Below are 72089 nucleotides of genomic sequence, written 5' to 3'. Positions count from 1 at the left end.
AAGAGTGCTAATTTGTTAAATCCACTAGAGTCACTGTGTACACTGTCTTCCAATGCAGGAGCTGTATATTCAGAGTCATAGTACACCTTGCTGTATTTTAGTATAAAGATTTATCATCTCAGTTTTGATTATGTTTGAATATTTAACTCTTTTGCTCTAAGAAGTCAGCTTGCATTTACCTGTCCTGTGATGGGCTTATATCCTGATGCTGTATGCTAATCCTTGCATTGTTACTGTGCCTTCTGATTGATCTAGGTTAGCAGTTTTATGCAGCTCAGAAGTTTCATGTGTTCCATTGAGCTCATTGAGTATGTTCCAAAATTCGAGACTTAAAGAAGTTAATTTAGACAAATATAAATCTAGCCCATAGACTTAAATTAATGTTCATTCTGACAAAAGTTGAAACCTAACAATTCTTTTACATCTAAGTTCTGATGTTCAAATATTCAAACTACTAACTGAACTCACAACATGCTAGGCTGGGAAGAGTTATAACTATGTTATATTTTGTTATTTAGACTTCAACAAAGAGAAACTTTTCAAGTGCCAGGATGTACATCAAACACCTGATGACTTCTGCCTTCTATCAGGAACCACTAGATGAACCTTCTACAGCTGCACCTGTTTTCTTTAATTTCCACATGACGGCCCATAAAATCCTTTATTATAGCAAATAACAGTAAATGAGAACTGAAGTAATACTTAGTACAAACACCACTTGCTAATATTATACCAACCAAGGAGTTTTTTAGCACTCCAAACATACGCTCATGTTATGAAGCAATTTTTCCATCCTTTTCCAAGAGAATTGTTTGCTCAGATGCCATGCCGTTTCAGTGACAGGAAAGGTCACTAGAACACTGAGGAAGGTCAGAATTCTTTCTGCCCTGGAGACCTAATCACAGCCAATCTATGACAGAACAGATTTTTACTTACATTCATGCAGAGCACAACCCATTCTGACTTACATTCATGCAGAGCACAACCCATTCCTCCTATAGGGAGTACGCAGTGTCAGTCGTGTAGCTATCTGCTCAATATCCACTAACTGCATCACAATAAAAGCCAGTTCCTTTTAAATTATTGGCACTCATACTGTTAAGACCACATGCCAAGTAATGCCCCCACTATAATTCAGGAGGTCTTTATCATGTCAGTAGGTTCATCTTTCTGACTTGGCTTCTCAAACACCAAGGCATTTCCCTCCAAAACAATGGCAATAAAGCACAGCAGGGACACCTTCCTAAGAGAATATATACATACAAGTTTGTTACTAGAGGCTTGTGTAATTCAATGGATTTCTCTCCCCATCAGCTAAAAACAGAACTATGCTGTGACTTCCTTTTCCCATTACTAATCATGTATGGTAATTTGTTAAAAGCAAATAGATTAATGTCTACTACTAAGCAATAAGGTATCTGGTAGGGTGAGTCTAGCTCCATCACACTGTGCTAAGTAACAAATTGAGGATGTATCTAGAAACACCTAGAATCAGTTTCAAAGGAATGCAGCATCTTACCTAATGGGCTCATTTTAGCAGTAATAAGAAAGAAAGAATCCCTGATCTAAACCACTGGTCTGATAACCCAGAATAGAAGGCAAATGTCTATTTCAGTGTCATTTCTCAACTCATGATTTCAAGGATATAGAAACTTTTCATAGTGCTTTTCTTCCTGCGTTACCTTTTATATTCCAATAAAGCACACACACAAAGCTTCCTAATGAGCCCTTATCATTTGAATCCTTTTAGCAATCTGTATCTTTCAGAATGAACTTCTCACATCAATTTTCACTGAAGCTGCAAATATTTGATTTATGAGGACATAAATCCATTGCACCCATTTAAAATGTACAAAGGGGAGCCCAAACACATATTGATTGTTGACAACATATTTGCAATACTCCAGGAGCCATAAACAAGGATCTGTGTAATGCTTCTGTTAGTGATGTAATAATTATTAACTTGATGGAACTGTTCTTTGTCACTTTAATCACTGTATGTTTTCTAGTTTTGTTTCTTTTTGTTTGTTTTACATATTTGAGATAGACTGGAAAAAAGGGAATGCACTCCCATCAGTTGACTCAGTCTCACAAAACCTGAAATAGCTGAAACTGGTCAGAGACCAAAGCCAAGGACCAAAGCCTGTGCACCTCACACGATTTACAGCCCCCGGTTACTTGAGCCATCACATTATCTCCTGGAACCAATTTTAACAGGTACCTGAAGTCGACCAGTGAACCTTGGGTACGAACCAAAGGATTCTGATACACAAGGCAGGTATATTAACTGTTACGATAAAACTAACCCAACAGTGTCATTTCAGACACTGTTTTGTTTTTTCTTCTGACAGCATTCAAGGTAGCCTGTGACCACGTAAGTGGTTTTTCTGAGTAGCACTGATATCTGTGACTGTTTTCAATTGCCATGGCATACTTTGGGAATTGTTCTGCCATCTCATCTCATGCACACACCTGCTTTTCCTGATAGGTTATCCAGTGCATCTGCCTTAGCTTTTCAGTGTCTGCTGAGTAAGAAGTAGGTTCTCTTGGCATCTGTAACGTATTTTTCTAAATATGTCCATTAGGGCTTCTACAATTTCATGTTTTAAAACTATGATTTCTCTATTCTCTCATTACTTTCAAGTTGGGAATGTTTATGACACCAACCTCATGAATTGCTGAGTTTGTGAAATGAGACCAAACTTTTTTCTCATAAAGCAGTAACTGAATGCTGGACAATGCAAATAACATAAGAGTAACTAAACTATGTGTTTGCACAAAGGCTCTTTGACACTGGATGCAGTGGGATTCTGAGTCTATAACAGCTAGCCATCACCACGGGCTTTCTGTACCTCCGGATAATTTTAGCTAAGTATAGCACGACAAAGACTTTAAAGAAATGCTTGATTTATTTTTGGAATTTTTTCAAAGACCACACATGATTAAGATTCAGAACTGGTAGTCATGAGCACAACTGTTTCCCCAACTTATTTAATCAGACCTAAGATTTCTTAGTGGTATCCAGGATGATGGTACAATTTAGCATTTACTGTAAGAAAATACAGGAAAAGTACAAGGCATCCCTCTTGGCAGAGCAGTGACAACCTGGAAAAATGCATATATCTCCAATATCCAGCCACAACTCAACAAGACAAGATCTTTTATTGTTGTCTCACATCCTTACCAGGTACATATTCAAACAAGGAAGGTACCACATATAGATAAACCTTCCTTTTTCTTATTGCTGTTTGGTGTTTTACAAGTAGTTTGGTTGTTTCTACCACAATGTCCCCATTTCTTCAAATGTTAGCTTTCTTTTTATCCACATAATATTTCTTCCCTTTCCTTTGTAACGATTATAGTCCATCACACATTAATACACACTTATTTTTAAAAGGTGTGTTCACTACTCCTGGGAAATTCTATCCCAAAGCACACAGTTTTGAATCTCCTCCTTGAATAGAGCAAAACATGTTAATATTCAGTAAGTCCTCTTTTGTTTCTACTCCCTGAACCTAAATTAGGCCGTTTTGTTATGCTTTCCAACGCTATCATTGGGTTATATTAGCTAAGGATGGATTAGAGAAAGGATTTTTCATGATGTCAAAGAAGACAGCTGCCAGATATGGTGCAAATTTCCTATTTGCACCCACTGACAATAAGCTAATGAATCAATTGAAAGAATCTTTTTCTCTTCATTCCATGTCGTAACCACCTAGTAGTTGTTCAGTTTGATTCATTCTTTGCTTGTATCTGTATGTAAGTCTTTCTCACTCACTTTCCTTCACTATTGTTTCTTCAACAGTTTCTCAAGAGATAAGTCTGCCATGTCCAGAAAGACATCTAATTCTCACAAATATTCCCACTTCAATTCAATATTGTCTTATTATTCATCTCAGAATTTCCCCAATTCTGTGCTGTCCTGTTGCCTGCTCACAGAGATTCCATTCAGGAGTCTGAAAACGAAGTCACCATCTAATAACAGTCTACAGAACCTCAGGAATTGTAACTCTGAGAACTTTCAAGAAGACTCAGGAGACACAGGCCTAACCTAAAGCAGCCTAGTCTCTATATCCAAAGATTCTGCATCCTTGCTTTCAGCCAGCCTTGGATTGCAACAATTTGAGGTAAAAATTGCATCTGTACTGCACGTGTAATCATTTTGCTTTGGTTCTTCCCTAAATCACATAAAAACTTCTTACACAAAATTTACACCAAATTTTATTAACTTCTTACACAAAATTTATTAATCTTACAAGTAATGCAGAGATGACTTAGGTAATACAGAAACACATGTATAAATGTACCCCCTACTACAGTGTTATTTCATATAAAAGACTTACACATCTGAAGATTTAGTTATCTGCAGGAAAGGGACAGGATCATAGAACAAATCTCTAGACACTAAGGAATAATTGTACTATGTGTTATTAGTATTATAGAAAGCAATGACTCAGAGTGTCATCATCTCATCTCAACTCCCACCCAGATACACAAAGCATACAGAGGTGATCCTTCCTTTTCTGCATTCACCATGATGGTTGTAAATGATGGTTGTAAAAGGTAAAAACCTGGATTATGAATGAATGGGATACACAAATGTTTAAACCTCTGTTCCCAAGAAATGTTTAAATCACACAAGCTCAATGACTATGTACACACCAACCCCCAACCACCAATCTGAATTTGATATTTTTTTCCATAGAATGTATGAGCCAGACAAAATATTCCACATTTGTGTTAACTTTATGGTTTCCAAGGAAACAGTCCAAAAGCCTAAGCTCTTCCTGAAGCAGTTCTTACAGGCAGACTTAAAGCAGCCTTTGCTCAAAATGTGGGTTATATACCTGTAAACACAAATGGATGTGCATGTACATTTAAATGCAGTGTTGACTTATACACACACATGTTCATGGAAAAACTCTGTATATGCAAGCATACTTAACATACATTCCTATATACTGTTATATGATTATGTAGGCCCATGCACATACACACGCATGCATATGCAAACAATATATACACACACATAAGTACAAACATACACAATCAGCATTTTTAAAGTTCATGGTTACTATGTAATATGAAAATATTTCAAAGTTTTTGCAATTGCACATACTTTTGGGACAAAGACATATGAGTGAAAGAAAGAGAGGTTTTATTTCTGCTGCAACAAATGCCTGCAACAGCCAGAGTTGAGCCAGGTTGAAGCCGAGAAGCTGAAACTCTACTTGAGGGTCTCATGCTGCTGGTAGAGGCCCGAGTACATAAGGCCTTGCCTACTGCCTTCCAAGGAGCGTTAGCAGGAAAAAAGTTGAGAAGTGATGTCCCCAAGACTCAAACTAGGCACTCCAATAAGGAATAAAGCATCCAACGTGGAAGCTTATATACATAAGCTTTATTTTTTAGAGATTTACTTTGCTTTTATTGGAAAATATAAAGAAGGAGAGACAGAGAGGAAGATCTTCGTCTGATGATTCACTCCCCAAGCAGCCACAGCAACTGGAGCTGCTCCAAAGCCAGGAGCCAAGGGCTTCTTCCAGGTCTTCCATGCGGGTGCAGGGTCCCAAGACTTGAGATAAGAATTGTGACTGTACTGAACATGTAAACATTTTGCTTTAGTTCTAACTGTAACAACCAGGGAGCTGGATGGGAATCAGGGCCGCAAGGATTAGAACTGGCACTCATATGCGAGGCGAGGACTTTAGCTGCTGGGCTACTGCGCCAGACCCAAACTTTATATATATATAAAATACATATATATATATATATTAAAGCTTATATAATATACATACACATATATTTACTAACATGTTCCACAATCTTTATGAAGCTTTCAGTGTGCTGTATTTCACAAATTCTAACATATTAGATAAAATAATATGGTAAATGAAAACTAAATGTTAGTTTTTAGTTAGAGAAAGGCAAATAACATTATATTCATGTATTATTTGCTTATGAAAATTCCTGTTCCTAGTATTTGGTTTTCATTTGTCACATTCCTTTATGTTGATGTTTTTTAATTTGTGAAAAATAACAGATTCAAACAACTTCATAAAACAATCTTAGTACAATGAAATAAATTGCATTTATTTGAAATGTCCATAGACTGGCCTCCTCCCCACCCAAATGAAGAACTGAACATACCAGCACCTCCAGAACTACTGCATTGTCGTTTCTGTATTGTGCAATCCAGCGCCCCTAAATTATTTTCTGCTCTTTCATGTTTGTTTTTATAACCTTTAAAATTTGTTTTCCAGTGTATTTTTACTAAGTGTACGCTTTACAGATACAGTTAAATTTTCTTTTGTTAATCTAATATATTCATGGTCTTTTTGTTTTTCTTGATTTTCTTCTCAATGTATCTTTTAAGATTCAACCGCACTGTAGTGTGCATTACTATTTTGCATATTACCTTTGCATGAAAATATAATGCCTGCTCTGAATACATACTCTTACTAATGACCATTTTGTTTTTTTTTCAATTGTGATAATGGAAACACTTTGATATTATTACTTGTAGTTCTGTAGGATAAGCATATAGATACATGGTAGACAGAGGGATGAAATGTAATTTATTAATTATCATTCAGCTGGCAGAACTGGGCTAAGGCCAACTATGTCACTCCAGTTCACTTATCCTTAATTTCTTCTCTAGGTACTTACCATATGAAATATATGATTAAACTAAAATAGTGGTAGTTAGGGAACTGAAACAAATTCAGTCAATTTTCTGAGTACTGAAGGGCTATGCCTGCCTGATTCATTTAAAGCAGTTGCTGAAGTAGATGGGAAAAAAAATCACTGAGAACTTCACAGACTAAGCATTTACCCAAATGAGTTACTGGTGGTTATGTTCGCCCCACTACCTCGTCTGTCTGGCCCTCCCCCTCAAGGCCACTGCCCTTCTATCCTAACCACACTCCACTTCAGAAACTAGACAGCGAGGAATAGCCCCTCCACTTCAGCACCTGGGAATATTAAAACGAGGCAATCCACAATAAAGTCTCTTCCTTATACTTACCCCCTACTCCCACCAGCTCTCTCCATTGACCCTGCTGCTTCCCTGTCTTCCTGGGAATGCCCTCTCCTCTGGGGAATTACCTTCACAGTGAAAACTGTCTCTAAATCTGTTGACCTCACCACACCTGAATATCCAAACCTATGTCTTAACACAAGTAGGTGATTTGAATACTGTTTAATGCATCTTTTCTTTCTATTGTGTATTGTCTCTTGCATTAAAACCGTTTAAAAATGAATGATTGTTAATAATTACTTTTTTCCCTATATCTGTATTCTTTATAAAAATTTAAGGTTTTTTTTAATTTTTAATTTTTATTTTCAGTGATATTTAAAAAGTTGATCAAAGTGGGAAAGACTGAGGATTAGGGAAAAGTGTGCATGATCATTGCTTCCGCATTTTCAATTTCTCCTTCCTGTATCTGGGAGGAAGAAGAGAGACAGACAAGGGGAGAAGTCACACCCAGCCTCCCAACTTCCGCAGTGCCGAGGGATGGGGAATAGCCGCCCCATATAAACCCAGGGTCCTCAATGTGACACATACCTGGGGGGATTCCGCCCAAGTGGATTCAATAGTTTCGAAATGCTGTCAATTTCATCAATCCGTGGATGAGGAACTCCTTCCAATGTCCGTTATTTGACATGGTCAAACTTACAATCTCCACTCACCCCGATATTTGCTGTAATTGTTTGGTTGGGGATAGTTGTACGACTTGCTCCACCCTAACTCCTCTGCTTCTACAGCCTAGCCTGGCCCAACCAGTCCCCAGTTCTGATCCTAATATGAATTGGCTGGTGTTGTGGCCCAACCCAACCCATCCTGCACCCCTTCCTGGTTCACAGATCTACTGGTGGGTGTTATGAACTGACCCAGCCTTACCCACCACCAGAGATGACCAACATGTATGCCAGCAGGTACTCTAACCTGGCCTGGTCTGGCTGCTTGCTTTGGTTCTTGTGCTCACCTGGGACTGCATCCTAAAAAAAAGGAGTTTTCCATGCTCCTCTGTCAGGTCTCCTCCCAGTGAGCTTGTACAGATCTTGCACACGCTGGTAGGTTTTTGGCTCAGATTGACTTAGTCTGAGTCGTGTCCTGGCAGGAACAGTGTCCTTTCCCAACTGGCCCACACCCATTCTTGTTCTTACTGTTGGGCGTTACAGCCTAGCCACGCCTTGTCTACTCCCAGACACTGAGTTCACATGGTTCAGCAGGATCAGAGACTTAGTCCAGTCTGTTCTACACCCACCCTGGCTCTCACGAGTACCAGTGAGTGCTAGAATCTGGGCCAGTCTGGCACTCCACAGGCCCAAGCCATACCCATACCATGGAAACTGCAGCCATGTCCAGCCCAGACCACTGCCCCCATTCTGCCTCTTGCACTCACTGGTAGCAAACCCAACCCAGCTGGGGTCACCCAGACCTATTCCCAGCCACAGACTTTGTGCGTGCCAGCTTAAGTTCATTTTTCACTACGTGAGAAAAAGTATATGTGCATGTTATGTTTGGTCATAAATATTTTATAGGAAAATTGCCTTGGTGTTATTCATTGTCTTTCCATTCATTAGATATTCTGTTTCCTTGATTTTAAAAAAGAGTTTATGGACATAAAACTTCTATTCAAATATTGATTTAAGGTTTTCGGTTGCTATTATCTTTGTAAATAATCAGTAGCTCTCCAAGATTTATGTTAATGAGCCATGTACTGCTTATTTCCAAATAATTAAGTTACAGTTCTTGCTATTAATCACTATTTTGTTTTGTGATTTAGTAATATTTCATACACAATTTTAGCTTTGTTGTAACTTGGTTAACATTTTCATTTGTCCCATTACACAGCAAGCTTTGGGAATGATATATTGACTTTTAAAATAATGCATTTTGTCCCTTATTTGTAATCATATCTCTTTACTAAATAAATTATAGAATATTACATAGCTTTGTATGTATAACTTTTTTCCTAGTCTGTTGTTCCAAACCTGCATACTCAAGACTACATTGCTTTTCTTTTTAAATCTTTCTTAACAAAGTTCACATCATAGTTTTAGCTTTAAATTGTGTGTCTCTGTCATATAAAGTCTGATGATTATGTATCATTTTCAATATAAGATGACATTCATTTATCCTGACTTTACAATGATATATTTGCCTCACAGTCTAATAGAGATGATTTTCATATGTATGCCTTCTGCTGTTTGTCTTTGCATGTTATAGCTCTAGGGTCTTATTTCTCTGGATCCACTTTTTTGTTTTTTCAGTTTTCTGTGCAATATTTCCATAGCACTGTCTCTTGGAAATAATATATAAATTTGGTTTGGTTTATGATACGAAACGTTTAACTCACCAAAGATCTTTACCATGTCTCTTTTTTGCCCATTACTTCATCAGCTGAGATTTTTATCACCTTTTTTTTTTACTAGTGCTAGATGAAATACATCTTTTATTTTAAAACTTTAAAACTGAGCAAAAGTTAAAAATTGAATTTCAGTTATGAGTTTCACAAGTCAGAGTGTTTTTGTAGCACCCAACATAATTCTGAATATTAGTCCTGGGTATTAAGTGTTAATATTATTTCTTTCTTCCATCATTCATTTCTTGATTGTTTGGCAGGAGATTATATTGTGGAATTTTAGGCACAGACTACTATAGCTATTTACATGTAATATATGCTGTCTCACTGCTTTTGACTATTGTTTTATAACCTATTTTAACCCTTTGATGTATTCTGTTCACAATTTTCAATGTCTAGGACTAAGCATTATTTAGTCATTTGTTTGAATTAATCTCTTAAATGGATCTGCATGTGTCTTGAGTAATTTTTTGTTAGAAAGATTTTGTTATTTTATTTTTCATTTTAATTTTCGCTTGCCTCTCAATTAACTTCTTCCCATCCTCTATCTACTTTCATATATGCAGAGAAGTACATATTTTCTTAATTTCTATTAAGAACATAAAGCACATGCTTCAAAAGTGTGTCCTAGGGCCTGGCACGGTAGCCTAGTGACTAAAGTCCTCTCCTTGTATGCACCAGGATCCCATATGGATGCCAGTTCATATCCCGGTTTCTCTACCTCCTTTCAATCTCTCTGCCCATGGCCTGTGAAAGCAGCAACATGGATATAATTGGAAAAAAAATAAGTAAAGCAGTAACTTCCTACCATTTAGAGGAAAAAAGTGTAGTGTTGTGATTAGTAGACATTTTGCACTGAGGCTAAGGGCTGTGGGGAAAAAAAAATAAAGAGATTAATTATCTTTTAGTTTACATGTTTATTACCCCTTAAGAGATTAAGTAAGCATTAGCATCACTCATTAATTATAGTGTGCATTTCAATTACAAGAAACCTGTAATCTTTATGAATAATACTGTCTCAATGTCATGGGTTATGGATATTCAGCAATATTTCTGTAGGTTCTGTAACTGGAGTATGGAAGAGACCTGGCAAGCACTGCTAAGCTACATGATTTTGATGCATGTCTTAATTGTTTTAAAACCAAAGCACATATTCTTAACAAATTGCAACTTTTCACACTAACATTTTTCCAGCATTCACATTCCACTACTATTACCCAATAAAACAGGAAGAATTGTTCACTTATGAGAATCTGCCCAATTCCTATCATCTGTTCTTCCAAAGGTGATGCTTTCCAATCTCTTTATTACTTTTGACAATAACAAGACAGTGATAATATGATCAGTTCTGGCTCAAATTGTTGCTTCTGAACATGTCACCTATGAGACTGGTTTGTTTGTTTTCTCACGAGAGTACTAAAAATGGTGTCCCTGCAGTTCTTGCCAAAGATTCAAATCCCTCTCTTGGTTACCTACCCACTACCCTAGATCCTCTGGGTTTACCTGCCTCCCTGCGACAAAGTGTGAGATTTTAATTTTGAAGTTCAAAGCTTATTGCTTGGTCTGGGGATAGAGAGCATTCAGAGGCTCTGTGTCTCCCTCCTGGGATTGTTACGCACATCCTCCCAGCATGCATTCTCTGACACCACACCATCCAGACTAATAGCTGTTGTGATTCCCTTACACATTGAACTGTGCATCCTAGATGTGTCCTTGGCTCCTGATAGCAAGTTCTATTTAGTCATTTTTAATATATATCCCAGTTCACCCAGGGTTATGTAAGTCCCTATTTTCTGGGGGCATATTTGGTCATATTTTAAAAATCACATAGCGCCAGAAAGCAATATGCTCTTGTCTCTCTCTGATGTACACTTGACAGTTTCTTCCCTCTAATTTCAGCTTCTCTATAGCCAGTCTCTGATCTAAGTAGTTTAATATAAAACATATTTTTAAACGAATTCCCACATATTTTAAATATCCTTCCTTCCTTCCTCCCTTACTTTCCTCCCTTTCTTTCTTCCCTTTCTTTCCTCCCTTTCTTTCCTCCCTCTCTTTCTTTCTTTCTTTCTTTCTTTGAAAGTTTCAAGTGAAAGAGCAGTCTAAAGGGCATCACTGTATTGGAGATTGTTTATACAATTTAAAGCAGCAAAAATATAATTTTCTTTTAAATTATCAGTGATAGAATATCTATTGGTCACTGTTATTTCTTAAGAACCTATGGAGACTCTTTCAGTTCATCTTCTATTATTTTTTCTTGCAGAATTTTGGATAAACAGACTTTATGTATTAGTATATTTTGGTTAATATTAACAATATAGGCAAAACACGTTTACAAAAAATTTGAGAAATTAGTTGAGGATTTTGTGCTTTGTTTTTTGTTTTTTATTTTTTTTCCATAGCCTCAAACACTTTATATTTTAGATAGTTTTGTAACTCTGGAATTCAATACTAGCACTAAAATTAGGGAGTCATAATAGTCAACAATAAAAAGAAAATTAATTATTCACCTAAGATCACAACACCCTAATCATGGAAAAGCATTTTTGTCCTGAGATATTTCATTTAATGTCCTTTGCTTCAGACCGGCCTCCATCCTCGCTGTGACCTCTTCTATTATGGTTGTCATGAATGATATAAAAACACTAGTTGGATAAATTCCTAGAAAATCCCTCTCCTTCTTAGCTACTTTGTGTGTGTGTGTGTGTGTGTGTGTGTGTGTTTCACTTCACTTCACCACCTGAGAAAATAATTTTATGTTATTCTGTAATATCATAAAAATATTTTAATCATAGTAGTTATTTATTTGAATAAAATTACTTGTTATAAGGTGTTTTCAAGGCCTTAATGTGCATAGGAATGCCCTTGGGGTTAGGTGATAGGTAATACTTTTTTTAAGATTTAGTTCCATATGCTATGGAATTTCCCTTCCCACCTCCCCTCATTAATTCCCCCACATTACTACAGTAGTATAAGTTTTCACAAATAGTCACAAGTCTGTAAGGCTCTTATTTAAGTGTATCCTGATATAGACAATGGCAGAGATTTCCAGCATCTATTTTCAAAATACATTTAACAGATTCATTGAGAGTCCATTTTTGATAAAGAAATAGAGATGCATACTACATTGTGTCTTCGCATCTGGATATGATGGTCCCTATTACACAGTTGCTATGCACCCTGTTGAATGAAAAGCCATAAAACAAAACCAACAACAGGAAGAAAAATGGGAAATTTACAACATGAAGTTAAATAGCATGTTACTGAATGACCAATGTGTCGCGTTAGAACTAAAATGGAAAACAATATCACCCTCATTTCTTAACTAAAATAAAGCAACTGCTAGTATTCTGTTCCTATTTTATCCTGCTTCTGTCCTATCCCTTCTCTATAAGGCAGCCAGAGAGATTCCATCGTTTTCTTGTTGCAGACTCTTCAATGTGGATTTCCCATTGCTGTAACATGTTCTTTAGCCTATACACTGACTGTAATCTTTCTCTTGAGTTTTTCTTATGGCTCCTCTCCTTGAAATGTCATACATATTCTGCCTTCAGTGACAGTTAAAGAATTTTGAAGGTTAGTGTTTAAGTCCTCTTCTGTCTGGAAACCTTTCAGCTTCACTCTATGGACAAATGCCAGTGATTTTATCTTTCAGATCCTACTAGTTCTCCATAGTAAAATCACCAGATGTCCACTGAATTATTTTTTAGTTTACTCTGCTTTACTCTCTGAGAGTATATTGCACATTTCATATGTAGTGTTTATGCTTGAATATTTGTCTGATGTTTGTTCTCTGTATCACACTGTAAACTTCATGATCATGGCTATTCGGCTTATCCCTCCCTGTTGGTAGCTTAGCAATGTTTGTGTAAGCAGAGGCTCAAACTTATCTGACCAATCAGTGAAACAAAACTGTGTAACATGTGATGCTAACAAGTTTCCCGTAATATTTGTTATTAGTAAATTGGTACTCAATGGCAATGATTGATTCTGTATAAAAATAGCATCGATATATTAAGGTAATACTTTATATGTAAATAAATATAGGGGATAGGATATAGTTCAGGGAAAGGAAGAATGTTTGCTAAATAATAGGCCTGTTCGTGAAGAGCTCAGTCTGCAGATAAGACAAAGATCTGTTTTAAAGGGTGAAATATTGTTATTATAAATTGACAACTTGTGATGGCTTAAATTTATGGACTGCAAAGTGATACTATCATCTATGGAAACAATGTGGCATAATTAAGTTGACCTACTTAACATTTATTTTTAAACTTTGAGAACAAGAATGATACACAGAAGGAGAAACAGAGAGCACTCTTATCTCCGAGCTTACTAGTCACAGGTCAAGGCCAAAGCCAGGAGCCAGGAAGCAGGAACCCAGTTCAGTTCTGCCATGCTAGTTCATCATAGAAACTCAACCACCATAGTTACCATCGTCAATTTCCAGGACTGGAATCATCACAAATCTGGGATCAGGAATCAGAGCAGGGCATGAAATCTAGGCATCCCAAGAAGGGTATTAATCTCCAGGCCAAATTCCTATCCCTGCTAACATTTCTTAAGTATTCTTGTAAGCATGTGAGTTTGGGAGGGTGTACCCATGATTCTTACCTCTTTATAGATGATAATTAAATAGCTTAAACTATTTTCACCCCAATTTATGTGGCAATTTAAGATGTTTCTCAACTGTGTTCCTCATTTTGTCTGTAAAAAGGCTAAAGTAGGTTCCTGCACTCTATATGCATGTTCTTCTATTAGCTAACTATTCTTTCAGGGTGCATTGTTCTTTCTGCAAAGAACTTACAGACATTTATGCAAATGAGAAATCTGTCAGCTGCTGGCAGAATCAGCTCATGGCCGTTTACCCATTCTACATGCTTTTCCTTTCTCCCTTCTACAGATTCTTTGTTAGAAACAGCTTTCCGAGAGGTCAACATGTAAGATTACATGCAGGATAAGATATGTTTTTGCAAGTTTGACATTAACCCATTAATTGAGATTTATCAATTCTAAATCAAAGTCTATATATTTGAATTTTTTAAAAATGGTGGGTATACCTTATTATGTTCTATTTATTTTATTTTATTTTACTTTATTTTTCATGATACAGTTCCATAGGCTTAAACCATCCCCAAGTCCCCTCCACTGTAGTTTCTCCTGTATTATTACAATAGTACAGTCCTTCAAAAACTAACAGACCTATAGAAAACACTTTATAAAATAGCAAGCAGCTGTTTTGTCTTAACCAGACTATTTATCGTCTGAAGTTGCTAAACTGTCATATTTGTTGTTGCTGAAGCAGGCACCCATTTAGTGGGTTCAACCTAATTTAATAGAAACAATATTTTCCACAAGATAGCACTCATTAGTTTTATCTTACACATTATTGTCACAATTCATAATCATTTTCAATTAAAGAATTTGGGGGTTTTATTTTTGTCCTAACCCAATTTATTGAGATATTGTTGGAGTATAAAAAGCTGCCACATTTCTGTCATGAACCTTTCAATGGGCTTGAGTATAACACCGTGCAATGGACTTACTAATGCTTCCCAGAGTTCCCTTCTCCCTCGCTTTGTTTTTTGGTTTTTGCTTCTTAACATTTTTTTTTTTTTACTTTAAACATTAACAAAAGATCTATTAGTTTCATAAATTATATATGTGAAATAGTATTGCTGGCTGTAGGGATACTGTTGATGAATATAAGCACTATATTATGTATTAGATTACCAGAATTTAACTTACGTAACTGAAAATTCCAGTTACTATTCAAAAAGTTTTAAATCATTTAATCCCTTCATTTAACATATCTATCAATATAATGAATATAGATAAACATATTCGACTTTTGAATTTTTACGTATTTTTTCTTATTCTATCACTTTGATTGCATTGATAAAATGTTTCCAAAAAGCTCAAAATATGCATATATCTTATGCCTTAAATAAATTTTGGCAAGAAGCATTAATAGGAACTGAAATTCTGGTACAATTAAGATTATCAATAAGAGTGCTAGTTCTAGTCTACTTCCAATCCAGCTTTCTCAACATGACCTGAGAAAGCACCAGTGATGGTCCAAGTATTTGGGTTACTGTACCCATGTGGGAGACTTGGGTGAAGCTCCTGGATGCTGACTTTGTCCAGGCACAATCTTGGCAGTTGAGGCCATTTGATGAGTAAACCAGTGGATGGAAGTCTCTTCTCTGCTCCTTTGTTTTTCAAATAATTATTTTTTAAGAAATGATATAACAACATCATACCACTAAAGTAAGAGGTTTGGGGGATTGGCATGGTAGCCCAATGGGTAAAATCCTCACTTTGCATGCTCCGGGATTCCATATGGGTACTATTTCCAGTACCGGCCACCCCACTTCCTTTCCAGATCCCTTCTAGTGACTGGGGAAAGTAGTAGAAGAGAGTCAAAGTCTTGGGACTTTGCACCCGCGTGGGAGACCTAGAAAAAAACTCCAGGCTACTGGTTTCAGATCGGCTCTACTCTGATTTGTGGCCACTTGGGGAGTGAACCAGCGAATGGAAGACTTTTTTCTCTGTCTCTTCTCTCTATAAATCTGTCTTTCCAATAATAATAATAATAATAAATAAACCTTTCAAAAGAAAATATGTTTTTGTGTGTGTGTTTTTGTTGTTATTCTTGTTCTTGGTTTGTTTTTTTGAATGGCAGATTTACAGAGATCTAGAGAGAGAGAGACACCCATAAGGAGATAATCTTCAATTTGCTGGTTCACTCTCCCAGTTGCCACAGTGGCTAGAGTTTAGCTGATCTGAAGCCAGGAGCCTGCAGCTTCCTCAGGGTCTCCCTGTGGAGTGCAGGAGCCCAAGCACTAAGATCTTCCTCCACTGTTTTCCCAGGCCACAATCAGGGAGCTGGATGGCAAGTGGAGCAGAGGGACTCAACTAGTGCCCTAATGGGATGCCAGTGCTATAGGTGAAAACTTTCTGTAGCATGCCATGGTGCTGGCCCCATAAAGTAAGTTTTAACACTCCTAAGATACACTTAATGTTTGAAATTATGTTACCTTTTAACTTGGTTGCCATAGTGTCTGAAAATGTTTCAATAGACTCTTTTGAATCAAAGACATTGATAAAAATGAGATATTTTGCCTCACACACTTGACTCAAATATCTAGTCATGCGACTTCAGTGAGTGAAATTGCAGGTGACTCTGCATTTATTTTAGATATCTGCTGTTTTTCTTCATTTAAGTAAAAGACTGAAAGCATGATCAGGAAGTAATTTATGAGAAATCATGTAGTTATTTTTATCAACATAGAAAATTAACTCAGTGACAGTAATATATCATCTGCATGCAGCCATTGTCTGTGTGCTCTGTTTTTAGATGAGAGATTAAAATTTTCTCCAGTTCATTAAGTGTGGTACTGTTTCTTCTCTTTTTAATTAAGTTTAAATTCAAGTAAATTATTATTTTTCACGTTAATTACTATTATTCAATCCAACTGAAGACCTATTACCCTAAGTTTCTATGCCATAATCATTTGCAGTCTTAAATTATTTTTCATGCTTCTCAATATCATAATAAACTCTACATTTTTATTTTGTAATAGTAAACCTGTGTTTCCTTAATTATGTCAGAACTAATGTTATATTTATTTATTTATTTTGATGACGAAGAAATCACTGCACTTTTAATATTATGAATAGCTTTTTAGCGGTATAACATACATTTGCTATTGTGTTTTTTAAAGATTTAGCCTTTGATTTTAATTGGAAAAAAAAAAAGCAGAGTCATATAGAGAGGGAGAGACAGAAAAAAGAGCTCTTTCATTCACTTTGTCACTTCCTAGATGGCCAAAACTGTCAGGGCTGGGCTAGTTCAAGGCTTGGAAAAAGGAATTCCTTTCTGGAATCCCAAAAGGAGGGCTGGGATTCAAGTGTTTGAGCATCATCCATTGCTTCAGGTGCGCTAACCAGGAGCTTGGTAGGAAGTTACACAGCCAGGACTCGAAGTGCCACTCTGGACATAGGATGCAGACCTTACACGCAGCTTCTTGCCTTGCCGTGCCACAAACTGTACATCTAATTTGTATGATTGAAACAATGTATTTTTAACTGTATATTTTATTTTAAGCAAAGGTATTATTTTACCTTTTCTGTCAAAACTTTCTGTAATATTCTCCTTGTTTTACATAAAATGTAATGATACTTGCAATTTTTTCATTAACCATTTAAGTGATCATTCAGAATTGAATAGCTTGGGTTCAGCAAAATGCCCAGTGGTTAAATTCTCACGTTGCATATGTCAGGATCCCGTATGGATGCTGGTTCGTGTCCTAGCTGTTCCACTTCCCTTCCCGCTCCCTGCTTGTGGTGTGGGACAGCAGTTGAGGACGGCCCAAATTCTTGGAACTCTACACCTGCATGGGATACTTGAATGAAGCTCCTGGTTCCTGACTTCAGATTGGCTCAGCTCTGGCCATTGCAGCTACTCAGGGAATGAAGCAGTGGGTAGAAGATCTTTCTCTCTGTTTCTGCTTCTCTCCTTAAATCTGCTTTTGTAAGAAAAAGGAAATACATCCTCATCATATCTAATAAATCCATGAAAAGAGTTATCTTTGTATCAATAAATAAAAAGAACGATCTAAAGTAAGTACTTTCAGTCATCAGTTACATACCTAAAAGCCCTTTAATTCATGTTACACAGTTTGGATTTCATTTCAGAGTCAAAGGAAGCATTACCGAAGCATTGCAAACTTATAAAGAAGAATTGTGTAATCAAATGCACATTTTAGAAAGATCAATTTAAATCCAATATAAAGGATTGATTGAAGATAAAAGGCAAAATATAGATCCATTAGAATCAAATGAAAGATAAAATATTTTTAAAGATTTATTTATTTTGAAGAGGTAGATTTTAAAGAGAGAAGGAGCAACAGAGGAAGATCTTTCATCAATTGCTTCTCTTCCCCAATAGCTGCAACATCTGGAACTGGGCCCATCTGAAGCCAGGAGCAAGGATCCTCTTCTGGATCTACCAAATGAGTCAGAGTTGAAGACTTTGGGCCACACTCCACTGTTTTCCCAGGCCACAAGCAGAGAGCTGAATGGAAAGTAGAGCAGCCAGGACATGAACCATCACCCTTGTGAGGTGACGTTGCTTGCAGACAGAGGATTAGCAAGTTGACCCATCATACTGTCCTAGGATAGTATTTTATCTAGAATAATGTCATAAGATATTTTCTGTTGTTATAACGAGGTATTCGAGCTACATACCCTATACATATAAGTGTCACAGCTTGAGGCTGGAAGTTAAAGACTAGGTAACCTTAACTGTTCATGTTCTGGTCATGTTCTCTTGCTCAAGTTGCAGAATGTAGAAAAGCAGACAGAGGGGTCCAGCACGGTAGCCTTGCGGCTAAAGTGCTGCCATTGCATGTGTCACAATCCCAGATCAGTGCCAGATCTAATCCTGGCAATCCCACTTCCCATCCTGCTTCTTGCTTATATCCTTGGAAAGCAGTAGAGATCGGCTCAAATACTTGGTACCCTGCACCCACGTGGGAGACCTGGAGGAAGCTCTAGGCTCCAATCTGAAACTGGAAAACTTACTTTGATAATCAGCAGGACCCTGACGATTATGAAACTGAGAGAAAGTCTATGAAATTTGCAATAATGACCATGTAGCACAAAAGAGAGTACCTCAAAAGGAAAATTTTCTTAGGAGCAAAGATGAGGAGCAGAAGGGATTGCTGAATACTCAGGATCTAAGAATAATAATGCTCAAATGAATATACATGAGGTTTTTAAAAAAGATTTATTAATTTACATTGGAAAGCAGATTTACTAAGGACAGCGAGAAAGATCTTCCATCTACTGGTTCCCTCTTCAAGTGATTGCAATGGCCAGAGCTGAGCCAATCTGAAGTCAGGACCCAGGGGCTTTTTTCAGGTCTACCAAATGGATACTGGTTCTCAAGGCTTTGGGTTGTCTTCCATTGCTTTCCCAGACCACAAGCCAGAAGCAGGATCAGAAGTGAAGCATCTGGGGCATGACCCAGCACCCACATGGGATGCTGGCACTTGAAGGTGGAGGATTAGCCAGTTGAGACAATGTGCTGGCCTCCATTCGTAAGTTTTGTGCGTGTGTGTACACTCAGTGTTGAAAACAATGTTCAGGGCAATTGGAGCTTACTAGAGAGATGGGTTTTGCCAATGCATACTGGGCATAATACAGGTTTGCGTTTATTTACCTAATTAATGCAAGGAAATTGCTGCAGGCCTTGAAGAAAGGAGTTACTGAGGAATATTTGGGCCACTGGTGAGTATAAAGTAGGCACAGGAAGCAATGCAAAGGGAGAAAATATCTCCTATGTTTACTGCTAGTCAAATTTTATATACCCAGAATAGAACAACCTTTGGTTCTTTTCTTTCCCTTATGTTCTGATATTATCTCTTATTACATACTTAAACTTTTTTTTATCCCTGGCTCTTTCTTGTCACTTTTGCCAAGAACGCCACTCCAATTCAGTCCTAAGCTGGTAATCCCATGTCTCTACCACAGTTCTTATTTTGGGAAATCATATTATATTCATTCTTTAAGACTTAGTTCAAGTACTTCTTATTTGACATAGCTTCCCTAGTGATTTCATATGTAAGCAATCTACTTCTTAAAACCTAATACTGTATTTTTGGTTGTCTCAAATAATACTTGTAATTCTGTGCCATGCATATACACGCCTTATCTCTTTTCTCCTTTTCTGGACTATTCCATTCACAGGGAAAAAGTTCTGCTTTGCTTTGTATGTACCTCCCAATTTAGAATATCTAAATACACATTGATGGCCTTGGATTTACAATGAAGTTGTATTTCAACAAACTCTTTGCAAGTATTATAAGTTGAAATGTGCTTAATACAACAAACTTTCCAAATATCACATCTGAACAGCACAGTATGTTATGGAGAACTGAATTTTTACTTTCATGTTCTGTGTTAATTGGGAGTTGCAATTCTTAGTATGTTTACAATATTATCAGAAATTTTATTACTACATTTCACTAGCCTGGGAAAAGATAAAAAAATAAATATTCCAAGCCCAGTTTTTATTGAGTGTGTTTTACTTTCATAACATCATTGAATAAAATAATTATAATAGTGAAGCAATTCTAAATTGGGACTCTGTAATTTTGCCTAATATTGAGTTTTGGGAACTGAAACAATCCTTAGCTAAATCTTTGGAATGTTTTTTCCTTCCAAAAGTGAAAATGAGATTACCTAATGTGCCTACTTTATATTTAGGATGGAGTTTATTTTGTTTTTAAACAGTAATGCATTTGAACAACAAAAATATAAATTTACAAAACTTGAAACAACCTATTATTGCTTATGTTATTATTACAACTTCAGGAATGTTGCAGTAGCAATAATTTCATTATGATTATTTTGCTCCAAGAATTTCTGCTCTGTTTAGGTATGCAGTCATTGAAGCAATTACCGGCTAAAGTTTTAATTTCTTCATATCATATAAAACCCATGGGGAAGTGTCTGCCAAATTATGTTAATGAATAATTCAAGGGACATGTATTTCACTGAGAGACTGTTTCTTTCCCTCATGCTTATACAAAGAAATAATAAATGAAATTAGATGAAGTGTTTCAGTACAATGAGTCAATTTATTATGTTCCTTCTTTAAAGTGCAAAATTAATTGGGTGCTCATTGTACCAGAGATTTGTAAATGTATACATCAGAACTGTAGTCAGACTAACACTGGTAAATTGTTTGATATATGCACTGCTTTGTTGTTTGTGATGTTCTGTCACCCTTCTCTCACTCCCTGCATGTGCATAGGATTATGCGTGTATGTGCAAATGCACAAGAGAATGTGTATGCAATAGACACACATAAAGATACCATGTAGGCAAACCAGTGGGTTCCAAAGATGTCCCTGCTCTTCACAAACCATGACTATTCCATCTTCCATGGCAAAGCGATTTTGTGTACGTGATTATTGGTAAGCACCTGGAGATGGCACCATTACTGTGAATTATGTATTTGGGCCCAGTATAACCTCATATCTCTGCAAGTGGAGGAGGAAAGCAAACAGTGAGTCTATTAAGTGACTGGTTGCCGTCACTGACTTGAAAGTGAAAAAGAGCACAACAAGATCTCTTGAATCTGAGAACTGCTCCTACATTACAGTCTTTGAGGAAATATAGATGTCGGGTCAGCAAATGCGAGGTCCACCTTCAAGAACCTAGTTAGCAGAATTTCCTCTAGCGTATCCAGAAAGCAAGGCAGGCCTACTCACGCCTGGGTTTACCCATCCGATGCATACCTGTAGAATGTGATATAACCAGTTTGGGTTGCTTAAATCACTAGCTTTGTTGTACTTCATAGGGCAAACTATATAAAATTAATATACCTATAAATATTTTACATAGCTGTTTACATATTTTTAGTCTAAGTTATTTGTAAATAAGCCCATTTATGCGGACAGCTGCACATTATAAGCAAATGTATATAAGAGAAATGACTACAAATAAACCAACTTCCTTTAATTGTAGATGCATACATGATGGTATGCATGAAGACTGTGTGTGTTGCTGGCTGGATTGGGCTAGGATGCCGCACCCATCACTTCTTCTGGAACTTCTCAGTTTGGCTCTGAATGTAGGTAAAAACACAATACATGTGGTCTGACCTTGGAGTGCATGTATTGGGAATGGGCCTTTTAAGTTCCTAATTTCTGGGCCCAGCACCATGGACCAGCAGCTAAAATCCTCACATTGAATGCGCCAGGATCCCATGTGGACGCCAGTTCTAGATGCCAGTTCTAATCCCGGCTGCTCCACTTCCCATCCAGCTCCCTGCTTGTGGCCTGGGAAAGCAGTTGAGTATGGCCCAAAGCTTTGGGACCCTGCAGCCACGTGGGAGACCTGGAAGAGGTTCCTGGCTTCCTGGCTTCAGATCAGTGCAGCACTGGCTGTTGCGGTCACTTGGAGAGTGAATCATTGGACGGAAGATCTTCCTCTCTTTCTCTCCTCCTCTCTATATATATGACTTTGAAAAAAAAAGTTCCAAATTTCAGTAGTAGGCAGTGTGCAAACTCTAATTTGAACTTCTATGAACATCCCTCTCAAGAAGCTAAACAATATTAAAATGAAAATTTTAAAAGGAAAATTAAAAGCTCTGGGTGACATCAAATGAGTTCCCAGAAGAGGTGGCCAATACAGTAATGTTTCTTAGAGATTTTGTCCAATGGGCTTGAGGAAGTGTGTGTGGCGGAGGGGGGGGGGCGGTTTAAAAATTCCATTTAGTCACTGATGAGACTTACCTCTTGGGTTCTTTGTGTCCGTGACCAAATGTCTAAATCTTAGTTGTCCTTTCTATGTTATCAACACTGCCTTTGGAGACATAACTCTAATTGCCATTAGGGAATACAAAGACCCCTTGAGCATTCTTGCTGGTGAGGAGTGGTGTCTGGGATCTGATGAGAGATACTTCTCAGTCTGTTCTGTCAACAGTCTCCTGGTAGTAGAAAAACTTCTCCTGTGGATCATAGTGAAGTATTATTTGTAAGTGAGTTGTCCGTACATAAGAGGAAATAAAACAAATGACCCAGTTGATTATGCAAGGGACAAAGAGCAGAAGTGTGAAAAGGATGGCAAGCAGCGTAGGAGGGGAAACAAGCCAGAATGCCTAGGCAATGCGGGGGACAGGAGATATTTCCTTTTTGTTCTGACTGTGTAGCCAGATGGCCTCTGTACGGATCTCTGATGTTGTTCTCTACCTGTCCTGGGCTATTGATATAAGTGCAACAAATCATGTTAATTACAGTGCAAACCCCTTATTGCTCTGCTTGCAGGTAGTCTAAGCTAAAACAAATGTTTATGACTACTCTACCCAGTGTGTGACGACTGTGACAGCCCAGTTAGGGCATCTCCAGTTTTGTATAGCATGCTTTGTGGTTAAATAGTTACTTTCAAAGGTGAAAGCAGTGATGGCTGCTATAGACCTGACCATGATTAAGTCAATGGTGCTCTTAGATTAGTGTTGGTTGGAAGTACGTTTAAAATGAGAATGTCTCTCGGGCCCTGCGCAGTGGCGCAAGTGGTTAAAGGTCCTCGCCTTGCACGCCCCGGATCCCATATGGGCGCCGGTTCTAATCCCGGCAGCCCTGCTTCCCTTCCAGCTCCCTGCCTGTGGCCTGGGAAAGCAGTCGAGGACGGCCCAAAGCTTTGGGAACCTGCACCCGCGTGGGAGACCCAGAAGAGGCTCCTGGCTTCGGATCGGCATAGTATCGGCCCGTTGCTCTCACTTGGGGAGTGAATCATCGGATGGAAGATCTTCCTCTCTGTCTCTCCTTTCTGTATATCCGCCTTTCCAATGAAAAAATAATAAAAATAAATCTTTAAAAAAAAATAAAATGAGAATGTCTCTCAGGGTTAACATTCCCGAGGTGCAGTCTCTTCCTGTCTGAGGATTACCTAGATGAGAAGAGATAAACACCTTCTGGTCCTGTTTGGGCAACATTCCAATGATGTTTACATTTTGGCTAAGGATGGATTTTCCAAATAGGAAAGTCAGTTGATAGTTTGGGCAGCACAAAAGTACCAGTTTACCTTTTCTTTTCCTCTTAACTAAAACCAAACAGATGTACAAACCCATGAGTGATGGGTCAATTTTGAAACAGATTTATTACCAATTAACTTGGCTCCTAAAACATTATACTGCATAACATGTGCATTATTTTTTGTTGAAAATGTAAAGCATTTGTTCCAAGCAAAAGTATTAATTTATTGTATCAGGCTTTGTGAGCTATGTCTAATTAGAGTTAAAATGTTCACTTAAATATTATAAGAATAGGCAAATCACATTGACTCCTTTGAGGTTCAGTTAGCACATGACATCAACCTATACTCCCATAAGCTAGGACAGTTAAATACATAATAAAGAAATTAGGCGATTTTGCTTCCTAGACATTCTATATACAGGAACTAACCTTAAAACATTTTTCATTTTACTTATATCCATCATAATTCCATATAGTATTTAACTATCACAAATTTCTCACAACAAGAGTTTCTTTATTAAACTCTCTGATAAAGAATTTGTTTTCAGGCCTATAGATTTTCTAACAACTTTTTACAGTTTACTGGATTCTTTAATTCATATCCTGAAACAGTGTTCTAACATGTCTGAATTAAGAGAGAAACATGTGCTATAGCATTTAAACTTGTACCTCTTTTAGAATAGACCTACTGCATTTTTCGCTTTACAGTTACAGTTTAGAGAATAGGTGAAATATCAAATTAATAGGTTTCCTAAGATAACACTCATAGAGTTGCCAATGGAAGAGGCAAGGTCTTGGCAGGAAAGAAAGAAAGGAAGGAAGGAAAGGAGAGGAGAGGAGAGGAGAGGAGAGGAGAGGAGAGGAGAGGAGAGGAGAGGAGAGGAGAGGAGAGGAGAGGAGAGGAGAGGAGAGGAGAGGAGAGGAGAGGAGAGGAGAGGAGAGGAGAGGAAAGGAAAAAGGAAGGGGCCTGGTGCCATGGCCTAGCGGCTAAAGTCCCCCCTCACCTTGAAACTGCCAGGATCCCATATGGGCGCCGTTTCTAATCCTGGCAGCCCCACTTCCCATCCAACTCCCTGCTTGTGGCCTTGGAAAGCAGTTGAGGACAGCCCAAAGCCTTGGGACCCTGCACCTATTTGGGAGACCTGAAAGAGTCTCCTGGTTTTGGATCGGCAGCAGCACTGCTGGTTGTGGTGACTTGGGGAGTAAATCATTGGACAGAAGATCTGCCTCTCTGTCTCTCCTCCTCTCTGTATATAACTGACTTTGCAATAAAAATAAATAAATCTTTAAAAAAAAAAAGAATAGAGGAAGGAAGAGAAAGAAAGAAAAGAAAGGAAAAGGAAAAGGAAAAGAAAAGAAAAGAAAAGAAAAGAAAAGAAAAGAAAAGAAAAGAAAAGCAAAGAAAAGCAAGGAATACAAGGACTCTGGGAAGGTGTAAGGAGCTGACCATTGAAATAAAAATCTTGGAACTCCATCTGTGTCTTCCATTGTTCTGGTCTATTTTCAATAGTTTCTAGGATCATTATTAGGGAGTTGGATTAAAACTGGAGAAGCTGGGACTTAAAAGTACTCTACTATGGAATATAGACATCACAATCAGCAGTTTAACCCATTGCACCACAACAATGACCATGCTTCTTTTTTTGAAAAGTATATTTATATACTTTATATATTTATTTATATATATATTTATTTATATACTTTATATATTTATATACATACACATACACACAAACACTCATTATATATTATCACTTATTTGAGTCAGTAAATGATAAAACTTTTTCCAGTAGATGTGTTCAATTACATATTTCTGAAGACTTTCCATTTGAAATGCATTGTTACAAAGTAGCATTAAAATAAACAGATGAATAAAGAACAGACTTAGGGGCATTCAAAACTTCTTGAGATTCAGACATAAGTAAATAATACTGAAATAATTCCAATAAATGTAACTGCGTACTGTAAATTCAGCAATGTGTTTCTCCGTATCTCCTGGTGAGTTTCTGTAAGATAGAGATTTCACATATACGAACGTATCCTTACAATAGCCACTGACTCCCAACTGGGTAAATCAGTGATTAAGTGAAACCAGTTACCTTGAAATCAACATAACAATCTCAATGAATCAAAAACAATAACTAAAACCTAATGAAGAAAAATCTAATTAGCTTTTAACTCTAGATCTAGTTAAAGTATGTTTTTCTTACACTCAAATAATCTTGTAAGTCTACGACCAAGGAGATATCTATATTTTTCTACATTAAAAAAAAAATAGGTCAGCCTAAGCATATCCTAACTAATGTAATATTTGTTTAACCTCAACTGTTCATTTCATCACTGAATAATTACTCGACGAATCTTATAAGCAGTTAGTATGGTTGCTAGAATGAACTACAACAATGTAACTTAAAGAGCTTTCACTTATTCTCTTGTAGTATTGGATATAAAAAGTCTGAGTCATTTTACTTGGGCTGAAATTAAAATGTTACAGTCTCTCTTAGGAAGCTCAAGAGTATTTCTGTTGACTTTTTCCATTTCCAGAGCTAGTGTATCTTCCTTTACTTAATGTTCCTCATCTAGTCTGAAAGTCAGCAATATGGCACTGGGTTTCAGCGATTTGGTGGTTAATCCTAATTTCCCTGTACTTTGTTTTTCGTTTGTTTGTTTGTGTGTTTGGGAATACCATAATAATCGTAATCACATCTGTCAAGTTCCTTTTTCCATATAAAGTAACATTCAGAAGTTCAGTGGATTAACACCTTGAAATCTTTACCAGTCAGTTTTCTTCCAAATATAAGCATCTATGATGTACTTAGTGTTGCAGGCAAAAACATGAATCTGAAAATTTCTGCATTTGCACTCAAAGTGCTTATCATTATGTGGAGATATAAAAGATGTAAATAACAAATATTTTGAAAATATTCATTTATTTATGGAATTGAAATGGAGAGAGAGAGAGAAAGAGAGAGAGAGAGGGAGAGTTTTCATCAGTGAATTTACAGAGCTATAGCATCTCATTGACGGCCTGCCAACGTCTGCCTATCATTTGACCTGTGACATAGTTCATGATTTTACTGGATGGAGTAAGACTGGATTCCTTGTTGTCAGGATTCTGTAGGTGCCAAGGCTCTCTTTGTGTGGTTAGTTAAAGGGTGACAGCAATAGGTGAAACAATGAATGTTTATATCTCTAATTGCACTATCTAGATGTGGAAGCTTCAGTGTACCATTCAGGAGACTTCTTGGAGTCACAGTTTTTCTTCCCAAACTCAAGGGATACCATAAATATACCTACCAAAAACATGCACAATGTTAACTAACAAAACAAAGTAGCACTGTGTTCCATAAATGTTAATTGGGATTGAACAAACAAAATAATTGACGGCTAGTAAAACAATCATATACAATGGACATATCATGTCCATTGGAGCATACTGTAATGATAACAGGATTTTTGTTTGGGAATTGATTTTTTCTTATTTCAAAGATGTTGCAAATTGGTATGTACAAGCATAGTAAAATCCACTCTACTTTTATTCAGAGAATTCATTTTAAGTCTATACAAGAGATAAAATATCATACTTAGAAGTAATTGTAGCCTTTGCATACTTGCAATATATTGAGGTTTTGCATTTTTTAAAAATGTGTTTTATTCATTTTTTATAAAAAGCAGAAAAGAAAAAAAAAAAAAAAGAGAGAGAGAGATCTTCAATACAGTTTCCTCCCCAATGGCCATAATGGTCAGAACTGGGCAGGCCAAAGCCAGGAATTCAATCTGGGTATTCAGTCCCATCTATTCCTCTCCCAGGTGCAAGAGGAGGAAACTGGATTGGAAGTAGAGCAACTGGGGCTTGAACCAGTGCCCATGTAAGATAACAGTGTCACAGGTTGTGGCTTAATTTCTCTAATTTATCCATTGTGATTCAAAGTTTCATTAGAATATTTACTATATTACATGTAAGATAATCACTATGAAATAATTCCCTTCACGTTCTAGGGATGTAGAAGGAAAGCAATAAGTTTATTAAGAAAAAATTGGGGGCCCAGCACGGTGGCGCAGTGGTTAAGGTCCTCGCCTTGCATGCCCAGGATCCCATATGGGCGCCGGTTCTATTCCCGGCAGCCCTGCTTCCCTTCCAGCTCCCTGCCTGTGGCCCGGGAAAGCAGTCGAGGACAGCCCAAGGCTTTGGGACCCTGCACCCGCGTGGGAGACCCAGAAGAGGCTCCTGGCTTCAGATCGGCATAGTATCGGCCATTGCGCTCACTTGGGGAGTGAATCATCAGATGGAGGATCTTCCTCTCTGTCTCTCCTCTCTGTATATCCGCCTTTCCAATAAAAAAAAAATAATAATAAAAATAAATCTTTAAAAAAAAATAAAAAATTTAAAAAAATTACACAGACAACACAGATACTTTAAGATGTATACGTAGAATTCTAGTTAAATGAAATTAATTACCACAAATAGCATGCATGGGTCATTTATATTGAATGATGTCTAAAAAGAGACAGTCATCAAATCACCAATAATTAGGATTTATTTTGTCTCATAAGAACAGTGCATTTCATTTCTTGTTGTATCAGGGTGGTAATGGTACTGAAATTGACTGAGAATGGAAAAATGCAAAAGGGATTGGGTTTATTCTGTCTCACAAGATCAATGCATTTCTGAGTAGTGTCTTAACTGCCATGTCAAATGTTTGCTTCAATGATCCAGTACCTAAATGATTAAAAATAACTCCCCCATTCAACTTCAAAAAGTTTTTTTTAATAATCCCCATGAGTATAACATCATAAAAGCAAGGATTATTTCAGTAAATTCAGAAGTATTGGATTAATTAAACAGTCACTTGAGGTGTAAGAAAGCATAGCACTGTCATGAGTGCTCAACTGGCTAATCTTCTGACTGAGAGAGTCACCATCAGATTTGGGTGCTGGTGCACATCTTGGATGCCCTGGGTCCCATCCAGCTCCCTGCTTGCGGCCTGGGAAAGCAGTCGAGGATGGTCCAAAACTTTGGGATTCCACACCTGCCTGGGAGACTTGGAAGAAGTCCTGTCTCCTGGCTTCAGATCAGCTCAGCTTCAATTGTTGTAGATGTTTGGGAAATGACTCAGTAGATGTACGATTTTTCTGTCTTTCCTTCTTTTTATAAGTCTGCCTTTCCAATAAAATAAATGAACACGTAGGAACTAGAAAATCTTTAAAAAGTGGATATCCAAACTCCATAAAAATCACTGTATGTCCCTGTAAACAGCTTGAGCATACTGCAGCAACGTCATGCTTAAAATTTCTATCATTACATGCAATAAACATTGTACTGAAGGTCTAGCTGATAATGATGAAAAATGTAAATGACTTAAAAAGTGGAAAAGAAGGGAATGAGCATTTTTATTTACAATGATATGATTGCATATAAAGAATATTCTTGAATTTAACAAAAATATCAAACAATTTACTAGAGCTTCTCACTGTGAGACAAATATGCTCAAACTGGTGCTCTTAATACATGAAGAACCAATTGCAAGATGTAATTTAAAGAAAGATATCTTCAATTTTAGCACTAAGGTATCAGTACATATGAAAGATGATTAAACCTTAAAAAAAAGAAACAAGACATAGAGCATGAAAGATTTTAATTAATAGGTAAACACACATGTTTATACACAGGAATGCATTCCCTAATCAATGCATTTTACTTTCACATTTATTAAAAAGTCCAATCAAAACCCAAGTGGAGATGTTTTATGGATCATGTATGGCTTACCTTAAGCCTGCATGAAAGAGTAAAGAACAGTGAAAGGAACTTTAAGCAAAGCTCAGGAGAAAGGATTTTCAAAGCGCTTGTATGCAGAATTAATGGGTATCTAGTACGTGATCATTTGTGCTTTTCTGTGTCAAAAATGTTTTCTTCTTAATGTTTTTAGAAGTAAAAACCATAGTCAAGTTTTAAGGAGAGCCTTTACAACACCCTGTACATCCTGCATCAAGTTCTCGCCTTTCAGACTCTGTTACTATGTCACCAAAACAAAACACAGAATCCTCCTGGCTTCCCAGGGTGATGTAACATGAGGGCCTAGTGCTGCAACCCCTATCAGGAGAGCCCCTGCTGTGCACACCTACCCTGTGTCAATCACTGCTGCTAAATATTTTGGGATACAAGTGATTTTATACCTCTGAAAATATTAAAAGCCATATTTATCTACCAGGCTCTTCCAAGATCCATTTTTGTCAAAACAGGCAGATCTGCTCCTTGGCTTAAAAAGTATAATCAAGTGAAAAACAACTTTGACAATTTCACAGAAAACAAAACAAAAAAAACACCTTTCCAGCGGAATCTTAAAGTGCCTAGGAGACGGTGAGGGATTCTTCTAGTGATGGACACAGGGCGGGTCCCAAACCCGCCATCTCTGTCCACTGTCCTAGCAGGGTCAGTTTTAACCACTACCCTGTGGCCTATGCACTCTGACCTCGGCGTCTGCAGACCACGGCGCACGCCCCGCCCCCGCCCTCTGCACGCCCCGTCCTCGGAGCCCCGCCCCTGCTGCGCACACTCCGCCCCGCCCACCCGGAGCCCCGCCAACCCGGAGCCCAGCCCCGGGCATACACCACGCCCCGAGTCGCGCCCATCGGCGCAGGCCCCGCCCCACAGCCCCGCCCACCGGCGCACGCCCCGCCCCGGCCCCGGAACACCTTTGGCGCGTCTCCCAGGAGGGCCGGGCCGACGGGGCGGACGGCGGGGCGTTGTCAGGTTCGCCTCCTCAGCTCTGTTCCTCCTGGCCGCTCTGCGCCGGACTCCCTCCCCGGCTTGGTGAGTAGCTGCAGGACTCGGGACCCCCTAGATGCGGTTACGGCGGGTACGACATCGGCCGCGGCGCTTGCGCGCCCGCCGGCCAATCCGCTGGCAGGTTCCTGCTGCTGCCCTTTGCCCTCCGCCCTCTGCCCCTGCGCCCCTGGAGCCGGGGCACGGAGCGTGTGAGGAGCGAGCGTGGTTCCCACGTTCTATGGGCTCCGATCGCTGCTCCCCGCAAGTTTTATCTGGGTTAGTAGTTCGGCCTTTCACGTGGCCTTTCACGCTGCCTGGTCCGGACGCGGCTTCCGCCCCTCTGCCTCGCCTTTGGTGCAGTTCTGTCTTCTCATCTCAGGGAAGCTGGCTCTTTCGGGTCGGGGGAGGCCTTTCCCAGCTCCTGAGCTGCGCCGGGAGAAGGAAAGGGCCAGGTCCGGGGTCCGCGGGGCGTCAGGTGGCCCTCGCCCTCGCCCTCGCTCTTTCCCTCTCCAGGCGCCTCGGAGTTCCGGGGAGGCAAGCTGGAGGCCCGGCGCAGACAGGGCTTCCACTGGTCTGCTAGGGTGAAGGGCGTCCGAAACAAAAACTCCTGTGCAAGTATGAGGGACTGGTGTTTTGATTTTGTGTTATCTAAACAAAGAGCAGTTCCTTTCATTGTTGTTGCAAGACCCTAAGCAGGGATGCGTGTTAGCAGAGCAGGTGGCATTGCTGAAATCCAAGAAAAGTATTGCTCATTTAGTCATACCAACTGAGATAAGACTAGAATGAGCTATTCACATCAGAGTGTTAAGGCAGTAGTTTGGGGGAAAAAAATAAAAAGCACAGAATCAGGTATTGGTGACATTAAATCACACCATTTGCAAATCATTTTTGTGACCATTTGTTTCTCAGAAAAAAACAAACAAAAAAAAAAAGCGCTGATGTGTTGCTGCAACTTTGCAGACTTCCAGCCCGAATATCTAAGACACTTCCAGAACTGCTCTTTGCCCGCGATGAATAGTACGTGTATGATCAGAACACGAACTGCAGGTTGTCGGGGCTACTGTTGAAGGAGTAGGTACAAGGTAGCTTTTTTCAAGTCCATTTTTCAATTCCACAGTCTTTCAGGGCAAGGTGACCACCATATCACCAACATTCTGCACTATGGTCTCTGTAATGCTGCGTGGAAAGGTAACATAGCAGACAGGCAGGCTTCTCTGCCTTTTGCAGAGAAGAGACTGGGAAATTAGACCAGCTGCTTATTTTCATCACATGTGAAATGCTGTTTAAAAGTTTTGCTTCGTAGGTGTTGTGGAGACTTAAGTAGAAGAATATTTCAGTTTTGTCTCACTAAATTTTGTTATCCAAAAGGTCGGGTTTGGGCAAGAGAACCTTTATACAGAAACATTCTGAAATTTCCAAATGTTTTGGTTCTATTTATGTCCAGTGACGTTATACAGAATAAGACGAAAAAGTGCACAAAGTGTGCATCGTTCATTGATGATAATTAACAGGTGCAGTTATTTTGGGTTCTCTGACTTACGCGATAGTAACAAATAGCTTTTAAATAGGTGGTTTTGCAACACCTCTGGATCTCTGTCTCTGGTTTAACTGGATAAGTCTAAAGATTTTTATTAGGAGTCACTAAATTTCAAAGTCAACTAGCATTTCAAAAGGCTAAAAATAGTAATAATAAAAAAAGACACACCTTATTTTGTTTAATTTACGAGTAAATTGGACTGCCCTTGAAGAGAATGGATTTTGAGTAGTTAGTGTTTGAGTAGTTTCCTGTTAGGAGAATATATGTATCTGCAGCAGTTAACTTCTCTTCGTTGCCTCCTGCAATGTTTTTCTTTTGTTGAAGCCAATGATTAATTCCTCTACTCTTAGCTAAACAATCACTAGACACTTGGGAATTACACGGGTTGTTATGCTTTTGCGATGAATGGTGAAGGTGATAGATTTTTTTGAGTTATTGAATGTTGCTTCTTTCCACCTAATAAGCTTAATGTTCACACTAACTGTGCCAAGTAGATTAGAATTTGTTTATATTCATACTGTCCAAATATATACCAAGGTCCAAATCAAAGGAGCCAGAGATCAAATTGCTTATACTGAGCAGTAATGATCACTGGCTATAAATGAGTGATTGTGCATAGATATGTTAGGTTCTATGGGGCTATCAAGATAAAGGTGTTTCTAGGGAATATGAAGTATATAAATAAGTTACATGATGACATGTGTAAGAAGTATCCATTTAAAAGTCGATATTGCTGTTCCCTAGAATATATGTCAAAGTGAGTACTTCTATCAATAATCAGAATTGTCAGGAGGGGGGGCACAGCTATTTCCCTTTGACTTTAACAAATGAACTGTGTTTTGTAAGTAACCATAAGGAATAAACGCTGTGGTGTTTGATTGTCTACTAGATACCCATCTTGAGAATGTTATCTCATTTTACCCTCAAAAAAATCCCGAGAGTGAGGTGAGGTGATGATTCATTTTATGGAAATGAAGAAGGATTGGGTTGCTTGATGTGGTCAAATAACTAACTAACTAAGTAAAAATAATTTTAAAAGACAAAAAAAAATCCCAGAAACATAGCAAAACTGAAATCGTTGGACTTAAGTCGTTGTAATGGAGAGAAAAGCCATACTTTTCATCACAGCGTTCTTCCTTTATTTAGGCCAGGTTGATTTTACTGTTAATTGGTAAAATTTGGTATAGGACCCTTGGATCCTTGCGGTTAAGTGCTAATAAACCCTTTAAATGATGTAAAAAGAAGCCGAGAAATCGATCCTGTTCAGTTCTCTTTGCGGGAGGGGTATAAAAAGAAAGAAAAAAATTCATGTCCTGAGAAAGAAACTTTTTTGTTCTTATTTTTCTTTTTAGTTTTTAATTTTAATATTGTTTACCTAGTAAAAAGGAATCCACATCCATGTGGCCTCTGATTATAGTGGAGAGGATCAAAGTATGGAGAAAGGTGGGTGGGACAAATATTGGAATTCTTTTGTTTTTTTTTTTTTGCTCCTATGTCTGCAGTTGGGGAATGGAAGGGCATCTCTCCTTGTTGAAGTGCATCAACATCAGTGGATGGACAGCCATTTGATGATGCCTTAGAGATGCTGATGAGGGGAAGAATGTCCTGGGAGTTGCTTGAGTAATTTGGATACTTCTGAGATATTGTCTGCTTTGTTGCATGGGGTTGAGAAAATCTTTCCAAGGTCTGTTGACCGACCAGGTCTAACTTAGTACATTCACACACTCAGACACTTGCTGCAAAGCTTGGCTATGAGAGTTGTTCAGCCTGTTCTGCTTTCCATCCTTTGACTAAGCACTCAACATTCTATGCTGGCATAGATGTGCTGGCTGTCACACCCCTCATGTGCATATGGACATGCTGTCCTCTCATAAGCATCAGAAACTGAGGGGGTCCAGTCCCAACACGTGCACTTGCAAGTTGGATCTTGCAATTTCCCTGTGGCCAGGGTTTGAGTTTAGCAGTCTAATCATGGAGGTTTCTATTAAGCTCACCTTAGGTGACCTCAGACTTGACTACTGTGTACCAGTTAGTGCAGGATCGATTTTGTTCCTTCAGGTACTGTAGCCAATATACATATTGGTTGATACAGCTGCCTGAGTAGTTCCACCCTCAGTCCATCTGTCACGCAAACCAGGAGATGGTGCAGCCTAGCTTGGCCTGGCTCACATCCCATCCAACTTTCAGGCGCTACTAAAAGGAAGTATGGGTTGGCTCAATCTGTCCCACCCCCAGACCCAGCTGACAAATGTGGGAGGGTGCTGCTGCCTTGTCCAGCCTGCTCCCTCCCCCAGCCCCGGCTTTGTGCACACCAGCAGGAGCTATAGCCTGGAAAACAAGTGCCCATGGTTCCCCTACCAGGCCGGCACCCAGCCCTGGTTATTGCCCTTAAACAGGGGTACTGTGGTCCGATCTTAGACGATGATTTGCACCCAGTCTCTATACTTACTAGCAGGTGCTTCAGCTTAGTCCATCTGACTTACACATACTCTGCCTCTTTCATGCACTACGGGGTGTTGTATGTTTTCTGATTTTTCCTTGTGATTAGATAGTATTGATTTTTCAAAAGGTTATCTACATCAGTCAATGTCCTTTTATTGTTTCCTGTAGAAACTCAGGATAATATATTTTCACCCAAAACTAATGGATAAAATTAATAGTATTTACTTGTTTCAGCAATTTAAAATATATAAACACCAGATATAATATCAAAGTATGTATAGCAAACACTGACAAATCTAAAAGAAATAAATAACAATGCCATAAGAGTAAACATTTCAGAATAGTGATAACATACCACAAAAGGTCATATTTAATAAAATGGTTTATGCCAACTTTTTAATTTTTATGCCTAAAAAACTTTCAACTGTATACCTAATAAAAATTAGTATCTAAACATACTTAAATGTTTTATTTGTATAACTTATGTACTCATGATAGCATATGAGCGCATTAATGATGTATTTTCCCAAACACACTGAAGAATCTATAATACTTTTTGCAAATTATAAGTTATTTTTTGTAACATTTATGTGAAGTTTTCAAAGTTAGAAATTATTTGTAATAATTCCATAGACACATTTTATAATTTTTTTAAAAATGAAAGTTCTAAAAGGAGTTCATGAAGCAAACTCTTATGTCTAAATTCACAATGGTACAATGGTATGATGGATTTTATATAATCAGTCTCATCAATAAAAGTCATGAATAAAAGTGAATAACTAAAAGCAGACTGAAACTATTTTACTTGCGATTTTCTATTTTTTAATTATTTTTCAGTTTTTTTCTGATTCTTTGCTATTTAAAAAAGTTAAATCATTCCCTTCTTAAGAAATTGTTATTTTACTTGAGAGTTTTAAATATACCCCTAAGTATTTCTTCATATTTAAAAAGGTTTATTTATTTATTTTGAAAGGTGAAGGAACCTGCTGGTCAGCATCTTTCATCAGTTGGTTCTCTCACTAAATGTTTGGCAACAACAACAATTAGGTGAGGCAAGGCTTGGGGCCTGGAACCTAATCTCAGTCTCATAGGAAGCAGGGCCCCAGCTACCTAAGACACAACCTTCTACTTGTGACTGTATACAACATTAGCAAAAACATAAAATCAAACCATAGGAAAGACTTAGACCTAGGCATTTTGATGTGGGGAAATCTAACCATTGTATCAGTGCCTGCCACTAGTGTTTTCTTTCATTAACTGTGATTTTTTTTGTTTTATTTATTTATTTATTTATTTATTTAGACAATCTTTACATAGTTAATTAGAGTAAAAAGGTTCAAGGGCTAAAATGAAATGAATAAGACTAGTATTTTTTCCATAGTGTTTCCTTCATGTTTAAAGGGGGGTATTAAGGGAGAAGGCCCACCCAATTTCCCACCCTCCCCAGGCCCCTGATGTAGGGCATGCTCTGAGGTTCTTGCTCAAGTGGTTTTGATGTTTCAACAGTTATGAATCGCTGCCAATCTTGCCACTCCAAGCACTATGAGGTCTTTGAAAAATCCACTGATTGACATAGTCCATCATAGCTGAGATGGTTGGTTGACCTGTTCTGTCTTCTCTCTTCTTGGTTAGGGTTCTGAGTCCAGCATTTTGATTAGGAAGATCTCCAAAGATACTTCTTGTATGTGCTAGCAAGTACAGGGCCCGGCACAGTCCATCGCCCTGATCAGCTGGTGGTTGCAATTGCTGGGTTGGTTCTGTTTTCACTCCCAACTTCCACTGGAACCAATGGGTGTTGCAGTCCAGCCTGGTTCTGCCCAGCACATACTTGGCCCTCACATAAACCAGTGGGAGCTGCAGCCTAGTTGGAGTGACCTGCAATAACCCCCACCAGGCCCACCCCCTACCCTGGTTTGCCAGTATGTGTTGCAGTAATCTGGTCTGTCCCACACCCCATTCCACCCCAGCCGCTGTCTTAGTTTTATGTCCTCCTGTGGAAGTGGTAACCCAAGAGGGATGAGCCCACTATTTCCCTCCCAGGCCTTGCCCACTCCCAGATTCCAGCTGATGCTGTGGCTAAGCCCAAACAACCCTTGCCCACTCTAATTTTGTTTGCACCAGTAGGAATAATCAACCCAGCCTGGCTTTTCCCTGATCTAGTCCACATGAGGCACACAGGTGTGGTAGCTCTGCCTAGCCTGGTCTGTCCCCATCCCAGCCTACTCCTGCGGGAATAGCTGTCCTGCAAAGGAACCCTCCTTTATTCTCCCTGCCAGCTCTGCCCCCTTCCTTCCTTGTTCTCACGCTGGTTGGGCGCTGCGGTCCCTTCCAGTACAGGCAACCTCACCTCGGCATTCCATATTGTGTACTAGTCATTGCTGCGATTGAACCTGGCTCGACCCACACTGGTGCTTGGATTTGCCAATGGATGACATGGACAGATCCAGCCTGGTCTTCCCCCAACCCCTGCCAATTGTATGCCAGTGGGAAACTTTCCATGGCCTGTTCTGGGCTGTTTCCTATCATGTTTCTTGCTCTTACCTGCTGAGTCTGTGTCCTGCCAGAGGAGTTGCCCAGGCTCCTCCATCAGAACCTCTCCCAGTGCCAGGTTTCACGCTTACCAGTGGGTCCATGAGCCAGCCCTACTCAGTTCACCTCCTGTCATAGCAGGAACTGGGCTTTTCCTGACAGGCCTTCAACCCAATCTGGTATTTGTTGTTGGATGTTTCACCTGTCCCAACCTCTGCCTTAGACACTGTGGTTTAGTGTCCCTGGCTCATGTGGGCCAGTAGGTGCAAGAGCCTAGCTCGGCATGACCTGTGCTCCCTCCTGGTTTCTAGTTTTACTTGTGAGCTAGGGTTTGCTCAGTCCTGCCTGATCTACTCTGTTCAAATACCAGTTGACACATTAGCCAGCTGTTGGAGCTACTTTTGCAGGACAAGCCCCAAGCCATAGCTTCTGCATGGACTGGTATTTGGTGGTCAGCATTGTTCAGTGATTACAAGTTTTACAAAGGAAGAGTTACTGCCAGTGGGAATCTTTACGAATGTTTCAGGTCCTAGAAGCACAATGGGTTCAACCTGGAGCTAACTAAGCAGTGACTCAAAGAACCAAAACCCCAGAGCTCCCCAGCTGGGCGGCCAGCAGGTGGAGCCTGGCACCAAATGGTGCACTGGCTGCCCGGGAACAGCTCACCACATGCACATGGTGGCTGTCATCTGGGATCCAGGCATGAGATGCCCTGTCCTGAGACCCACCAGCAGCCAGGAGGCTGCTGGAAGTTTAATCTCCCAGGCCCAAGGTCGCGCCCCTCCCCAATCCCATTCACTGCCCAATGAAGGTGGCAGGTGGGTCCGGGACCTGCCCAGTCATAGAGGCCTCCCCCCTCGGTCTACTCACCTGGAAGGGAGCAGCCTCTGGAGCCCAGGCAGGCCCAGGAACAGCTCACCACATGCACATGGTGGCTGTCGTCTGGGATCCAGGCATGAGATGCCCCGTCCTGAGACACACAACTGTGATTTTTTTTAATTCAATTTTATTCTTGGGCTGCGCATATTCTAGCTCTGTATGCATAAACTATTCTATTTGTTTATTCATTCATATTGTAACAATTGTAAAAATCTGAAATTGTATTATGTGTCTTAAACTATCAAAAGGCTTATTTGACAAAATGTAATAGTGATTTTTTTTTAAGGTTAATTAAATGGCAGATTTACAGAGAAGGAGAAGCAAGGAGAGATCTTTCATCTACTGTTTCACTCCCCAAGTGGCCTCAAAGCCAGAGTTTAACCAGTCTGAACACAGGAACTCCTCTAGTTCTCTGCACATGGATGCCGATGCCAGGGTTCAAGCACTGGTGCCATCCCCTGCTGCTTGCCCATGCCATAAACAAGGAACTAGATGGGAAGTGGAGCAGCTGGGGCCAGAACCAGTGCCCATATGGGATGCTGGGTCTGCAGGTGTAGGATTGTCCATTTGAGCCACTGCACTGGCCCCAGTAGTGATATTTCTCAATAAGTGTTATCATTTCGTGTCCCGACCTGCAGGACACCACGCTCAAACCCTGAGGGTGGACTGGGAATGCCCGGCTGCTAGTCCCTGGGCTGCTGGCCCAAGAAACACACAGACACACGTACTTGGTGGAAAAGAGTACCTCCTGCTCTTTATTTTACTCCTCATATATACCTTCTTCTCTAGGGGAGGAGGGAGAGGGGAGGGGTTTCCTGGAAGTAATTATCTTCATTGAAGCAGGGAAGGAACTAATCATCTATATTGAAACAGGAAGAACTAATCATCTGTATTGAAACAGGGGAGGAACTAATTATTTGAACAGGAACAAGGGTGGAGGTTCTATTCTGCTTGTTTTACACAGGATGTTCTGGCCTAATATCCTGCTTGCTGTGGCCCTGCTTGCCCAAGGCAGGCTTTGCAATGCAGCAGGCTGTCAGGTTGGCCAAGTCTAAGGCCCGTAAGTCTGTGGCTCCTAACAATTTTATCCAAATGAGTAATTATCTTACAAATATCAATATTTAAAGCTGTAATTGATATATTGTATTTTCTTAATTTAAGGTGATAAAGTATGGATTTTAATTTTTGTTTTAATGCATTGGAAAATATTAATGTAATGACATCTTTTTTTTTTTTTCCAATAAATTGCAGTAGAACACTATTTTGGACTTGAAAGTATGTCATCATGGCAAAGTTTCGGAGAAGGACTTGCATCATTTTGTCACTTTTTATTCTATTTATTTTCTCTGTGATGATGGGTTTAAAAATGCTGAGACCAAATACAGCTGGTTTTGGAGCACCTTTCGGACTAGACCTTCTTCCAGAACTTCATCAACGAACTATTCATTCGAGAAAAAGTTTTGATTACCAAAAAATTAATAGAATCAATGATGAAGTAAATACCAAGAATTCAAAAAATGCTGAAACCACTGTCAAACCTTCCAAAGCCTCTGAACTTAACCTGGATGAACTACCACCTCTGAATTATTATTTACATGCATTTTATTACAGTTGGTATGGAAATCCACAATTTGATGGTAAATATATACATTGGAATCATCCAATTTTAGAACACTGGGACCCTAGAATAGCCAAGAATTATCCTCAAGGAAGACACAGCCCTCCAGATGACATTGGTTCCAGCTTTTATCCTGAGTTGGGAAGTTATAGCTCTCGAGACCCTTCTGTCATAGAAACTCACATGAGGCAAATGCGTTCAGCTTCTATTGGTAATTATTTATTTTTGTGTATGTGTATATAGGTATATGTGTAAGTATATAAGCAGTATTCTTGGTGTAGCTTTGTGAAGAATATTAAATTACTAATTGTTAGATTGTTAAAATTGTTTCTAAATTAATACGTGTATGGGTCCTTAAACATCTTTGAATTATACCTTTACTGTATTTTGTTTAAATGTTGGAACATATTTGAAAACATTTTTACTAGTATCCTAATTTCTTAATTTATTAAATTATTTGTGTATGATATAATCTTTCTACTTTAAGTATACAGCTATATATGTTTCTTGAAAGTATATTCTTGCTTTAGTATGACCAATTCAGGGAGGGAAATATACCTGGAGTCCAGAGGTTTCATCTTATTTGTCTTATTAAGCCCTATCTTGCACACAGCCTTAGATACAATGTATCTGACATTTATTGATTTATTTATTCATTTATTTAGGAATGGTAGATTTACAGAGAAAAGGAGAGGCAGAGAGAAACATCTTCCATCCACTGCTTTACTCCTCAAATGGCAACAATGGCCAGAGCTGAGCTGATCCAAAGCCAGGAGCCAGTATGTATATAGTTTATAAATAGGGATATGGTATATATAAAGTTAGATATTAATACATATGTTTCACAACATATATTAAGTTTGATAGTGAGTAGAGAAGAAATTTAGTTCAAATTTAATTTGTGTCTACTGTTTTACAAATACCGTTTCCCCTATATACAGTTTTACTACTATATAATGTGTATGAGGACTAGCTATTGTTAAACACTGGCAATAACACAATTATTTGTATATTAAACATTTTTCATTTCGTTTTTGAGGCAAGTATTTTACAATTTGGTAGATTTTTTTACTCAATAAAACACCTGATTATAATATTACAATCACTCTAAACAGACATTTTTCTTACTTTGTTAAACATTGAATTATGCTTATGAGTAGGAAAACTATATTTGGTAAAAATACCCAGAACATATTTTAATAATGTAGCTAGTGAGCTGACATTTTTTGAAGTGGAGATTGCTTAAATTATTTTATGGTTGAGTATGTTTTAACTTTGCTTAATAGTCATATTTCTTTGAATTTATGGTCTTTTTTCTTATATTGAGATGCTATATGAAATAGTAATAATATTTTATTGCGTTAAAGTTGATTGGTTTTGTGCTTTTATATTTAGATCTGTTATGTATATGAATCTTAAATGTCTGGCTTTTTAAAATAATGATATTGGGTATGAAATCCAGTTTTATATTATGCGTCAGGTACATTATAATAGCTTATTATGAATATGTTGTTTCGTTTTCAAATCTTTAAAGATTAGATAAGTGTATATCCTATCCTTTATGCCAATACCCTTCAATTCTAAAGATATCAGATAGATACATTTTTCCAAAAACTCAGTAGGAATATAAGACTATTATATCATTAAGAGGTACACATCCTAGTCCCCAGAATCTGTCAGTCTTACACTGCAAGAGAACTAGGGGCTTAACACGGTGGCTCAGTTGCTTAATCTTCTACCTGCCAGCATTAGGATCCTATAGGGAAGCCTGTTCATGTTCTGACTGTTCCACTTCTCATCCAGCTCCCTGCTTGTATCCTGGGAAAGCAGTAGAGTATGTCCCAAAGCCTTGGAACCCTGCACTTGGGTGGGAAACCCAGAAGCTCCTGGCTTGTGGCTTTGGATTGGCTCAGCACTGGCCATTATGGTCATTTAGGGAGTGAAGCATGATACAAGATTTTTCTGTGTGTCAGCTTTTCTCCGTAAATCCAATCTGTCATTCCAATAAAAATAAATAAACCCTTTATAAAGGGGCGAGGGGTGTTGCAGATGTAAAGCTTAATCAACTTACTAGGAGGTAACTAGCATTGTCCCAGGTTAGGCTGATCACTTGAGTCCTAACAACTCAAAAAGGAAAAAGCATCAGAAGGTTATGTAAAATCTGTTTGATCTGATGTTGCTGTCCTTTAAGATAGGGTAAGAGGTTTCAGGAACCAAAATACCAGGGAGTTTCTGTAAGCTTTGAGTGCCAAGAAAATTGATTCTTTCCTAAAGCTTCCAGAAAGGAAGCTTGACTAGTCTGGTCCTTTGATTAGGCACTTAAATGGTGCCCCAACCTACATACAGAACTGTGATAATAAATGTGTGTTGTTTTGAAAAGCTAATTTTGTTAATAAATTTATTATTATAACAATGGAAAACTACAGATTGAACATTCTAAACGTGAAAATCTAAAATTCCTTGTTCTTAGTGCTGAATCTTGATAAATGTCAACAGAATGTCACACGTGGAAAATTTCACACCTGATATATTATATGAAGAAATGCAGTAAACTCATAGGCACACAACATGGAGTATAAGAAGAAATGTCATGGAAAGCATCCTCCCAGTCCCACTGAATTGTAATGTATCTTCCTCTCTTGGGCCTAGTTTCCCACACACTAGCACAAAGGGTAACAAAATGGCTGGGGACATGGGCATCAGGTTTCTTGTGGTACCACATATGGGGTCAAGAACTACAGAAATTGCTCAGTGCTGTTTTGGCTTATTCTCTGCTCCATAATATAAAGTTGTTGAAATGTGAGAAGACACAGGCACTCATAACTTTAACAGTTACAGGAAAAATGAATCATTTATGTTTATAGCAAAGGAACATAAGGTGTTGGAAGACAGGCCTGTGTAGTATTAGAGGAGTGTGCTGTTGCATAGGACTTGAAGAAACAGAATAAACTGTTAAAATCCTTGCTGAATGTAATGAAAGAAGCTAATTAAAGATATTAAAAAGCTGACTAAATTAAAAAGGAGGATTTTTTTTCTTTTCCCTTTTCTTTGTTATAATTTCTCATGATTGATTCCATAGGCACAGACATTTCATACCATTGCTTCCACTACCTCATTCCCTCCCCAACTATTTCCCTCCCTATTATTGCAGTAGTGCTTCAACAACTGTCACAAGTCCAACATTCGGCTATTTAAGTGTGTCACGACAGTGTAGGTATAGACTACGGCAAATGTCTAGTATCCTGTTGTCAAAATACATTTAACAGTTTCATTGGGTGGTCTCCTTCTATTCAGAAGTAGACATGTATAGTGTAACATATCTTTGTTTCCTGGCATGTTAGTCTATTATACAGAAGAAAATTAGATTTACAGAGAGAAGGAAGAGCAGAGAGAAAGATCTTCCATTCCCTGGTTCATTCCTCAAATAACTGCAGTGTTGGAACTGAGCCATTTGGAAGCCAGGAGCTAGGAGCTTCTTCCAGGTCTCCCACAAAGGTTCAGGGGCCCAAGACCTTGGGCTATAATCTGTTGCTCTCCTAGGCCATAAGCAGGGAGTTGGATTGGATGTAGAGCATCCGGGACATGAACCAGCACTCCTTTGGGATTCTGGCACTTGAAAGTGAATAATTAGCCTGTTGGACCACAGTGTCAACCCCTAAAAATGAAGGTAATCAAAGAGATCCATCAACATTGCAGTGAATGTTTGCCACTTAATTTTGTGCTAATGATGAAACAAAAAATATTTCACAATTAGCTTAAACTTGAAAGTACCTATAAATATTCACCAAGCCTTGCAAATGTTTAAGCATTTTGTTTTAAAGATTGCATTTTTTTAAAAAAGATTTGTGGCAGTAAAGCAACAGCTGATCATGATGTAGTGGGAGATATTATTGACCTGTTTGGCAAAGTAATTGCAGATGAGACTGATGCAATTTCTGACAATTTTGAGTATGGTTTTTTTTTGTCTTTTGCTAATTTTATTACTAAGAATTTCCTACAAATCAATCTTGTAGCTTTTTTGGATTCCCAAATGTATGTGTGCCGTATCCTTGATATCTCTCCCACAGCTTTTTGTACCATGTTCCATGTTTTGTAGTTTGTGTTTTCCCCAGTCACTTTTCTCCACGTGTTTTATGTATTGACCCCACCCTCAACTCTACTGATTTTCTTATCAAAAGCATTATTCCTCTTGATGTTCTTTTTATTTCTTATATCCCTATTTATATTTTTTCTTATAATAGCTCTGTTGAAGTTTCCCACCTGACATTGCATGCATATTTGTTATCTTTCCCATGAGATACTCTAACACATCAGTCACAGTAATTTTAAATTCTGTTTGGTGAGATCACATTTGTTTCACATGTAAGTCTTAATTACTTTTGTCTTTGAAAGTACTTTTTTCAATACATTTTAAAAACTTTATTTATTTTATTATTCCATGGTGCATTTCCATGGGCTCCAGGATTTTCCTTCATCCTTCCCCAAAACCCCACCCGTGTCCACTGGTTTCCCCCATATCATTACAATTGTATCGTCTTTAACAATCACTTTTAAGTCCGACACTCTGCTGTTTTTTTTTAAGAATTATTTTTGTTGGAAAGTCAGATGCAGAAAAATAGGCAGAGACAGAGAAGAACATCTTCCATCCTATGATTCACTCGCCAAGCAGCCGCAATGGCCAGAATGTCTTATTTCAATCTCTCACTTGGGTGCAGGGTCCCAGTGCTTTGAGCTGTCTTTCATTCTTCTCCTAGGCCATAGGCAGGGAGCTGGATGGGAAACAGGCCACCAGGATTAGACTGAACAACCATATGGGATCCCAGTACATGCAAAGTGAGGACTTGAGACACTATGCTACTGTGCAGGGCCCTGCACTCTACTGTTTAAGTGTAGCTTGACATTGTAGGCAGGAACAATGGCAGACAGTCAAGCATTCTTGTTGTCAGGATACATTCAGCAATTTCATTGGGAGTCCATCTTTGATTTGTAAGCAGAGATGCACATTGTATTGTATCTTCACATCTGTATGTGATAGTCTCTACTACACAGTTATTATACATCCCCTTAAATGAAAAGCCATAAAACAAAATCAACAAAAGATAGTATAATAGAAAATTTACAAGAATTTGAAGTTAAATAACATGCTACTGAATGACCAATGTGTTATTGAAGAAATGAAGAAATGAAAACGTCAAAGACCCTCCTGAAGCAAACAGTGCTATTGTGTGACCTGTGAATAAGCAAGGAAATTAATTAAAAAAAATTAACCCCCCCTGAAATGTAGCAAAAATAGTATTGAAAGGGGTATTGGTCTTATATTTTGCATGAAAGTTGCCTTATATCAGAAAGAATATATGATGTTTGTCCTTTTTGGATTAGATTATTTGTTGCAAATGGTAGTATTTATTTCTTTTTAATGTCTGAGTAGTATTCCATGGAGTAGATGTTCTATACTTTTCTTTATCCACTCCTTTTTCAACAGATGTCTTCTGTTTCTTCACCAGCACCACACTATTTTGATGACCACTGCTCTGTTTCTGTCTTGAGTTCTGGAATTGTGATTCCTCCAGCTTGATTTTAATTTCTCAGGATAGCTCTGGGTATTTGTGGTCTTTTTGTGTTTCCTAATGAACTTTTTTTTTTTTTTGGTACCACCGTATCTATTGCAGCTCAGTTCTCAATAGGTAAGATATGGATTCAACCCAGATATCCATCAGCTGAGGAATACGTAAAATGTAGCAAATATATACAACAAAAGTCTACTCATCCATACAAAAGAATGAAATCATATCTTTTCAGTGCAAAGTGCATACAACTGTTGATTACTGTGTTTTGTCTTTTCTGATATGTGGTACTCAATATAGAATACTAATTATATAGTATATATATATATACACACACACACACACAAATATGAAATACCCTAATAGTGTATATATAAGGATTTATATTATAATATTAATATATTGTATTAATGTTATAATATAAATTAATTTTAATATTATAATATAAATCAATTAATATTAAATAATGTTAATATATTAATATTATATATTAACATTATATATTAACTCTTATATGCATAAGAATTAAATTGCCATCTCATGATTTCTTAATTTTAGCCATTGTCTGTCTATACACCTATAGAACTATGCTTTTTCTACTTTTTGTTTGTTGAATGTTATATTTAGTACTGTATTAAGACTGTGATTTAAAAGTTAATTAAAAATAAACTTTTGCAAAAAGTAACAAAACAGAAAGGAAGAAAGTAGAAGGCCTAGGAAGTGCTCTGTATAAAGTAGTAATCTGTATATAAGAAAACACATCACAAGCTCTGTGAGAAAGATGTTATCCAAATTTATTTACTATAATTTTGTCTTTAATAAATGTCTTCATTAAATGTTACTTGTATTAATATTTTGATGTTTTTACTCTGTGTAATACACCCTCTCTTTTATACATTTATAGAACAGATTTTGTCTTATAATATGGACCTATTATTTTATATATAGGAAAAATTATATAAAATATCTTGCCAATAGATACTCATCTGTGGAGTGAACAGAGTTGGGACTTGATTCTCCAGCTCTGACTTCAAACCCTATGTTTTTAATTACTATTCTTTTTAGATGCATAGTTTTGCTTTTAAAATCATTGTAGGTTTGGATGTCATAGCACAGCAAGTTAAGCAGGTAGTTTTGGCCCCTGTTACATATCAGAGCCCCTGGTTTGTATTGTCACTGCTGTGCCTATCTGATCATCTTCACGCCCATGGTTATATGAGTTAGCTGATGATGAGCCAAGTACTTAGGTTCCTGCCACAAAGGTGTAAGACCTAGGTGGAACTCTAGCTTTGTCACCTGGCTTTGGTCTGTCCTAGGCTCAGAATAGATATAATTGTTAAGTGAACCACTGGATGGACAATCTGTTTTTGACATTCTTTCCCCAACTTTTTCTTTCATTCTTTCATTTTTAAAAATTTTAACATTTTGCACTGTATATAAATAAATCCACGTAAGTATACAGATAAAGGCTTTGTTTCTCTTCTGATCACATTCATAATGAATGCACAAATTGGAAGCAAATGATTAGAATATCTCAATAGCCTTCACCAATTTATTATGTATTAGTTACATTGCAGTCCTGTGCATGATAAATCATTATGAATAGATCTCATGAGAAATACAGCCATTTTTTTGCATTTAGTATGTTCATATTTAAAAAGATGGACTTTAAGAAGTGTAGTAGCTAAGTAATTGGTTCAGTAGAAATGTGGACTATCATCTCTTATAAATTTTACTCATTTGACTTAGAAACCTTTGTGGTTTCTATTAGAATCTTTTTTTTTTTTTTTTGCTATTAGAATTTATTACCATTGTAAGATGTCCAATACCTTCAGGAATTGAATCACCATTGATATGTTTCCTAACCTATTTAGTCAGGCGTAATGAGTGGTTCAATTATGGAGCACAGAACGGTGTTAGAAATGGATATATAAAAAATCAAGCTTCATCAAACCTGTATCATTTTAATTTAGAAGCTTTACCTATAGAAAAAAAAATATACAAATTGCCTTAAAAAGCATGACAGATAAGTAAAATGAAACAAGTAGGATGGTATTGCTAGCTTTTTATTTCATTTTTATCTATTTTCATGTGCGTGTGGTGAGACAAAAAATATAAAAAAGAATGTTCATTCTGTTTTTTTCATTAAACATGAAATACACAACAGAAAAAAAGAGAAATGGATATATGGAAGTCAAGATTGATACATTAAGGAGCTGAAACATAACTATAAAGAGGATTGGAAAAAATAAATCATCAGGCAAAAAAAGGTGCTTCTGTGCTTAGTGAATTATGATTATTTGGTGGTGCTGTCCAGTAAAACTTTCTATGAAAAAATGTTCCATATCTGTGCTGTCCAGTGACATATGGCTAGTGAGCACTGGAGATGTGCTTATTTGAGAGAGAACAGGAATATAAGTCACCAAAGGATGAGAGTTAAGAAAAATTGCAATGGAGATTATAGTATCAATATGCAAAATCTCTGTGTGTAGAGGAGAGTGGCAGGGAGAGAGCACTAACTTTGAAGAAATAATAAAGAAGAAAAAAGAGAAAGGAACCAACATGTATTGGATACTAGTCGGGGTGATGAAATGTCATGTATATTCTTTAAGATAAAAATCAGCCTTAGTTTTGGTGAGGAGGCTACAGAAGCCATGAGAAGTTAACTGCTCACAGTCGTATAGCTAATACATGATTAGCTATGCATTCAAACTCCATGACATTCGACTGTAATACCCAACCTCATAAAGGTGGGATAATGGATTGGGAGATGAAATAGGAACAATGTCATAACAACAGTTTTCTGAATTTGTCAATTTTACTAATTGTGCCTTTTATACTTATTGAACTCTGAAGGGAGTGTGTGATAGTATTATCTGAATTTTGTGTATGTTCATTTCTGTTGCTTTTTGTTTCTGCTGGATCATGTTCATGTTGTGGTCTTTGTTTTTGTGTTTGGTTATCATTGTATGTATGTTTGGTTATCCCTTCATTTTGGCCAAGGAATTCTTTACTCTCTTTAGCTTTTTGGAATAAGAAATTTTCATTCTCCATGTCTTTTTTCAGTTGAGCTGATTCCACAAGTGATAGTGCTCTGAGTGATAGTGATAGAGTTTCTTTTCCAGAAACTCTTACATTGTATTAAAATCAAGAATCTTCATTTCTTTAAGGTTTATTTGTTTATTTGAAATACAGAAAGTCATAGAGAGGAGATAAATACAGAGTTATCTTCTATCTGTTGGTTCACTCCCTAAAATGGCAGCAATACTCAGGGCTGTGGCCTAGCTGAAGCCAGGAGTCAACAAAAAGCAGCAGCACAACCTACTATAGCAAAGACATGGAAACAATCCAGATGCGTGTCCAAAGAAGAGTGGTTAAAGAAACTGCGGTATATCTAATCCATGGAATATTGTTCAGTTATTAAGAACAATGAAATTATACCATTTAAAATGAGGTGGTCCCAACTAGAGACCATTATGCTCAATGAAATGAGTCAATCATAAAAGAACAACTACAATATGTTCTCTGATATAAGGAAACGATCATGGAAAATGTAATTTCAGCAACCTGATCCATACTTTTTTCTTTTTTTTTTTTTCTGGCTACACCCCATATGTTTTGATGTTCTTGTTTTCCATTTCATTTATTTCAAATACTTTCTTTTCTTGTCAAATTCATTGCTGTTTCATGGATTACACGGTATGATATTATAATGATGAACAAATAACACCCTGCATTTGTCAGAACTCATCTATACAACAAAAAGGGTGGACCCTAGTATAAGCTTTGGGGTGCAGTTAATGATAATCCACTACAGTGTTTCATCAGTTCTAAAAAATTCATCATTACTGCAAGATGTTAGTAAAAATTTTAGGGCTGGAAACTTAGGAGTATTAATATGTAGCCACTTTGTTTTCTCTCGCTTCCTCTTTATTGATAAAAATAAACAAAATTATGAAAGGAGGCTTAGATCACAGAAGATCAATTGATAATAATCTGTGTTAGGAAGCAAAGGAGTTTTAAGCTGTAATAAAATAAAAAAGTAACAACCAAAAAAAGATGAATGATGAGTACCCCTATTCGTTCAGCAGGCATAGTATACAAATGTTGAAATATCACACTCTAGATCAGAAATATGTGTAATTATAATTAATTAAAACAAATAGAAGTATATTGACTTTAAAGAGATACTGTTGATGTCTTACTGAAAATTGGTAAATATTGACTAGATAATGTAATAAAATAACCATATGTATGAAGGAGGAGAAAAATAACTTCAATGTTTCTATCTATTTGAAAATTATCGTGCTCACTTCGGCAACACAAATACCAAAATTAAAAATTATTCTACACTTTTTTTGACTACCTATAATCATTTATGTTTCTATCTTTTTCCCTTCCTTTGCTTTTGGTTATTGACATTAGGTGTGCTAGCCCTGTCTTGGTATCCACCAGATACAAACGATGCTAATGGACAACCTGCTGATGACTTGGTGCCGACTATTTTGGATAAAGCTCAGAAATATAATCTAAAGGTATTTTATTTTAATTTCAAGCTACGTACAAGTTAACATTTTGAGATAAGGTAATAATTTTTGGAGTGCTTATTTTAACTAAAAAAGACTAAAACTGTTTAACTTAAAATCCTTCTTATTGGTACTGTGTTTTGCAAAGAAGCATTTTGTATTTTAAGCTACATTTAATTTGTAATAGTTCAGTAATACTTGATATTTTTCTCTTATGTTTAATATTAATGGGTATTGCCTATTTTGGCAAAAACAAAGAAGTTTTAAAGGTTGTTTCTTAAGATAAAGTGGAAATTACTAAGAAGTTAATATGCCTAAAAGCCTTCAATGTCAAAATTCACCAAGAACAAATGCTAACATTTGACTTCACACATTTGTAAAGCAATTAGAAAATAAATTCTTGCTAAAATATTTTTTTTAAAACTCAAATTCACGTTGCCTTATTTAAAATATGCACGCATGATTTAAGTGCATGTGGAATGCAGAAAGTGAAAGATTGCAACTTTAAGATCAGTTGTCTTCTTCCCAGATTGCAAAACAAGTGAGCAATTAAGCGTCTTACTTTTCTTTTTCAGAAATTAGTGAATTATGGAAATAGTAATCACCACAGGGATTTATATGACACTACAAAGGGGAATTTTTTTACTGACCGAGAAAATCCTTGAAACTCCAGGTTTTTTTTGAAACTCCAGATTAAAAACAAAAAAACCAATATTAGTGTTAATAAATACATATTGTAAGAAAAATCCTTATTCTCTGCATGCAATCAATGCAACTGGAAATTAATAACATCAAACCATTTAACATATGTTTAAATATTTAATCTAAACTTAACCTACTTGAAGAAAACATCAGAAGTGAAGTTTAAGTTTTATAAAAGTAAATAGTAGTAAAATTTAATTAGCAATATTAATGATACTATGATTAGTGAAGTGGATGAAATAACTAATGAAAGTAGTGTAAAAATTATGGGACAGTATTATAGTATGATAAGATTAACCTAACACATTGCCAGTATCCTACAAGAGCACCTGTTGAGCACTGGCTGCTCTGCTTCTGAACCAGCTCCCTGCTAAGGCGCTGAAAAACCAGAGGAAGTTCTGGCTTTAGCCCAGCAAAACTCTGGCAATTGTAAACATTTGGGGAATGAAATAAGATATTATAAACCTCTTTCTCTCTCTCTCTCTCTCTTCCTCTGTCTGAGTCACTCTTTCACATAAATAAATAAATCTTTAAAAGTTTGCAAATAAGTAAAATAGATTTCAACAACTTCAAAATCAGTAGCCTGTATAAACTAAGCATTTTTTTAAAGCTTTTTTGGGAGAAGATACCAAATTTGATGGACCATTATTAAAATTAATTTTAATGGAGAAAATGTAATATGAATAATTGAAAAGGGGGTATAGTGGGAAGGGCAGCAGACCTGAATGATGGGAAGAGAACGTGAGGACATTGGGAGGATAATCTATTACTACTATTATAGACAAAGGCATCCATTGAATCCTTATTGCACAGCTGACAATTCATTGCTCACCTATAGTCCCTATCTCTGAAAAGTTCTATGAAATTTAGTTAGAGTGAGACAGATATTGTGAATTCAACTGGGAATCTGCATTGTGCTAAGAAGTCCAAGGCATCTGATTTCTGTTACATCAATCATTATATCAAGAGAGGTACCACATATTGATACCCTGACAGTAGCATAGATAAAGCCTCTATACCGCAAACCCAGTCATGACCATGTCCCTTGATAAAAGCAGAGATTACTTCCCAAGAATTAGAGACCTATGGAATTTGTGCTTTGGAAAAAGGCAATGAGATTGAAGACAAGTACTTTGAGGCCATAACCAAACTGGTCATGGCCAAGATAATGGAACTGTTTCAGTGTTGAATGATCTCAGAATTTCTATATGAAGGTGTAGCCTAGATTGCTTCTGTTTGAAACAAAGGACACACCATATGTGTGAAATTTGTTGGAAACTTTAACTTGCTTATGCTGATGTTGAGAGCAAGTGGGTTACACCATTGGTAACATCTCCCAGTGTTGAATATGAGGAACAGCTATGGCCCTGGGCACAAAGATCCCTAATGAGTTTTTGTACAGTGACTACTTCAAATAACTTGGACCTGATTTTAAGCTTCATGTGAATCCTTCCAAACTGATTAGCCAAAACACTAATGAAAATCTGTAAAAGATCATACCCTGGCTGCTTGAGAAGCCAAGCATGTTGCCACAATTTGCCTGCGGTACAAGTCTAGATTACTCCTGAAAATGCCTTCCACTGTAAAAGTGGAAATTAGGATGGAGACCACCCCAACAAGTGCACATCTGTCTGTGTGTCCTTCTGATAGATGCATTGTCTGTGAAGAAGAGTCTTAAGATTGATGAGGAAGGAGAAGGTGGCCACAAGCATTTTCCTTACTTAAGAAAGCCAAGAGTGAAAACAAAGTGAAAAAGATATCACAGAAAGGGAGAAAAACCAAAAAGGAGAAGCCAGAAGACAAAGGGATCAAAGAGGAAGGCAACTTGGCCGGAGCCAACTTTAGCTTCTTACCAGCTTTCCAGCTTTTTTCCTTCAACCCGTCAAATTTTATACAATATATTAAATATAAACGCTCAGTGTCTAGGCAAGCACTAGGTCCCTGAGACCAAGGCAGCCATGCTAGGTAATTATTTTTTTTTTATCAAGAATCTTGCCAATCATCCCTCCTCATTGCCTAATTTTAATTCATGAGGAATTCAAGGTCTGAGTGGAAGGGGAGATTTTTGCAGCAATCACATCTTGAAATGGCAGGATATCTGTCCTGGCCATTATAGGCACATAGAAAGTGAAGCAGCGAGATCTCTGCTTCAGTCTTCCTGTCTGTCTATACCCCTTCCGTGACACACGCACGCACACATGCGCACACACATGCAGTTACTACTGTTTCAAAAAGAATTACATATATTTTCAAATGCACAATCTGGAGTAATTCTTATGCTATGGGGATGGATAGACAAAGTACATTGAAAATAACATCAATAGAAGAGCAATTGTTGATATTTTATTAGACGCTATGAAATAACAATATGATTGAACAAATATAGATTTGATGTGAAGAATCAAACTTGTTGAGAGCCTAGTGAAATCTTTCACTTAGATATACATACAGGATTTGACAGGGTGGTGGTCCCGGAAGTTTACATATGTAAGAATAAAGTGAAATTCAAGAAAAAAAAAAACCTTTAATAACAAGCAGTAACATTGTCTGTCTAGGAAACAGCATTTTATGTGAAATGGTGAGATTTAAAATTAAACATGATGCCTGTCTCAATATGAAGAGACCAGTGAAACATAACATGAAGTTTGAAAACAAGCACATGGAATTTTATATGTAACTGATGAATCGTTTAAATTCAGCTGTGAAAGACATGTTTATCCATGATCTTTTCCTCATGATCTTGGCGGTGTTACTTTTTACATTGTCCATGCTGCTTGAACAATAATGTTTTTGTCTAATGATGCTTTTTCTGATTGCTCTGTTGTTCAGGTTTGTCTTCAATTATAAATACTGTATGTTTTCATATTCTACATTTAGATGGTAATTACACTTCATTTTAACTATTATCTGTGTGCCCTAAATTCTCAGATGCTACCAACATTTTTTAAATTTTGGGACTTTTTTTTTAATTCTAAACTTTTTACAGTTTATCTGTCATAATTCAATAGCATCCTCTCATTCCTAGGGATTGAGCTCTGTGTAAGATGAAGTGGATCATGATGGAAATATTTTGTTTCAAGTAGAAATAAGATAAACTGATTTTATTTAAATCTTATATTTTCTGCTTAAAATGTATTAATTATTGAGGAATAGAAATGAAATTCTAGGAAAAGAGAAACAGCTAAAAATACTAACTTTTTGAACCCTTCACATAAAGCTGCAGCTTACATCTTTCAAACAAGCTCATTGTCAAGAACTGTCACGTATCCTCAGAGCTGTTCAGTGAATTCTCATTGACAGTGGAAACAGCAGAGGCAAACCTCCAGGTCTGACCCCAATGAGACTGGATAATGATTGGCTTACCTTCCACAAAGCAGGTCCAAAGGCCACATATCTGTTACTGCTAAAATCTTTGGAGATGAGAGTTTAAGAACATGGCTGTTGTAGTACTTTCAGGAACATTTTAAAAACAAAGTGGAAATGTTCTGATGGATGAGGATAGGTTAGTTTTTCTTGTGCCCCAAACTTCTGTGTGGCTGTTTGGGACAACAAGCCTTATCATTAATGGAGTAAATGTTGCCAGAAAACTTGATCTCTTTATATCAGATTTTATATCAGATGATCAGGAAGATTTAGAATGTGATATCTTACTGTGAATGTTTCATAAAATTTTGTAACAACTCTCTGGCCTCTTGGTGTAGTATGAGGAAGATTAGATCCAGGGCAGTGAAATGAGCTCGTCTGGCTGAGAATCTCCAGACTCAAGTTAGTTCCTTAATCCTTTGGCTTATCCCTGTCATTTGTGAAATGACAAGACAGATTCACAGAAGGCTTTTTTTTTTTTATTGGAATTTTCTGTGATTTCCACTTTGGTGTTGTTTAGAAAAATATCTGATTTTTGTATGATTCATTTTTTTTTATTTGAAAGAGTTATATTGGCAATGGGAGAGAGGAAGAACAAGAAAAAATCAGAGATGAAGATATCTTCCATCTGCTGATTCTTTCCCCAACAGCTGTAATGCATGAGGCTGTTCCAGCCTGCATCCAGAACTAGGGATTCCAGCTGGGTCTCCCAGGTGGGTGGCAAGGGCCTAGGCTTTTGGACCATCTTCCACTGCATCCTCAGGCACAGTAGCAGGCAGCTGGAACACAGTCACATTTAATGACAGTGCTTTACTGGAATTCTTTAAAGACAGTGTGAAAGAATAATGATGTAAACCCAGCCTTGATAAATTGGGACTGAGAATGCACATGTGTACCCATGTATAAAATTTTATAATTGGTTTATTAGTAACATCATTCTTAATCTGCACAGCAAGGAAATTTTCGACCCATTTCTCCAATTTAATATTGATTTCATAGTTCTTTCAGTCTTCAAAAGGCCTCTTAATTCATCAATTTTGTTTTGAAAATATTCTACAAATTATAACACATTGATTCAGATTTGGTCTTCATCAATGAATCACATTTTTTGCTGTGGTTTATTTATTGTCTGTTGTTTGAGATGAAGATGTCTATCCTTTATTCTTATTCTTTTTAAGAACAGGGAGTTTTCAGAGGATACTTTTGTCCTACAATTAACATTATTATTGCTAGGTGTGTTAGTTAAAATTTCACAAGGTTTTAAAATTGTATTAGTAAATGTAATTTTGTAATTACTCTGTAATTATAAATTTGATACATTCACTTCAACCAGGTAAAATTAGTGTTGTAAGTTAGTGTTTTTAAAAGCATGAGCAAATAATTACCAAAAAAATGAACAAAAAATAGTGCTTTAGTTACTCACTTAGCATTACCTTTGAGCTAAACAATTTTTTATTATTTTTTGTAATAATCTTACTTAATTACTTAGGGTACAAAGGGTCAATGGCCATAGGAAAGTGGGTAATACCATTGTTTTCACACTAATATCATCATTTTCCCCTGTGTCTGGGGTCAGGGGAGAAACAAAGGGAAAAGCCCCACCAAGCCTTCCTCCCATCCTGGGTCCCTGGTGCAAGGCATGCTCCGAGGGTCCTGCTGAAGCAGTTTTGATAGTTCAATAGGTCTGAATTGCCGCCGATTTCGCTGTTCCAATTGCGATGAAATCTATTCAGAATCTACTGGCTGACATAGTCCCTTCATGGTTGGGGTTCTGAGATCAGCAGTTCAGTTGGAGGGATCTCCAAAAAAATTTTGTCTGAGGTGATCCCAGACCTGATTCTTGTGTGTGCTGACTAATTCAGGGTCTGGCACAGTCCATCACCCCAATCTACTTATGCATATGCTGGTCTTTTCAATTGCTGGATCAGTTCTGTTTCCAGCCCTGTCTTCCATGTGAACCAATGGGTGTTGTAGTCCAGCCCGATCCTGTCCACTTCATACTCGACCCTCACACAAACCAGTGGAAGCTGCAGCCTAGCTGGGGTGACTCCCCATAATCCCCACCAGGCCTGCCCCCACCCTGGTTCCCATGCTTGCCAGTATATACCGTAGACTTGTTCAGTCTCTCCCACATCCCATTTAGCTCTCGTACATGTCAATGGGCATTGAAGCCTAGTTCAACCCAACCAATCCTACTATCCAGCCCACACACATACTGGCGAATGCCTTTCTGTCTAGCCACCCCTGTCCCTGTCCAGTAGGAGTGGTAACTCAAAAGGGAGGTGCCCACTATCTCCCTACTAGGCCACTCCAACTTCTGGATTATGCACTCTCCAGGTGGTTCTGGAGTTTAATTTGACAGATTAAGCTCCCAGTGCCAGCCTCTGCCAGCTGATTCTGCTGAAATGCCAACCCCCCGTCACCACTCTAATTTTTGCTTGCACCAGTTGGCAGTCAGCCCAACCTGGCCCTTCGCTGATCTAGCTCACCTGAGGTCCACAGTTGTTGTAGCCTTGCCTGGTCTGGTCAGCCCCCATCCCAACTCTTGCTTTCCAGTGGGAGTGGTTGCCCAGCAGTGGAGCCCACATTCCCCCTGCTGGCTCTGCCCCTCCCCCCCTGGTTCTCACATGTGCTGTTTGAGTGCTGCAACCACATCCAGTATGGCTTACCCCTCCTTGGCATTCCATAATGTGCACTGGTTTGTGTCGCAACCGAACCCGGCCTGACCCACACTCTATTCTGGTGCTCGGATTCACCAGCGGATGATGTGAATGGGTTCAGCCTGGTCTGCCCCCCACCTATGCCAAATGTATGCCAGTGGGTATCTTCCTCTGGCCTGGTCTGGGTTGCTCCCTATCATGGTTTTTGTGCTCACCTGTAGGGACTGTGTCCCGACAGAGGAGTTTCCCAAGCTCCTCCATCAGAATCTCTCCCTATGCCAGATCTTGCACATACTGGTGGTTCCATGGGTCAGCCCTCATTGCTGGCCTTCAATTCATTCCAGTTCTTGATGTTGGATGTTTCAGTCTAGCCCAGGCTTATCCATACCCAGACACTGCTCACACATGGCTCCATAGGGACAGAGACCCAGCCTAGTCCATCCTACATCTACCCAGGTTTTCCAGAGCACCAGATGGTGCTGGCATCTAGCCTGGCTTGGTGCTCCCAGCTCCAGTTCACACTTGTGCCTGTGGAGATTGCAGCTATATCCAGACCAGACCAGAATGCAGCGCCCACTCCGGCCCCTGCACCCAGCAAGTGTATACTCTCACAGCTCCCCAACGAGTCTATTCCCAGCTTTGATTATGTATGTGCCAGTGGGTGCTCTGACCCAATTGCCTAAGACCCCCCACCTGTCTCAACCTTTGCCTTTGATGCTATGGCATAGTATCTCCAGCTTTTGCAGACCAGTCAGCGTAAGAGCCCAGTTCGGTATGACATGTGCTCCGCCCTAATTTTTATTCTTTCTTGTGAGTTGGGATTTGCTTGGTCCTGCCCGGTCCGCCCCTTCCAGTTGCAGCCCAGCCCATCCCACATCCTATTTTAGGATGCACCTTTGGGTGCTGCTGCCTTGACCTGCCCAGACTGCTATTGTTTCCTTTACCCATAAGTGATAGCAGGTGCCATGGTCACACCTAGCTCAGCCCATCACCACCCCAGCTTGTGAGCTAACCTGTGGGACTTGTATTTCCACAGGGTTGGGCCCACACTTCCCCCACAGAGTTTACCCCTGGTCTGAGTTCTCTCACGTGCTGGTTAGTGTCTTGACCTGCCAAGTGTGACCAGTCCACTATTTAACCACCCAGTCAGGTATTGGTACCTAGCCTACTAGACAGGCCCCCATCCATAGCTTTGGTGTGGACTGGTGTGTGGCAGTCGGTGATGCTCTATGTTAACAGCCCATCTCAGGATTGCTAATTGGGCTGGTGAATCAGTCTGGCCCAAATAGGTCTTATGGACACTCCCCTCCAAACCACTAGGTCTCAGTCCCCATGCTTGCCCAAAAGTTTCATGACCTGTTACTGGGAATCACCTAGAATTCATCTCTCACCTACACTAACACTGGCCTTATTCATGGGTGTCCCTAGGCAGCAATTACATATCCTAAAAACCCCAGAGTTTGCCACTGGGTGGCCAGCAGGCAGAACCTGGCACCATTTGGTGCCCAAAGCCAAGGACTCATTCACTGCCTCTTGGCAGTGGTTTGACCTGAGTTCCCAGCATTTTGTCCACCCTGGCAGGGGAATCCCCCCACCACAGTGACCACACTGTCAGGAGTTGCTTTTGCCCCCAACCCCAAAGCCTGAAGCCCTCCCAAACTCATCCTGCCACAAGATGTTAGCGACAGGGTGGAGCTAGGACATGCATCCTGTTCCCAAGTTTCCATGAGGGTATACCTGCCCTGGGGGAAGAGCTGTCTTGGACCTGGAAAAAGCCAAGGACTTGGTCACTGCCTTTTGGCAGTGGCTTTGGCCTGAGTCCCCAGCATTGGGTCCGGCCCGGCAGGGGCACCCCCCCACAGACATCACACTGTTGGGAGCTGCTTTTGCCCCGAACCCCCTGAGCTAAACAGTTTAAGGGGTTTTGATGGAAATGACAAAATCATTTCTAAGAAGGCTAGTTTATCTCTTCTGTTATAGACTTGTCAGCATAATCACTCTAACAAAAGGGCAGTAGAACATATAGGTATCACTGAGTTGACAGTACAGAGAATATGGAAATCAGACAAGGATCCTTTCCACTCTGTCCCTCTACCCTGAACCATTACTAACAAAACAATGATAAAATCTTTTCAGTGAGACGAGACAAAGATGTTCTATGAGCTGTAACACTGTTTTGCACATATCGTTATACTTCCCATCCTTGGGAAGAACAGGCATACAATAAAACTTCAGAAAATTTGGGGCCTGCCGTGATAGCCTACCAGCTAAAGTCCTCGCTTTGCATGCTCCTGGATGCCATATGGACCTGTTTCCCATCCATCTCCCTGCCTGTGGCCTGGGAAAGCAGTCAAGGACGGCCCAAAGCCTTGGGACCCTGCACCCGTGTGGGAGATCCAGAAGTAGCTCTTGGCTCCTGGCTCTGGATTGACTCAGCTCTGTCAGTTGCAGCTACATGAGTTAATCAGCAGACGAAAGATCTTCCTCTCTGTATATCTGATTTTCCAATATTAATAAATAGATAAATAAATCTTAAAAAAATAACTTTAGAAAGTTCATGGAAAGTAGAATTAAAAGTTAAATTGATTGTGCTATCACAAGAGAACTTGAAATTTATACATAGTTTCTCATGATATTGATTGGCAATGAAGACATTAATGCTTGATTTGGCTTTATGACCTGTTTCAAAATGTGAGAAAACATGTTGCATATCACATGCTGTTCTGCTGTTCTCTTATATGAGAATATACAGCTTTTTGCCTGGGATTCAGAATTGTAGAGCTGATTCAGACTTCACCTACAACCTGGAACAGAGCCATCCCAGCCCATCAAGCTTTAATTTTCCCCAAGATGCTGCCCAGCAGGAGACTGATGAAAGAACTTGAAAAGAGCTGCACATGTGGAAAGAAAAACTTCTGTAACTTCCAGATTGATAAAGCTAGTTTATTGACTTGCCAAGGGTTCATTATTCATGACAATCATCCATATTATAAGAGGCCTACCAAATCAAAATCAGCTTTCCAGCCGAGTCTATTCAGTCCACCAAAGAACAGATTTTAAACAAAGATCTGTCACCCCAGTATTGTTGAAAAGTGGCAGGGCTGTTTGTTTGTCCTTAGCACTGAAAACCGGAAGTTAGCCACAAAAACCAAGTATTCCAGTTTCTCATAGTGCTGGTGAACAACCCCCAGCCTGAGCACACACTCTAGGCCGGAGAATACTCTAAGGACTTTACAAAAAATACCATATGACTCTGCAATCCCATTCCTGGAAATATAAAAATAGTGAAACCTATATATGAAAAAGCAGCCTTTATTCATAGCAGCACTGTCCACAGTAACAAAGGCGTGGCAAGAACCCAGATGCCTTTTGCAAGAGGAAGGTATGAGGACACTATAGTACATCTACTCTATGGAAAACTACGTTTCCATTAGAATGAAATTCTGCCATTTGGAGGAAAGTGGTCCCAACTGTAGACCATTACCTTGAGTGAAATGAGCCAATTCCAAAAACAAATATCATGTTTTTTCTGATGTTGAGCAACCCTTATGCAAATATTTTAATGTTACTTTAATAGATTTTTCTAAATGGAAGGGAGAAATTCTGACATGTCACAGTATTAAACTGCAAAGCACTTTTATTCCAGTTTAGTAGTTAGAAATATTCCAGTTTAGTAGTTAGAACAGAGCCCAGTGCTGTAGCCTAGTGGCTAAAGTCCTTGCCTTGAACATGCCAGGATCCCATATGAGCACAGGTTCTAATCCCAGCAGCTCCACTTCCCATCAACCTCCCTGCTTGTGGCCTGGGAAAACAGTCAAGGACGGCCCAAAGCCTTGGGACCCTGCACCCATGTGGGAGACCCGGAAGAGCTCCTGGTTCCCAGCTTCGGATTGGTGCAGCACCAGCTGTTGGGGGTCAGTTGGGGAGTAAATCATCGGATGGAAGATCTTCCTCTCTGTCTCTCCCCACTCTGTCTGTATATCTGCATTCCCAATAACAATAAGTAAATCTTAAAAAAAAGTGAACAAAAATGATCAATATTATATCAATAATGGTTTTTTAGATTTATTGGGAAACTAGTTCAATTGATTTAGTCTTAACAGACGAAGCTGACCGTTTAGTTCACAGCTATAAAGGCAAATTCATTTTGATATAGGATATTTGTTTAGATATGACTAATTATATATAAAATGGGAGATTAGAAAATACAATATTGTATCTGAAACAACTAAAAATACAATATTACACCAATATTAAAGTACCTAAATTTGCTAAAGAGCAAATATGAAAAAGAGATTTTTGCCAGGTGTTTAAGTTTTCACTGAGGATGCCACATCGTAGCACTCAGTTCCAGTCTCACTTGTTTCTGGTCCAGCTTCTTCCTGCTGCTCACTCCGGGGTCCCCGGGGAATAGCTCCGTGCTCCCATTCCGGCTACCCACGTGGAAATGTTAGGTGAGCCCTGCAGGTTCCCATTTACCATCTGGCCCAGTTGTGGCTGCCATTAGCATTTAAGGAGCGAACAAGTGGAGAAAGATCCCTGTCTGTTTCCATGTGTATGTATGTGTCTCTTCAGCTTTCAAATAAGATGCAAAATCATTTTAAAGAATATTCAAAAGCTTCTAGATTTCAACTTTCCAGGCCTGACTCCTGTGGCCATTTAAGTTAATCAGCAGATAAGCAATTTCTATCACTCTACGTTTCAAATAATTCTTTAAAAAAAGATGATACATAAGTTATAAATTCTTTTTTGAAAAGAATAAAAATGAAACAGATAAAATGAAATAGCTAGTTTTTCCAGTGTGATATTTAAGTATATTCGTATATTATTTACTCAACATACACATAAAATATATTTATCCAGTGTTATTTTTGTAACACGTCTAATATTACTGTTTAAACTTTTCAGTGAAGTTCAAGGGCAGTTTTTTGTGATGTATGCATTTATTGGATTGCTTGTTTCTGTGATTGTAACTTTACAGTATTCCAATTTTGTGAGTTATGGAAGGGCCAACTATTCCATTTGTGGTATTATGCTATAGTTAGTCACCTTATATAACATTCTACTTTTGATATAATCTTAAATAAATAAGAAGAGAAGCAAAATATAATGAATGACAAAATAGAAAAAAAGAATATTCAAAAGCTAATAAAAGTATATGTTTACAGTTATAATACATATAGTACCAACAAAATAATGAAAAAAGTAATTGATCTTAATTTCTTACTGACAAAACCTTACCTTCATTTATGTAATATTGCTGTAATTTAATTCTATTAAAAACAGAATGATGTTTACAGTAAATACCACCTTTAAAATCAGTTCTGTGAAAACTGATAGCACTGGTTAATTTAAAAGAGATTTTGTTTTAATTGGATACTTGAACATGAAGAAGGTTTATATTGAAGTAGTGGGGAAGTCTCTAGTTCACATGTAATTCTTTCAGACCAAAACCTAAAATTAAGTCTTATTGACTTAATTACATGGCAATAAATATTTTAAGTGCTGTTGGTAAATCAGTAAAATTGGTACTAGAAGCAAAAATGGTCATGTTCTTTGCTTCAAAAATGTTAAAATAGTGATTTAAGGGAAATATTATCTGTACTATCTGAATTATCAGAAGTAATGTACAAAATAGTTTTATGTAAAAGTCAGTGTAACATAAAAACTACTTCAGACATTGTGATTTATTTTTCTTATGTATGTCTCACCTTTTAAAGATAAAAACATTAAATTTGTGCATGGTATTCAAAAATATTTTAGTTACTACCTTCTGTGTTTGAGATAAATCAAGTCACTAAGCATGACAATTTTTCTCTGAACTTGTAAATATTACTTTTCAGTAGTTTTTGTAAATGATTTCAATAAAGTAGAAATTTAGTACAGATCAGTTTGTAAACTGCTACTTTAACTATAAAAAACAATTTTTTTGTCAATTGAAAAAATTTGCTGCTGATTCCATATGAAATAAGCCTAGTGGTCATACATTTGAAAAAAGCCCAGAGTTTTTTGGGTCAGTTTTTGAACTTTTCTTGAATAAAGGTATGTCTATAAGTAAAGTTTATGCCCTTATATATTTTTTTAAAGATTTATTTATTTATTGGAAAAGCAGATACACTGAGAGGAGGAGAGATAGAGAGGAAGATCTTCCATCCAACAATTCACTCCCCAAGTGAGCACAACGGCCGATGCTATCCCGATCCGAAGCCAGGATCCAGAAACCTCTTCCCGGTCTCCCACACTGGTGCAGGGTCCCAAGGCTTTGGTCTGTCCTCAACTGCTTTCCTAGGCCACAAGCAGGGAGCTGGATGGGAAGTGGAGCTGCTGGGATCAGAACCGGCGCCCATATGGGATCCCGGGGCGTTCAAGGCGAGGACTTTAGCTGCTAGGCCACGCCGCTGGGCCCTATCCCCTTATATTTTATATAGCATAAAAATGTGCTTACACTACCATTTCCTAAGGATTAAACGTATGGAAAGAAACTTTGTTCAGTAGTTGAACATTTGGATTGTCAATTCTGATCATGTATGTTGCTTCCTTGTAACTGTATAAACTTTAGCAAGTAAATGAAATTATTTAAACCATGATTTGATCATTTCGAAAGTAAAGGTAATGATAAGTATCTTATAGGCTTATTAACTGAGGTAATTAGTGCAAAATTATTAGCATATTTTAATAGAAGAAACTGTTAGTAAATGCTGTTACTAAGATGTATATGGTATCTTTTATGTTCAGTGTAGTTTAATCATTTAATATGGATATGGAAAAGATTTTAATTTTTACTCCAATTTAGTTTTTTCTTTGTTTCAGGTCACTTTTCATATAGAACCGTATAACAATCGCGATGATCAGAACATGTATAAAAATGTCAAATATATAATAGACAAGTGAGTTTCCTCAGTGTTTATAATTCATGATCTATGATCCAGTAATAATTTTAGTAGTAACAGTATGTTTAAATTACATTTCATATTCTTGCATGATTTGTGAAATGTTCGTAATAAAATTAATTTAAGCTATTATATTAATGAATGTCACAATCATTTTGAGGAATATTTCTGAAGTTTCTTACAATTCACTTTCACTAGGAATAAAGATTGTTCTTTTTCTTGTTTTACAAGTTTATAAGGTCATTCATGACCTAAATTAATATTTTTTAAATCTTACAGAATTTTGTTTTTTTTTTTTAAATGGAGATTCAGATTACTAAATGTAAAGTACTTTTATATTACTGGTTACATATATAGCTTGATTTTATAAGTCTGTGCCTTAATTTGTATGTCTGTTGCAAGTAAATATTGTATTAATGTAGTTTTTTTGTTAAAGGATTTTACTGATAAAAGTCTGTGACAGGTGCCATACTCTCAAAAAAGAAACCTGCCAACCACAGTGGGATATTTATTTCAAAAGAAAAAGCAGTTTATGTATTCATGTAAAGAACAAAGGACATCTAAATCACTTTTGTCATCATTTTTTAAATTTTAATATGAGATCATTTATCCCTTGTTTGTCAGTATTATACCCAGTGCCTCATTTTTAAAGTGTGAAATTAAAAAGTGCATTTTAATGATTTAATTTCTATTATTGCTGCCCCCCCCAAATACTGACCAATAAGCTAATTCCTAATAATTACTTTGTCCAGGGCTTACACAGTGTTTGTGAAAAGTAACTTGCGAATATTCATTTGACTTCTACATATGTTTGTATTCTAGATACGGAAATCATTCTGCCTTTTACAGATACAAGACAGAGGCTGGGAATACCCTTCCTATGTTTTATATCTATGATTCTTATATCACAAAGCCTGAAAAATGGATCAATCTGTTAACCCCTTCCGGTGCTCACAGTGTTCGCAATTCTCCTTATGATGGTTTGTTTATTGCACTTCTGGTAGAAGAAAAACATAAATATGATATTCTTCGAAGTGGTTTTGATGGAATTTACACCTACTTTGCCACAAATGGCTTTACTTATGGCTCGTCACACCAGAACTGGCCCAAACTAAAAGTCTTCTGTGACAGATACAATTTGATGTTCATCCCAAGCGTGGGTCCGGGTTACATAGACACCAGCATCCGTCCATGGAATACTCAAAACACTCGAAACCGAATCAATGGGAAGTATTATGAAGTGTCTATGACTGCTGCAATTCAGGCTCAACCCAGTTTAATTTCCATTACATCTTTTAATGAGTGGCATGAAGGAACTCAGATTGAAAAAGCTGTTCCCAAAAGAACCAGCAATACGGTATACCTAGATTACCGACCTCATAAACCAGGTCTTTATCTGGAATTAACTCGCAAGTGGTCTGAAAGATACAGTAAAGAAAGAACAACTTATACTAAGATGTTTAATGCATATTGATACATTGCTTAAGGAGTCCTTGTTATCAGAAGCCCATGATTTAAATAAAGTTTTTTTTGTTTTGTTTTGAATTATGGGGAAAACCTGTCCAAATCAATATACACTGTTTCTGTTATTCTTTCATATAAATGGCATTTTAAGATTTGTTGGTTGTCGCTACTCTTTATTGCACTGAAAAAATATCTGAGATAAAAACTGTACAAATAACATTCCTTGTGGTGTAATTTCCTGTGTTCCTAACTGAAATTAAAATTCTAGTTCAATGACTGTCATTCCACTGTAGATAAATGCCTTTGTTCCATAAAGGAGTTAGCACACAGTTAAATCAGATGTGCATACTGGGCCTAAAGAACTCATAACATGGCTATTCCACATGTGTTTCAAAAAAATGTGTTGTTTTTCAATGACTCAAACAACACAATTATATTGATATTCAGACTGAATAACTCTAAAATGATGCCATTTTTAAGAATGATAAAATTACTGTTACTCTGATTTTTACTGTGAATCAGGAACACATTAAAATACTGTTTTCGTTTTTAATTGTGTAAGTTAAGTCTTCAGGAAGGCGTACTTTCTGTGTCATAATCCACGCCATCATTGCAGATTCAGGGTTACATAGAGCTTGCCACTTTGTGCATGATTACTATTTTTGCATTCTCATCATACATTACAGATTTCAGAAGGGTTGGAAAGTACCTCAATAAAAGTTTATGATTGCTTCTCAATTGTTAGGGAGACAGTTGTTTCATAATTGTTATAAATATACAATATTTCAATATGTATCATTTCTAAGGTAACATAGCATTTTAATGTATTATTACTTTGATTTTCATATCTTTAGTGCTAACAACTAAAATTGTTTCTACAATTGGATTATCTTTTTAGATTTTATTATAACCAAAAGTAGCCAAAACAGTCAGATTTTAGAGATGTGGAAATAAAAAGCACTTGTTATTTACTTGAAATTGCTTAAGAACTTTAAATTCCCATACACATAATATCCTTGATTTAAATGTTATATTTTACACACCTTTTAGATTAAAATACTTGTGATCAATAGCTGCTTGCTGCATTTTGACAGTCAAATTGATCAATTGTATGTTAAAACTTAATTGCTTTATAAACTAATAATAAAATGCATTCTATTAATAGATATGTAGAACTATAACTGCTGCAAAAATCTAATATATAATTACATCATTTTTTATTTATAATATAGTTAATTCTATTAAGAGTAGTAGGTAGTATGACACAAAACACATAAATTTTCAGAGTATGAAAACATTAATTCAGAAAGGGGTTCCCGTAAATTTATCATAAAATAGCCATTAGATGATAAAATGACTCTTAAAATGGATTTAAATAAAATGCAATTCAATTTCATTAAGATTAGCTTTATTTATTTCCTAAAAATTAATCATTTTTCAAAGAACAATCAAGCCATAGACTGTTAGTGCAAATAGTAATAATACTTTTATGTAAGAAATAAGTATGAACCAATATAATGGCATGATAGCCATTGACATTCACGTAAAGAACTTACAAATAGAAACTGAAGTTTTTTTCTTAGACCCAGTTAACTACCTTGTATTATTTAAGGGTTGATTATGGTGGCATATAAATTGTGAATTTCTTTCTTATATCAGTTAACCATACCTATGTTATTTTAGGAATATGTCAGATCTAGCAACCAGTTACACTATATTTAATTAAAGTTTTGTGAGAAATATCTTCTAAAAGAGGAATTTCCATCATTACTTTTGTTTTGTACTTGAATCACTGTGGGAAAAAAAAATATTGAAATACTTCTGAGAGTTAGAGACAGTTATGTCTTTGAGAAACAAAAAAGCATCAGGAAGACTTCAGTGTGGATATCCACCACATTCTATCTGATATCCATCGCTGACATAGCTAAACCACTACTTTATGCTTCACTCAGAAGCTCTGTTACAGTTCTCCAAGTCATTCATCCAAGTAGCAAAGTAACAGTGAGATCTCAAGATAAGGCAGATCCTGTCTTCACTGGGAAGGTTTATTCTCAAGGAAAGAATATTTGGTATCTGGTCTCGTAAAGGTTTACTAATTTATAATTCTTAAAATATATTTTCTCCTTTTTGAAGTAAAACCATTGCATTTGTATCTTTTCATTCATGAGTTTATTTCTGTTTCAAGCCAAGATAGAAAATATTGAAAAAAAAATATGTACTGAACAAACATGTACAGAGTCTTTTATTTTGTTTTTGTTTCTTTTAGCTCTTTATGCTCCAAACAGTACCAGTTGAGAATTATTTAGGGTGTGTTAGGTACACAATTGATGTGGCCATGTTGAAAGAATATGGGGAAACTAACAGGTTACGTACAGACATTGCACCATTTTATAGGAGAGATTTGAGCAGCTGTGTTTGAAACTCCTTACTTCTTAGGAATAAAATAAAAATCTTCCCTCAGGTATTCTTTACAACTGCCTTTACCATTTGACTTGAAATATATAGTTCATGTTATGCTCCGAAATAAGGATACTCTTAGTTTTAGAAAGCCTTTTAATCAATAAGCTAAAATAGCTGCTAAAACACAGTGATATCTGCAATGAATGAATTTTAGTGAAATTTTACATTATTTGTAAGGTTTAATTATTTTGATTGTTTTGACTGTATAAAGACCTATTGATTGCTCTTTCAATGGAGGTTGTCAAACTTCTGTCACTATGTCATCTGAGTTGTAAGTTACTCTTTTCTGTCTTATAGTTGCACACTTTTAAAAGTGATACTTTTGTTATACAGAATAAATTTTCACCTAATAAAAGCATATGTAAATAAGATGTCTCCAAAATTTTTAAATCTATTCATCTCCTTTTTATGAAACATGATTATTTGCTGATTAATTGATGAAAGGTAGTGTCCAATCAACATTGTTTATATTTTGCCATATTAACATATGCATCATTTTCAAAGTAGATATCTTTACACAGAGTTAAAAACTTACACTGAGAGATCATTAATGTACTGTTTCTCTCCCTGATTGACAACTACTACGACCCCAGTCCAGAACAAAACTAAGAGGCTTGGAGTTAATCTAGGTCTCCCATGTGCATGGTACCCAGTCAATTATTTGAACCATCACCTGATCTGTACTAGGGCACACATCAGCAAGAATGTGGAATCAAGAATAGAGCTAGAATTTACAGCATGGCATTCCAAAATGAGATACAAACATTCGAAGTAGCATTTTAATCATAATGCCAAGTATCCATCCCATGTCTGTGCTTTTTAAAATCTGAATTTGTGCTATGTGCATACAAACACACTTTTTTTTTCAGTTTGAGAGATATTTTGCATCTTTCCATTGGTTATATAATCATATATGAGGCTACCTCAATTCTTTGAAGAAATGGAATGAAAACTTTATTTTGGTTCAGTGTTTTTGAATTTTTAAATGTTTATAGAGTTTTTAATAATGCACAGTTTTGTTAGTGCCAATACATATACGGTAATGCATTCTCTCATAAAACAACAAATGAGCAATCCACCAGAGAGCCTACCAAGTTCACAACCATGCACTTTTTAAAACGGATCACAGTTCTTCAGTTTAAGCATGACAGTTATTCTGAAACACAGCACTTAAAAAATAGTCCTTGAAAAAACAGGTATTTGGAAGCTGGCATTATGGCATAGGTCGTAGGGCACAGGCATAAGGACACTGCCTAAAATGCTGACATCCTATATGGGGCTGGTGTGATTCCTGGATGCTCCACATTTGATCCAGCTCAGTAGAAAATGGCCTGCCAGTTTGAGCCTGTCTCCCACATGGGAAATGGATGACTCTCTCCTAGCTCTTGGTCTCAACCTTTTCCAGCACTGCTGTCACAGCTATCTGGGGAGTTAACCAGTCGATGAAAAACTGTGTGTGTGTTTCACCAAATAAATAAGTAAATCTTTAAAATATATCTCAATTTAAAATTACAGTCAAATATCCCATGGTATAGTTATGACTAGAAAAATTTCAACTAGTTATGAAAATATTTTTAAATTTTGAAATGAGAAATTCACCTACATAAAAGAGTGCTCTATTCCTTTGGGCATTCCGAGAAAGACATGAGCTCCAAATTGAATTGTAAGCTGCAATATACTTAAGTAAATAAGAGCTAACTGTTATTGCATACTTAATGTCATATTATACCTGATAACTCAGGGGCTATATCATCTTAGTTATTTTGTAAAGACTCAAAAAAATGTTTAGTCAAGTCAAAGAACCAAGCCCTAGCAGTGTTGTGGCCCACCTGTCAGTAAGAGTAAGAGTATTTTTCAACATGGTTAATGTTTGTTATTATATAATTATCATTTCATTTATCATATCAAAAGAAAATAATTTAAAGCCTAATAAGCAATAATCATAGACCTAGCATATACTGAAACTGAAATGTAGTGGCATTTGTTTTATTGGCTTTTCTAGATTTAATTTTTAAGATTAATTAATTTATTTGAAAGGTAGAGTTAGAAAGGAGAGGAAAGAATGAGAGTTGGTCTGTCTTCCACTGATGGACTCTCCACGTGGCCCCAGCAGCCAAGGCTGGACCAGCCTGAAGCTAGAGGCTTCTTCCAGGTCTCTTACATAGGTGCAGGGACCCAAGGGTTTGGACTATCTTTTAATGCTTCCCCAGGCACAATAGCAAGAAGTTGGTTGGGAAGTGGACAGGGACACAAACCAGCACCCCTATGGGATGCCACTATTGCAGGAAGTGGTTTAATACACTATTTTCAGACTATCAATTTCAAAGAATAATATACTGGATTTTAAGTTGCTCAAGTAAAACTCACCATGGAGTTAAAATACCATTAAAAGCCACTCCAGTTGATTAAATACATGTTTTATAACCTAAAATGATGTTACAGGATTTAAGATAATACTCATACAATTCAGCTTCTGAGTATATGATTGTATCACCATGCTCTTGTGTGGTTTGGTGACTGAAAAGAAGATGTTAAAATGTAAACAGATACTGAAAATATAAAGTAGAAATTGTCATCTACATAATGATATTTAAGTTAAATATATGATCATTATGCCCATTCGTAAAATGGGTTTCAGTTTTACCAGATCCATTATCAAAATACTAATCACTATGTAATATAATTTGTTCATTAGATCTTAGGTAGTAGGTGATTTAAAATTTTAAATTTAAGGGGAGAGCTATTTGAGAGAAACGCAATGCAAATACGTGTAAGAAAGTCCAGAAACTCATTCCTTTTAACAGCTTCCTAACGAGTACCATAACACAGTACCTTAAAAATAGCACTTTGTCTTATTGGCTAAGACAGGTGGTTCCCACATCCTGGATTCAGTTCCTAGTTCTGGTTTCTTACACTATTTTGGTAATGCAGAACCTGGGAGTCAGTGTTGGTGGCTAAAAAACAGGTTATTGTCACCCTTGTGGAGAACTTTTAAGTTCTTGGCTCTTAGTTTCAGCTGTAACAGCCAAAAGTGTCATAAGCGTGGAGATAAATCAGCAGATGGGAGCATACTCTGTCTCTGAAATACTCTTTCTCATCTTTTTCTAAAATTCTTCTCTCTGCTGGTTCTCAGAAAAAAAGCAAGATTAAATGGTATGATTTCACTATATTAAAAGGTTATATATTCTCTGGGACAGAAAAATAGAATCCCCAAAGGTAAGCTTGTAAAATGACAAATTAATATGTCTAAATGTATTTCTTGCATATTTTTATTTCTTAATTTTAATTTTACCTGTGGTAAAACATATGTTACATAAGTGATCATTTTAAGCCCTGTTCAGAACGTTTGCAGTTGTGTGACGTACATTTGCACTGTCATGCAGCCACCACCTCTGTCCTGCAACAGGACCTTTTTTTGTTGTTGTTTTTTTAACTGTGTTTTTTACTTATGGCTAACTTTGGTAAATAAGATAAATTATTTTCTGTGCTTACATGAAAACAATTTGGAAAAAGTCTTACTGAAATTTTACCCTTTTCCTTGTATTGTTGTTGTTTAAGGTGAGAAAAAGGGAGCAGTTTGAAAAGGTAGCAATGTGCTATGCTTGCTTACATAAGACATGGAAACAAAACAGTACCAAATGCTTAAAATCATACTTTATTTTTATACTTCTTGAGCTATAAAACTTACGAAAAATGTTTATGTACTCAAAGAACTAGTTGATGTTGAAATTAGAAATTGAACAAGTGACATATTTGATTTTAAAGTAATTCCTCTATTATTAAGAATACATATGCCGAAGTATATGAAAAAAGGAACATTCCTCATGAGACTGACATAACATGAAATCTAAATAAAATGATTGGACAATATTATGGATAGAAACATCCTTATCCTAAGATTACCTGATCAAGTGTCCAGTCACACAAAGGCTTTCATAAACCAAATGGAGGTTAATCCTCACATTTAAAGCATGCCTGAATATTAGAAAAGCAATTGTATCGCAATAGTTGACTAAATGTAAAGTATTGTGACAAAGGATCGGTGAAATTCAAATTATACATGTTGACATAAGCAAGAAGCAGAAGAAAACTCTTTAATTTAATAGGATAAAGCACATCTAACGCAAAGCCATATAGCAAATGAGTTTGTTAGAGGTAAAACTTTAAAATATTTCCTTTGAAATAGGGGACAAGGCAAGATTGCCCAGTATAATGAATTTTGCCCAGCACTGTTTTGGAAGGCCTAGCCACAACAATGAAATGAGAATGAAAAAAAAAATGTACAAATCCAAAATGGCTTATAGGTGAGTTAGAGTATTTAAAAAATATATATTTATTTTTACTTGATAGCCAGATTTTATAGAGAAAGGAAGGCTAGAGAGAAGGAGAACACAAAGACAGGTCAATCTTCCATTCATCCTCTGGGTCACTCCCCAGATGACCACCATGACCAGAACCAAGCTGCCCTGAAGCCAAGAGCCAGGAGCCTCTTACTGCCATAGACAGAGATCTGGATTGGAAGTGAAGCAACTGGGAAATGAACTGGCACCTGTGTGGGATGCTGGCACTGACAGGCAGAGGTTGTTATGCCAGAGCACCAGACCTCCGAGTTAGAGAATTTAACAAGATCACTATTTGACACAACCTTATAGAAAAATCAGTTGCAGAATTGTACAGAACTTCCTTTCAATGTTAAAATTTTATAAATTAGTTTTAATTCTACATACTAACTTACTTTATAATACTGTTCTCTACGTCATTTTTATTTACCTAGG

General features: G+C 37.4%; 1 protein-coding gene across 1 annotated transcript; it reads left to right on the top strand.

The window, feature by feature from the left end:
* The first annotated feature begins 30596 nt into the window (after positions 1–30596).
* LOC121167137 (glycoprotein endo-alpha-1,2-mannosidase) lies at positions 30597–67683 on the top strand. Its single transcript, XM_040996517.1, has 5 exons — positions 30597–30725; positions 39319–39896; positions 49675–49784; positions 63311–63387; positions 64213–67683. The coding sequence occupies exons 2-5, from the start codon at positions 39353–39355 to the stop codon at positions 64862–64864; spliced, it is 1383 nt and encodes a 460-aa protein (XP_040852451.1). The 5' UTR covers positions 30597–30725; positions 39319–39352; the 3' UTR covers positions 64865–67683.
* The last annotated feature ends 4406 nt before the right edge of the window (positions 67684–72089 follow it).

This window comes from Ochotona curzoniae, unplaced genomic scaffold (assembly GCF_017591425.1).
Source record: "Ochotona curzoniae isolate NIBS_2020 unplaced genomic scaffold, NIBS_Ocur_1.0 patch337, whole genome shotgun sequence".
NCBI classification, from domain to species: Eukaryota; Metazoa; Chordata; class Mammalia; order Lagomorpha; family Ochotonidae; genus Ochotona; species Ochotona curzoniae.
The sequence above is the reverse complement of the archived record's forward strand: the minus strand, read 5'-3'. Positions and strand labels throughout refer to the sequence as shown.

Coding starts and splice junctions, on each gene's coding strand:
- LOC121167137 (XM_040996517.1), top strand. CDS start 39,353: ATGGCAAAGTTTCGGAGAAGGACTTGCATCATTTTGTCACTTTTTATT. Junction 39,897..49,674: donor AATGCGTTCAGCTTCTATTG/GTAATTATTTAT, acceptor TATTGACATTAG/GTGTGCTAGCCCTGTCTTGG. Junction 49,785..63,310: donor CTCAGAAATATAATCTAAAG/GTATTTTATTTT, acceptor TCTTTGTTTCAG/GTCACTTTTCATATAGAACC.